The sequence below is a fragment of the Chiloscyllium plagiosum genome, unplaced genomic scaffold, assembly GCF_037043375.1.
Source record: "Chiloscyllium plagiosum isolate Xiang-an unplaced genomic scaffold, Cpla_swu_hap1 HiC_scaffold_35, whole genome shotgun sequence".
In the NCBI taxonomy this organism is placed as follows: Eukaryota; Metazoa; Chordata; class Chondrichthyes; order Orectolobiformes; family Hemiscylliidae; genus Chiloscyllium; species Chiloscyllium plagiosum.
In genome coordinates, this window is record NW_028270173.1 from 31,036,519 (window position 1) to 31,108,607 (window position 72,089).

Sequence of the window (72,089 nt, forward strand, 5' to 3'; positions counted from 1 at the left end):
GAGTGCTTACGCCCCAGGAAGAGCCCTCTGTAAGACAGGATTGCCCTATTTCTACATCAGATAGTTAATCAATTCTCCTCAGAAAGCCACAACTGATCGAGCCTCCTGTGTGCTCTCAGGCAATGTATTCCAGATCCGAACCACTTGTGCTGTTTCTCGTGTCAGCATTGCTTGTTTTGCCACTGGGGATCCCCAGTCTTCATATTAAATAGACATCATTGGAGAAAATGTGGGAAATATTGCACAGAAACCATAGAGTCCCTACAGTGTGGAAGCAGGTCATTAGGCCCATCGAGTCCATACTGACCCTCCAGGGAGCATCCCAACCAGACCCACCCCCTACCCTATAACCCTGCATTTCCCATGGCCAATCCACCCTAACCTGCACACCATTGGACACGGGGAGAATGTGCAAGCTCCACACAGACAGGTGCCCGAGGGTGGAACCAAAACTAGATTCCTGGTGCCGTGAGGCTGCAGTGCTAACCACTGAGCCACCGTACCACCCGTGTTTCCATATCATTGATTCAGGTTAAGGAGCTGCCACAGCCAGGAAATGATGTCAATCTCGGACTTTATACTGTGGAGTGTTGGGGACAACAAATGGGCATCTTTAAATTTGGGAAGGAATTTGAAGAAGTGGGCATGCAGAAACCATTCCTGTTTTCCAGAGGAAACACTTACAATTGTTGGATGGGAATGAGCATGGGACTTTGGGGGCTTGGTTTCCATGTCGTGTTGCAGGTAGGGAATTCCCCATAGAATGGAACGTTTGAAGCAGTCTCCATCCATCCCTTTGACAGCAAGTTTGATCCATTCGTGACATAAAAGGGAAAAAGAGCGTGGCTTGTTGGGGAGGCGATGGGATATTGGGACTAACCACAGCTCAGGAGATGTTCTGAGGTGCAGGTTCCAATCCCATTGCGACAGATGCTGGAATTTGAATCCTAAGAAATCAGGAATTCGCTGTCTTTAAAGTTTAGAGTTTTAGGTATCATTGGTGAAAGGGACTATGGGGATAGTGCGAGTAAATGGTAACTGTTCAATCAGCCATGGCTACATTAAATGGCAGGATAAATGGTCTGCTGTCCCTGTGTCCCTGGGGATGAGAGGTGGTGATCAAAACAGGAGCAGGTTTGTGAGGTGTACTGACAATAACGTAGGAGAATGTGAGGACTGCAGATGCTGGAGAGTCAGAGTTGAAGAGTGCGGTGCTGGAAACGTACAGCCGGTCAGGCAGCATCCGAGGGGCAGGAGAGTCGACGTTTCAGGCATAAGCCCCTCATGAGGAAGGGCTTTTCGCTTGTTTTTGGGCTGGACCTTCAACCGGCCCTAATGTGCAGTGCAGGGGCTACTCCAGCAGAGGGAGGCAGTGATCCATCTGCTGGGGTCTGTGGAGCTGACCGTTTTCCAGCATTAAGGAAGATATTCACCCCAGCTGCCTGCACAGTTACAATGGTCCCCTCACAAGGTAGCAACAGGAGTAGACCATTCAGCCTGGAGATGCTGCCCCACTGCTCATTTAGGTCATGGTTTTTCATCATTTATATCAATGATGTGGATGTGAATACAGGAGATATGGTTAGTAAGTTTGCTGATGATCCCAAAATTGGTGGATCCTGTCTCTCTCTTTCTTTTTCTCTATCCCACCTCCCCACCCATCTCCTTGTTTACAATCCATACAGAAGACTATTCTGTATTTGTCCAGCAGAGGGAGCATCCTCGAGGGTGTGAGTGAACTTCTGCCATTTTGCTCTGGCCAGTCCCATGTTTATTGAGCTTTTGTTCACTCACCCCACATATACCCCTTTCAATCATCACTTCCCCCCTTTCACATTGTTCCATATCGCAGTAACTGCCACGTGATTGTCCCTATCCTACATAATTCCTACACTGACCTGCAATTCTCTCCACACGTACGATTTTCTCTCTGCCATTTACTACCTTCCCATGAATACCCCTTCTGCATTTCCCTTCACTCAAGCAGTTTTTCCGAGCCCCTGTTTCGAAATACCACTGAGGTCCGAGACCTGGGTAAAGTAACGTCAAATACAGTGTGTGCAGGAAATCTGCTGCAAACATCGGGGTCTGGGTGGAGAAACTCAGCAGATCTGGCAGATGCTGGAGATCAGAATCGAGAGCGTGGTGCTGGAAAAGTACAGCCGGTCAGGCAGCATCCGAGGAGCAGGAGAGTCAACGTTTCGAGCATAAGATCTTCATCAGGAATGAGAGGGGGTGCCCAAGGGGTCTGAGAGATAAATGGGAGAGTGGGTGAGGCTTGGGGGGGGGAGGGAGGCAGCTGGGAATGCGATAGGTCGATGAAGGGGGAGGGTGAAGGTGACAGAGTGGAGGGTGGAACAGTAGGTGGAAAGGAAGATGGACAGGTGCGACACTGTTTAAGAAGGGCGGTAAAGACAAGCCAGGGAACTATAGACCCGGTGAGTTTGACCTCGGTGGTGGGCAAGTTGTTGGAGGGAATCCTGAGGGACAGGATGTACATGTATTTGGAAAGGCAAGGACTGATTAGGGATAGTCAACATGGCTTTGTGCGTGGGAAATCATGGCTCACACACTTGATTGAGTTTTTTGAAGAAGTAACAAAGATGATTGATGAGGGCAGAGCGGTAGATGTGATTTATATGGACTTCAGTAAGGCATTCGACAAGATTCCCCATGGGAGACTGATTAGCAAGGTTAGGTCTCACGGAATACAGGGAGAACTAGCCATTTGGATACAGAACTGGTTCAAAGGTAGAAGACAGAGGGTGGTGGTTGAGGGTTGTTTTTTAGACTGGAGGCCTGTGACCAGTGGAGTGCCACAAGGATCGGTGCTGGGTCCTCTACTTTTTGTCATTTACATAAAGGATTTGGATGTGAGCATAAGAGGTACAGTTAGTAAGTTTGCAAATGACAAAATTGGAGGTGTAGTGGACAATGAAGAGGGTTACCTCAGATTACAACAGGATCTGGACCAGATAGGCCACTGGGCTGAGAAGTGGCAGATGGAGTTTAATTCAAATAAACTCCATTTTGGGAAAGCAAATTTTAGCAGGATTTATTCACTTAATGGTAAGGGCCTAGCGAGTGTTGCTGAACAAAGAGACCTTGGAGTGCAGGTTCATAGCTCTTTGAAATTGGAGTCGCACGTAGATAGGATAGTGAAGAAGGCATTTGGTATGCTTTCCTTTATTGGTCAGAGTATTGAGTACAAGGGTTGGGAGGTCATGTTGCGGCTGTACAGGACATTGGTTAGGCCACTGTTGGAATATTGCGTGCAATTCTGGTCTCCTTCCTATCGGAAAGATGTTGTGAAACTTGAAAGGGTTCAGAAAAGATTTACAAGGATGTTGCCAGGGTTGGAGGATCTGAACTATAGGAAGAGGCTGAACAGGCTGGGGCGGTTTTCCCTGGAGCGTCGGAGGCTGAGGGGTGACCTTATAGAGGTTTACAAAATTATGAGGGGCATGGATAGGATAAGAAGACAAAGTCTTTTCCCTGGGGTTGGGGAGTCCAGAACTAGAGGGCATACGTTTAGAAACGTTGAGAGGGGAAAGATATAAAAGAGACCTGAGGGGCAACTTTTTCATGCAGAAGGTGGTATGTGTGTGGAAAGAGCTGCCAGAGGAAGTGGTGGAGGCTGGTACAATTGCAACATTTAAGAGGCATTTGGATGGGTATATGAATAGGAACGGTTTGGAGGGAAATGGGCTGGGCGCTGGCAGGTGGGACTAGATTGGGTTTGGATATCAGGTCGGCATGGACGGGTTGGACCGAAGGGTCTATTTCCATGCTGTACATCTCTATGACTCTATGAGTCTATGACAGTTCAAGATGGAGGTGCCGAGTTGGAAAGTTGGATCTGGAATTGGAGGGAAATATGGAAACTGGTGAAATTGACATTGATTTTGTGTGGCTGGAGGGTCCCAAGGCAGAAGATGAGGCATTCTGCCTCCAGGCGTCGGGTGGCCAGAATTTGGTGGTGGAGGAGGCCCAGGACTTGCAAGTCCTTGCTGGAGTGGGAGGGGGAGTTGAAGTGGTCGACCACAGGGCGGTGGGGTTGTTTGGTGCAGGTGTCCCAGAGATATTCCCTGAAACGTTCCACAAATTGGCGTTCTGTCTCCCCAATGTAGAGGAGACCGCTTCGGGAGCAACGGACACAACAGATGATGTGTGTGTGGAAGTGCAGGCAAATCTCTGCTGAATGTGGAAGGATCCTTTGGGCCCTAGGACAGAAGTGAGGGGGAGGTGTCGGCGCAGATTTTGCACTTTGTGCGGTGGCAAGGGAGGGTGCTGGGTGTGGAGGGTGGGTTGGTGTTGGGCTCGTGGACCTAACAAGGGAGTCGCAGAGGGTGTGGGACGGGCAGTGAATGCTGGGCCCAGCCAGCAATGCCCACATCCCATGAGAGAGTGAAATAAAATTGAGACTAAGAGGTATCCAATTTAAAAAAGTAATGAGGGGAAAGTGCTTCCATCAAAGTGCTGTGAATTCATTAGCCCAGAGTGTGGTGGATGCCAGGACATTGATTCACGTTAAGGAGGAGATAGACAGATGTTTAATGAGGGATGGGTTGAAGGGATATGGAGAGTGGGCAGGAAAGTGCAGTTGAAGCCAAGATGAGTCCAACCTTGGTCATATTAAATCAAGGGGTTCAATTGGTCAGTCCCATTCCCACTTCTTGTGTTCCTACATTGTTATGTCAGTGAGATGCCTTCAGTAATAGCAGGAGAAGGTGACATGGAAGGGAGAGAAAGACAGTGGAGATCTAGGAGCAGCACGGTGGCTCAGTGGTTAGCACAGCTGCCTCACAACGGCAGGGACCCGGGTTCAATCCCACCCTCGGGCGACTGTCTGTGTGGAGTTTGCACATTCTCCCCGTGTCTGAGTGGGTTTCCTCCAGGTGCTCCAGTTTCCTCCCACAGTCCAAAGATGTGCAGGGATGTGCCCATTGTGTCCAGGGATGTGCTGGTTTCGGTGGATTGGCACAGTAAATTGCCCAGAGTGTTCAGGGCTGTGGGTTAGGGTGGATTGGCCTGTGTTAAATAGTCCACAGTATCCAGGGATGTGCAGGATGGTGCATTAGCCACGAGGAGGGCGGGGTTAGGGTTGAGGATGGGTGTGGGTAGGATGCTCTTTGGAGGGTTGGTGTGGACCTGTTGGGCCGAATGGCCTGTTCCCGCACTGTGGGGATTCTATCTCTTCCCTAAATACACAAAGATTAATCTTGGTCTGCCCCATTCCCGGGGACGCTGTGAGTTGCGAGCAGAGATCTGTTTAAGCGACAGACCCAGGGATACAGAGGTGTTCAAAAAGGCACCATGAATTCTCTATCATGTGGCCTCTCAGTGTGATATACATGAGCCTGTGTAACAGAGGGAAAGTACAAACCTGCTCATCTCCATGCTCTGACTCAAAACAGCAAGCAACCAGCCACCAGTCCGGGCCCCACACTCTGGGCACTATTCATAGTGTAGAATCCTCACAGCACGGAAACAGGCCATTCAGCCCAACAAGTCCACACTGACCCTCTGAAGAGTAACTCTACATTTACCCCTGACTCATACACCTAACCACATCCCTGAACACTGTGGGGTAATTTAGCACAGCCAATCCAGCCTAACCTGCACATCTTTGGACAGTGGGAGGAAACCCACACAGACACGGGGAGACTGTGCAAATTCCACACAGCCAATCGCCCGAGGCTGGGATCGAACCCGGGTCCCTGGTGCTGTGAGGCAGCAGTGCTAACCACAGGACCGTTGTGCTGCAGACTCAGGGGTGGGTCTACAGAACTGTCTGCCCCAGGCTGGGACTAGCCCACACACAAAACAAGTAGTGGCTCTATTTTGGTGTCCAATAAGAAACAATTTTCCTTTCCAGCTGTGACTCCTCAATTATTACAGAGAGCAAAATGGGCTGTCGCAGATTAACAATTCACTTCAGTGCAGGGGTTGGAGGTCATGTTGTGGTTGTACAGGACCTTGGTTAGGGCCCTTTTGGAACACTGTGTTCAGTTCTGGTCTCCCTGCTATAGGAAGGGTGTTGTGAAACTTGAAAGGGTTCAGAAAAGATTTACAAGGATGTTGCCAGGATTGGAGGATTTGAGCTACAGGGAGAGGCTGAATAGGCTGGGGCTGTTTTCCCTGGAGTGTCACTGAGTTTATGGAATGAGCTGCCAGAGGAAGTGGTGGAGGCTGGTACAATTACAACATTTAAAAGGCATCTGGATGGGTATATGAATAGGAAGGGTTTGGAGGGATATGGGCCAAGTGCGGCAAAAGGTACTAGATTAAAAATCACACAACACCAGGTTATAGTCCAACAGGTTTAATTGGAAGCACACTAGCTTTCGGAGCGACGCTCCTTCATCAGGTGATCAGGTACTAGATTAGGTTGGGATATCTGGTCAGCATGGACAAGATGGACTGAAGGGCCTGTTTCCGTGCTGTACATCTCTATGACTGTACGACTCTAATAGCGAACATGGTTAAACCATTCAGTTATTCATATTAATCTGACAGTTTTTGCACAATTAGGTTTCTTTGGAACTAGACCGACCAGTCTGACTAGGCTGTGTGAAACCTGCCAAACAAACAATTCAGAGAGAAATGCGAATTATTGCAAGATTCGGGAACATGGTTTAATCATTCAGTCATTGCAATGCATCAGTTCAAATACCTCAATGAATGTAATGCTCCAAAAAGCAAGGATTGGAATGGGGTCTGAGTTAATTTGCAAAGAGCATTCAAACCCTCAAAGAAATGTCTGCCTCCTTTTGTAATGGGAGAACATTCTCAGTTGATTCCCTGGAAACATTATCGTTACAGAAGTGAAGGTGGGACGATATAGATTTGTACGAAGAGTAAATGATTGTGTGCCACGTCACATAGAGACAGAGTAATCTGGTTCTGATGCTGCCTCACATTTGGTGCTGCAGCTCCCACCTTTAGAAACCCAGCAGTGAAAGACCGACTGGGCCTGTCGCTGGGTCCCATCAGCGAGACACAGCACAAACCCGGTGGGGTTTCGGGTTGGACACTAAGCCGGTTCTCGGGCTGGTGTCCAGGTCGGTCACCCCTGGTGGGGCCTGGAAGTGGAACTTCTGCAGCAGGGTGGTGAAGAACAGGAAAAGCTCCACTTTAGCCAGTGCCTCACCAGCACACACCCTCCGACCTGAAAAAGAACAGGGGACGGTCAGTACCTCACCCACACAAACACACCAACACACACACAGACACACACCCACACACACCCACACAGAGACACAGACACAGACACACACACACACACACACACACACACACAGACACACACGCACACAGACACACACACAGACACTCACACAGACACACACATGCACACACACACAGACACAGACACACACACACACACACACACACACACACACATGGTCTGTTCATAGACCGCCATCTTCCAAACCCCCATCGCTGAAACCATCCCAATGGTCACCAACTGCAAGCAATTCCATTCCCACAGTGTGTCTCTCCATCCCTGTACAGACAGAACCCGAACAGCTGGGAGTACATTCGGCCCTTCAAGCTCTTTGCTCATTCACCCCACCTTCCCAAACCTTCCCCATTCCTATCCATTTAACTCAGATCCAATAACTTGGTCCTGAATCTACTCAATGACTGAACATCCACAGACCCTCAGGGCAGGGAATTCCAAAGCCACACCCCACTCTGAGTGAGAGAACATTGTCCTTCTCCCCATCCTAAATGGACACTCCTTTACTGTGAGGCTGTCCATTCAACAGAAATGATGGAGTTTAATTCAGATAAAGGCGAGGTGCTGCGTTTTGGGAAAGCAAATCTTAGCAGGACTTATACACTTAATGGTAAGGTCCTAGGGAATGTTGCTGAACAAAGAGACCTTGGAGTGCAGGTTCATCGCTCCTTGAAAGTGGAGTCGCAGGTAGATAGGATAGTGAAGAAGGCGTTTGGTATGCTTTCCTTTATTGGTCAGAGTATTCAGTACAGGAGTTGGGCGGTCATGTTGTGGCTGTACCGGACTTTGGTGAGGCCTCTGTTGGAATAATGCGTGCAATTCTGGTCTCCTTCCTATCAGAAAGATGTTGTGGAACTTGAAACGGTTCAGAAAGGATTTACAAGGATGTTGCCAGAGTTGGAGGATTTGAGCTATAGGGAGAGGCTGAACTGGCTGGGGCTGTTTTCCCTGGAGCGTCGGAGGCTGAGGGGTGACCTTATAGAGGTTTAAAAATTTTGAGGGGCATGGATAGGGTAAATAAGCAAAGTCTTTTCCCTGGGGTCGGGGAGTTCAGAACTAGAGGGCATAGGTTTAGGGTGAGAGGGAAAAGATATAAAAGGGACCTAAGGGGCAACCTTTTCTCCCAGAGGGTGGTAGGTGTGTGGAATGAGCTGCCAGAGGATGTGGTGGAGGCTGGTACAATTACGCCATTTAAGAAGCATTTGGATGGGTCTATGAATAGGAAGGGTTTGGAACTGGCAGGTGTGACTAGATTGGGTTGGGATATTCAGATGGCATGGACGGGTTGGACCGAAGGGTCAGTTTCCATGCTGTACATCTCTATGACTTATGACACATCCCCTCTCCAGGGCCTGAAGAATTATCCTTATTTCAATGTCTTTAAGGAATAGAGTACCAAGACCCTGTTCCAGGAGTCAGCTCAGTGACTCTCTCTAAGGTAACTTTACCCTTCCTTGGGTGGAGAGACCAAAACTGTGACTGAGTGTGGTCCCACCAAACCCCTATGGGATCGCAGGACCTGTGGCACCTCCTGAGCCGAATTAATTGACATTATTAGTCATAGCCTTCGTATTTAACTTCCCTTTTCTTTATTCACTCATGGAGCATGAACGTCACTGGCTGGGCCCAGCACTTATTGCCCATTCCCGATTTGTCCCGTTGGGAAGGTGGTGGTGAGCTGGCTTCTTGAAACTCTACAGTCCCTCCGAGCCACTCACCATCCTGACCGTAAGACCACGAGAAATAAGAAGTGGAGCAGACCATTCGGCCCCTCGAGACTGTTCTGCCATTCAATGGGATTCTGGCTCATCCCACATTCTTCACATCCACTGTCCTGCCCTTTCCATCTCCACATTCCTTCAGTGTCACTGGCTCAGAATCGTGGCGTTCCCTCCGTAACAGCATTTGTCTACAGCGCACGGACTGCAGCGGGTCAAGACACCAGCTCACCACCACCTTCTCAAGGGGTGACTCGGGAACGGGCAATAAATCCTGGGCCCAGCCAGTGACACCCACATACCGTGGATGAAGTAAGAGCCAAATGGGGGAGCTCAACCCATTGTGAAAGTTTGGAGCTCGCTCCCGGTTCAAATCAGAGCTGGCTCTCCACAGTCAGTTGCCTCACTTCAGAAATGGGAATATTTTAGTAACGGAACACACGGCCCCTTTTACAACCGGTTACCTGCGGAGAAAGGCATGAAGGCGTCTTTCTTCACAAAATTCCCATCAGTATCCAGGAAGTGAGCTGGGTTAAACTGGTGGGGCTTTTCCCATTGGGTTTTATCATACAGCACCGAGGTCAGTAAAGGAATAACGTACGTTCCCTGAAAAACACGGAAAGCCATTCTGAATGTGTTACTGTGCCTGCGTTTAATGGAGAGTGAGTCATGCAGGATGTGGAAAACCCAGTTTTCTCCCTGATCCTGTTAGTTTCACTAGACACCTCAGGTTATAACGGGCTCCACCTTATTGTGAAATGTAACGGCTCATCCCCACGATTAAAGAAACTCAATTCCTAAAATCCAAATTGCTGTTTGGCCTGCAGTGGGACATATTTACCTGCAGTGGAGGCTGGGTAGATTAGTGCACAGGGCCCTGCTGCTTGCTGACAGAAGGAACACGTGCACAGATTGTGCCGTTCAACTCAATAAAATAGGTGACTGCCTCTCTCCAGTTCACCCTTCAGGGCAATCATAGTCAACCTGCCCAGTTTTAAACTTAAACAGAGCTTGGAAGTTAAGCGCCAGTCATCATTAACTGGTGCATTTGCTTTAGCCTCTGCTACTCAGGGTTTACTGGCCAACCAATCAGCACTCTCCTCTCATTCATTAACAATAATGTACCCTTTACATTGGCATCGTCCTGATGAGTGCAAAGTGTTTGTAACAGGATTGAGAATCAGACAGCACAGTTTTAATGCATTTTAAAAAACACAAGTGTGAGGTGAGATTTAAAATCAAACCTCTTCCCACAGTTAGTGACTGGGTTTGGAATGAAGTACGGTCAAGGCAGGGTCACATGAGGCATTCAGGAGAGCACTTGATGATTATTTCAATAGGACCAATGGCTTATGGGGGAAAGGCAGGCGTTTGGTTCTGTCAAAACACTAAAGAGAGCTAGTACAGATGAGATGGGAGAAATGGCCTCATTTTTCACCGTTGAGGTTGTTAGGAACAAGTTTAATAAAATTTAGACGAGACTACCAAACCTGGAAACAAGGCAATTTATTCTACGATCTTGCAAGAAAGGGCATCAAATGCAGAAACAAATGAGCAATGAACTTTCAAACTAGTTCACAGTTATACTTTTGAGCTGCGTGAGGTCACCTCTCCCGACTCTTCCATTACCCAATCTTTCTTATTGTATTCTACCACTACCCAGCTGCACTCTGCCCTTATTGCCCCCTTTTCTCCAAGTTGGCAACCTTTCCCTCTGTAAGTGCTGACATAAGGCGAAACTTGTATCCTGATGTCCTTTTACTTTGCCTGGAACATCTTCCATTGTTCACAGGTACATTCCATTCTTGAACATACCTTTTAACAATCTACCTTTCCATGCTTGGTTTGTGCGTTTCAGCTGTCTCAGCTATTTTGCTGAGACTATTATTAAAAAGAATTATTTGCTTTAATAATTCTGCACTAAAGTTAGTATTTAATTACCCACAATTATTCATTAAAGATAAAGATACATTTCCCTAATGCTTGCCTAACTGTACCCCTTTTCTGCACATACACACTCTTGCTTTTCGATATCTGTAAAAACAGCACACTTCCCCATTTCTTACAAGGTTGTGTGATGGGAACCTTCAATGAGACTTTTTAATAGCAATCCTCAACATTGAAATTCCCCCTTTTAATTTGTTTCCCTTCTAACTCAGTTCCTGTATTTATTCAGAAAGTACCACAATATTATTACCATGGCAACAATGTTCCAAGTAAAACCCTTCTACAGGACCGGGGGTGGGGGTGAGGGGAGCTGCAGATAAAGGGGTGGGGGGTGGGGGAGGGTTTTGGGTGGGCAGAGTGGCAGGGAGCAGTGGAAGGGAGGGGGAGGGGCTGGGAAGGGAGTCGGGGGATGGGAAGGGAGGTTGTTTGAAATTGGAGAGCTCAATGTTGAGGTGAAGGATGATGGGCCCGCAGGGACTGACCTGACATCTCAGTCACCGCCCGTTTCAATTCCCCTTCCCACTCCCTCTCCAATATGATCATCCTCAGCCTCCTCCATTGCCAGACCACAAGTTGGAGGAACAGCACCTCATCTTCCACCTGGGCAGCCTACAGCTAGGAAGACTCAACATTGAGTTCTCCAATTTCATTTAACCTACCTCCCCATCCAGCTCACTTCCCAGCCCCTCCCTCTCCCTTCCAACCTAGGATCGACCCTTCCTTCTGCCTACCAACTGGATACATTCCTCCCATCGACCAACCAGATCGTGCCCTCTCCCTGTGTTCACCTATTCCTACCTCACCACTCTGACCCCCATCCCCACTCAAAACCCTCCCCCACCCCACCCCCTCACTCCCACCCCTAGTCCCAAATCAGGGTTACACCCGAAATGCCCACTTCCCCACCTCCTGGTGCTGCCTGGCTTGCTGTGTCCTTCCAGCCTCCTGTTTGTTTACTTTGGTTTCCAGCATCTGCAGTTTCTTTTGTCTCTAACAATGCTCCAAGTGGCACAAATTGTGAAAAGTAAGCCTTGTATCTCTGATACCTTTGGAAGGAAATACCCTCTGAAATGCGTGTCCTCGGTTGTCGAATGAGGAAGGTTCATGGGGACAATGTTGGCAAACCTCTGGATTTCGTGAATCACAGCCTCAGTATAGGGCATGTGTCTCTGGTCTTCTGTTCTCGGGAATCGACCAGCTCCTATCACCCGGTCAATTTCATCTTGAACTTTCCCTGAAATAGACAAAAAGGTAAAGATCTTTGGATGGAGGGAAACAGTTTACAGCAGGATGAACTGAAGTGGAGAACTTTGTGTTGTTGAGTGACATGGAATGGGCTCTATCAGTTCCGTTGCCAGTACATTCCTCTCTCAATACTTTGCTTCATCAACTCTGACAGGCATAAACATCAAACTGCCCCAAACACACAGCTGATGTGATACCACCCACTGTGTGCTAACCTCCAAGGTCAATTTTTATTGTTCACTACTGAGGACAATTTGACAATGTACAATAATTCCATGCCACTATTCATATTTATTACCCTTGAGAAGGATCCGATTGAAAGTGCTGATTTGTCGAGCCGAAATTTCCACAAAATAAGCGTTGGGCAGGAAACTCGGCAGGGTCAGGATGATTCCAGGAGGGACATTTTAGGGCCACCCCCAGAGTATCCCCCTAAAGAGGTCAAACATTTCAGGTACATGACAGTTCCTGACCTGTGAATGGAGAAGATGTTGTCCAAAGGCCCTGAATTGCTCTTTTCTTTTCCCCAGTGCAACGGGCACTCTGATGCCAATGGCATTAAGTTCCAAAGTATAACAAATCCATCCAAGTCACCCCGTCCCCTCTGCAGAGACCTGTTTATTGGGATAATTGTTCACCTCAACCTACATAAAGCCTTCTTGCCTTCAGTCCAATTTGGAATCAGACAGTGAGGTAATTATTTACCCAAGTGAATCAGACTGACAGAGCATCTGCCAATTCTGTTGGATTCCTGATGTCCCTGAGGGAGGCTTTGTCTCTCTGTCAGAGAGCGAGAGAGGTCTGGGACACAACTCCAATTGTTCGAGCCTTATCAATGTTCTGTCTCCACATTCCATGCTGTTGGTTCCCCTTGACCACAACGATCCACAAGATTGGAAGATTCACTGTGCAGCTACTTGGGTGTTCACCTGGGCTTAAACTAAGGAAAATTGTGATAAATTGGATAATTCTCTGAACATCGATCCAGGTATGGAGCTCAGTGCTGGACTGCAAGGCTCCACCTAGTGGGATTGGTGTGTAGATGCAGGAGTATGACTGTGCCACACTGTCAACAGGTTATAGCTCTGCTCTCCTTCAAACCTGCACTCCCAGGTCTAGCATTTTCTCTGGTGCTTAATAAAGTTTTTGTGCTCCAACTCCAGGGCAGAAATCAAATACAGAATTTAAAATGTGGATTGGTGAGATGTGTCAATATTGATTTTGCGTCTTTATGAACGTCACCCTGGGTATCATCCCAGAACCTGCAATGAAAGTTGTCTCCTCTGTGCCCAGAGGTGTCACCTTGGGCTCAAGCTCAGGAAGACTCCACGTGCTGGCTCACTAATGATCAGCTCTTTCTGATCACAACCATTGGAGAGGTTTCTGATTGAGATGGCCAATATAGTGCTGAGCCCAGAGCTGTTTCAGTATTGCTCTTGATGGTCACTGGGTTCCTGGCTGACAATGTCTTATCTTATTCTCAATCAGATTCTTACAGGGGTCAGTATTTTACCCCGAGGGGAGGGTGGGTTTGAGCACCAGATGTAGATATGAAATGCCATGTGCCAAGACACTCATGACAGGAACAAACCTCCCTCAGGGAACATAAAGGACTGACAAAAACAAAACAAAGGAGAGTAGAGCCCAGGAACAGGCCCTTCGGCCCACCAAGACTGTGCTGACACGTGATGCCTTTCTAACTAAAACCCTTTTGCCTCTACGTGGTCAGTATCCCTCTATTCCCTGTCTGTTCCTCTATTGTCGAGATGCCTCTTAAACGCTACTATTGTCCCCGCCTCCACCACTTCCTCCAGGCACTTACCACCCTCTGGGTAAAAAAGACTTGGTTCTCATATTTTTGTTAAACTTACCCCCTTTTACCTTAAAGGACTCCATCTATCCATGCCTCTCATAATTTGTAAACATCGATCAGGTCACCCCTCATCCTTCGAAATTATAGTGAAAACAAACTGAGTTTTTCCACTGTCTCCTCATGGCTAGTGTCCTCTACACCAGGCAACATCCTTATAAACCACTTCTGAACCCTCTCCAAAGCCTCCCCGTCCTTCTGTTAGTGTGGCGACCAGAATTGTACACAATATTTCAAATGTGGCCTCACTAAAGTACCACACCACTGCCACATGAGTTGCTAATTTTTCATCCTCCATCCCTGCCCAATGAAGGCAAGCACGCCCAGATGTCTTCTTGACCTCCGTATCAACTTGTGTTGTCACTTTCAGGGAACTGTGGCCCTGCACACCAAATGCCTCGGTATGTTGGTGCTACGAAGGTTTCTGCCATTTACTGTGTGCAGTACTTCCCTCCGGCATTAGATCTCCCGAAATGCATCACCTTCCATTTGTCTGGATTAAACTCCATCAGCCATTTCTCCACCCATCTCTCCAGCCAACCTCTATCCTGCTGAATCCTCTGACAATCCTCCTCGCTATCCACAGCTCCCCTGAACTTTGTGTCATCCACAAACCTATCCATCAGGCCATGTCTGAATTCCCCTCCCAACCATTTATATACATTACAAGCAACAAGATACAACTATCCAAGTAATAATATTAGATTAGAATCAGATGCCATTTTAGACACAACCACCAAACTAACAAACACAGAGTGAAGGATTCCTTACTCTGGATTTCTGGGTAGTTTACCATCAGAAGAAGTCCCCAGCAGATGGTAGTGGAGGTGGTTCCTGTGCCAGCACCAAACAGGTCAGTGATTGTAACCACGATATCCTTTTTCTTACTCTCTAAATCTTCACCTCCCAGCTCCTTCAAGACAAAATGAAACAAAGGAGAGTGTGACGCCTCCTTCAGGAAAATATCCAGATCTGTCAATGTCTGGACAGGGGTCTGTGTTCCCGAGGATAGTGATCCTTCCAGCCTCTGGTCATGATCGTCACGATGACAATGACAGACTTGGCAGATGGAATACAATGCAGGGAAATGGGAAGTGGAGGGAGGAGAAATACACTCACTCATGGTCAGGCTTTGGGGAGGCAATGAGCACTCACTCATGGGAGGCAATAGACTTCACCAATTTGAAGGTGGAGGGACAGGTCGAGAAGTCCTTCAAAGTAACTTTATAGCTTTTGTAGGTCAGAGTACATACATCAGGAAGTTAACCCACACCGTCTGTTTTATACACAAATATATACAAAAATCTGGTGAGGCCTCAGCTGGAATATTGCATCCAGTCGTGGTGTCACACTTTCGGGAAAATGTCAATGCTGGGGGGGGGGGACGCGTGGGTGCAGGACAGATTTACTGAAGGGGAGAAGATCAAGGGGAGATTCAATAGAGCCGTTGGAAATCATGAATGGGTTTGACTGGATAAGTAAGGAGAGACTGATTGCAGGAGCAGGGTGGGTCAGGGACAAGTGCAGTCAGACAGGCAACAAGGAACACTCTAGTGCAATGTGATGCTGAGTGACTGGATTTCCTGACACAGACACAAAGCCATGTTCACACAAGAGTCGGGGATATACTTGAAGAGAAATAAGTGACAGGGCAGTGGAGAAAGAATAGGGGAGTGGGATAGCTCTACCAGGAAGCAGCCATCGATATGATGGGCCGAGCGACCTTCCTCTCTGCTGTATCACCCTACAATTCTCTGAAGGAAAGTTGCCTCTCCTGTCTGAGTTCACCATTAGGTTTCAATTCACAGCAGAGATGAAGGGGCTGGACTTAATGAATGTGGGGTTTAAATTCATTAAAGAGATTGATTTTCCAGTCAAAATGAGAAGAGTGTAGCTCCAAAGCACTGAACAACAGATCCAGGTGTAATTTCAAGGGCAGTGTTCGGGGAAAATAATGTGTAAAATAAGGAAAGACCTCTCCTCAGTTATATTACTCATGAAACTTTCCCTGATGACTTTTGCAAGATTGAAGCTCACACACCATCAATGCTATATTCTGGACACATTGAGCATCCACATGATGTCATGAGCACGACGATAAGATAAATAATCAGATACAGTGAGCGCTTGAAGCTACACATTTGTAGTTCCATCCAGAGACTAGGGGCAGCACTGAGCGACATATTAACAGATGTTTAACACAGAATCTTCCTCCATCACAACCCACAAAGTCCTGGTGTGGAGTCTGAAATCTGGGGAGATTCCCCTTACTGCTGAAGAGGTGTGTCTCTGTACCTGCTGATGCCTCAGAATTAAGGCCTCGCTGAGTGTCTGGATGCTGTTCTCACTCAACGTCTCTTTGGCAGCTTTGAAGAAACCTTCAAAGATTTCATGCATCTTCACTTGATTTTGAATAATCTTCCTGCGGCTCGGAATCAGAAATCCCAGAGATGGGTAAGCGTTGTACAGCTGGATTGGAACAAGAACATAAGGATCAGGCCTTTGTCGGATCCAGTGATCGCTCCTCCATGGTCAGTGCAGCAACTACTTACCTTCAGTGATGCTCCATGGGAGATAGGAGATTGTCATGGCAACACCACACTTCCTCTCCTCTCCTCAGTGCCCCCACCCCAACCCACAAACCCTCCAAATTTTATGTTTTTATTTGAGTGCTTTGGTTATCGTCCAGGGTGGCCTATCCGCAATCACCTACTATACATGGATTCCAAAAATCAGATGCAGGTCAGGCCAGCAGATTTCCTCCAAATTAGTAGACCAGCTGGGCTTTTCTTGCCAATTATATTCATCATTATACTTTTAAATCCAAATTTGTATTGTTAAATCGAATTGAAACAGTAGGATCATGTTCAGTGCCAGGCCAGGTTAATTTTGTCAGTGCTGAAGGAGGGCCATTGGACCTGAAACTTTCTCTCCACAGAGGCTCCCAGACCTCCTGGGTCTTTCCAGCAACTTCCCAACCATTTTCTGATTGCCAGCACCCCCATTGTTCTTTGCTTTATTTTAAAATAGTTTTCCACGTTTATTTTCTCACCAAAAGTTTTCCAATTTAGCCCACGTAAGCCTGTCGCACATATCAGCATTTATGACTGAGACACAATGTTAGCAAGAGTCTTCAACCTGTAACAAGTCAGGTGCAGAAATAGTCACACACACCAAATTGCAAATGACCTCAACACTCAGCCTGAGCACAATACCACAAAACGACAATTACATGTATTGGGGCTGTTCCAATCAGTCTCGTGTTCTCATTAACCATGTTTGTTAGATGGAGAAATACTTCATTGTTATAATCAAAACGGTCTCCAAATATGATGGAACAGATGATATTGCTCACAGCCAAATACATAATCTGTGCAGTTTCAAAAGGCTGACCTGTGAATAAACACAGAACTCCATTACAAAAAGGCCTCTAAACAGTAATAATACTTCAGTCATTGTCCTCTTTTACAAAGCACAAGTTACTCGTATAAAACAAAGAACCGCGGAGGCTGCAAATCTGAAGCGACAACAGAAATTGCTGGAGAAACTCAGCACATCTGGCAGCATTCCTGGAGAGAAAGCAGAGTTAGTGTTTTAACAAACAACAGTATATTACTGGAACAGACCCTTCGGCCCATCGAGCCCGTACCGATGCATGAAACCTTTCTGAACTAAAACCCTTCTGTCTCCACACGCTCCATATCCCTCTATTCCCTGCCTCTTCAGGAATCTGACCAGTTCCCTATTCAATGTTCCTGGGTCATTGCTGGGTCATACAGCTGTACAGGGTCACTGCTGGGTCACACAGCTGTACAGGGTCACTGCTGGGTCACACAGCTGTCCAGGGTCATTCCGGGGTCACACAGCTGTACAGGGTCATTGCTGGGTCATGCAGCTGGACAGTGTCATTGCTGGGTCACACAGCTGTACAGGATCATTGCTGGGTCATGCAACTGTACAGGGTCATTGCTGGGTCATGCAGCTGTACAGTGTCATTGCTGGGTCACACAGCTGTACAAGGTCATTGCTGGGTTACACAGCTGGACAGGGTCATTGCTGTCTCACACAGCTGTACAGGGTCATTGCTGGGTCACACAGCTGTACAGGGTCACTGCTGGGTCACGCAGCTGTACAGGGTCATTGCTGGGTCACGCAGCTGTACAGGGTCATTGCTGGGTCACACAGCTGTACAGGGTCACTGCTGGGTCACAGCTGTACAGGGTCATTGCTGGGTCACGCAGCTGTACAGGGTCATTGCTGGGTCACGCAGCTGTACAGGGTCATTGCTGGGTCACACAGCTTTACAGGGTCATTGCTGGGTCACACAGCTGTACAGGGTCATTGCTGGGTCACACAGCTGTACAGGGTCACTGCTGTCTCACACTGCTGTACAGGGTCATTCCTGGGTCACACAGCTGTCCAGGGTCACTGCTGGGTCACACAGCTGTACAGGGTCATTGCTGGGTCACACAGCTGTACAGGGTCATTCCTGGGTTGCTTAACTGTTTAGGTTTGATGTCTCCATTTGTAACCTCCCATGTGGTATCTGCTTTGTCTCGCTTCATCAGTTTTTTCAACCATTGTTGTTTTGATTTCTTCCCAGAATAAACAAAGCAACAGTTTATAAAATAGTAATTACTGTTCCAAAGATTCGAGGAAATCATCTCCAACACTGAAATATCTCCAATATTGAGCAGCTGTTACAGCCACAATTTTTTCCCGTCCTCCACCTCAGGTTACACAGAATCCTTCAGCTTAAAATGACTTGGCAGCGGTGGGACTCAAACCTACATCTCTGAAGAGACTGGAGGGTGGGAGGAAGAAATGTATCATTGTTTAACATCACTGAATCAAACTCCTGGAATTCCCTCCAGTAGGACATTGTGGGTCAACCTCCAGCCTGTGAACCGGAATTATTCAGGTAGACAGCTCACCATCTCCTTCTCAAGAGGCAACTAGACATGGGCAAAATGTTGCTGGCAGTCAGCGGTGCCAATGCCATGCGTAAAGTTTTGAACATATAGCATGGTCTCAATTCTCACACTGGCTGTGATTGCTATAAAGGTCCCACCTTTTCAGTCTCACCCCTCACTTGAGACATGTTTCAGGTTAAACTCAGTACCAGTCATGTCTACTCAGTGAGAGAGAGGACGACGGTGATTTCACCTGTCAATTATGTCAGACCAAGTCGAGGAGGAACAAACAGATCTTAGGGGTGAAATGGACCATTGGTTTGAACAACCAAATGCCTAAATTTACCCGAGAGTTGGGAAGAGCATGAGAAAGGCTGTTAATGCACCATCGCACCTAACTTTTAGCAACCACCATCCGCACTGAAGGAATGGAAGTAATTCAGTAAGCTTTGTGCAGGAGCAGACAACCAGACACAGACCATGTTGTGTCCGTGCTTACACACCAGAGTCTGGACTCAAATTACCTTCAAACTCCCTTACCACTGCACCAGTGTCACACCGTGTTGTGTCCTGTGGGAATCGGTGTGCACGGACCAGCCCACATTTTATAATAAGAAATCCCACAAGGAGGCTTTGTATTGTCTCCAAGTTGTATTGGGACCTGGAACCTGAGGGCCCCCAATGGGCCACCCCAACAGTGACTGACCTGGGAGTCTCACCACCGCCATAGCTCAGCAAGTCTAGGTACCTCGACACCCACATCTCTGCCGTATACACGAGAGTCTTTGTCACCAACACGTGGAGACGATGGTCAAAGGACCAAAGTGGCAGAGTCTCTGCTGATCAGGCAGGACCGAGTTAAACTGAGGGGAAGCATAGTCCTGAATCTTCACATCAGCAGCAGCATTGGTATGTGGATGCTGCCCTGGAACATTCTCTTGAAGTTGGTGTTGGAATCTTTTATTCAAGTGAAAATCTTTTCTGTAGATGTCAATTTCGAGGGAACCATGAATCCCAGCATGTCATGACCCACCAAGCACTCACCCTTGTGACTCTCAAACACATTGACAAGAAAGCTGGCCTCTTCACTGATCCTGTCTTCAATGGATTTCTTGCCCATGCCAAAGCCTCGGAGAGCTGAGATCACAAACTTTCGGTTCTCCCGCCACAACTTCCCGTCACTGAATATCACACCTGAAAGTGACACACGAAAAGCTGATCAAATATTGTACACGGGTTCTGCTGTGAGTGCTGCCAAACCCCAGGTTTCTAACACCCTTTCCTTTCCTGAGAATTACACCATTCTACAACCAAGAGGAAGGTCATTGTATCCATGAGTGCTCTTTGGGGGAGTGAGCTCATTGGTCTGACTTCACAAAATTCCTCTTGATGTTGTCATTCTCAATTCCCCTTTAGATGTTGCTGTTGACCCTGCTTCTAGAACCATCCCAGGTACTGCATCCCAAATGATAATGAGAGCCGTAAAACCAAATCTCATCTTCCCTCTGATTGGTTTTTGTAACCAAGCAGCCTCTTTTGGAGTCGTCTGTCCAATTCTGGTCTCCCTGTTGCAGGGAGGATATAGGCTGCAACGTTTTTCACTGGAGTGTGGGAGGTTGAGGGGTGACCTTGCAGAGGTTTATAAAATCATGAGGGACATGGATAAGGTGAATGGCAGGTGTCTTTTCCTCCCGGGATGGAGGATTTCAAGGCAAGGGGCATATTCTTTAGATGTGAGTAGAAAGGTTTTAAAAAAGACATGGGGGCAGTTGTTTTATACAGAGTGCGGTTTGTGTGTGGAATGAACTTCCAGTGGAAGTGGTAGAAGTGGATATAGTTATAATGTTTAAAAGACATTTGGATAAGTACATGAATAAGAAATGTTTGGAGGAATGTAGACCAAGCGCAGCCAAGTGGGATAAGTTTAGTTTGGGATTATGTTCAGCATGGACTGGTTAGACCAAAGGGTCTGTTTCAGTGTTATATGACTCTATGATCTATGTTTATCAGTTCATATTTTAGGTTGTCCCACTGTAAAATGTGCCCTTTTTATTTGTTGAATTAATATTGACCAGCTCGAATATATCACATGAAGATTAATGTTCTGGAGCTTGAGCAACATTTATGGAGTGAGACAAATTGTTGATACAGGGGATTGTCCCAGGTATTCAATGACTCCCATTATATTGAGGGAGGTGAGGAAGAAATGCAGTACCTTGAGACAGCAAGGTATTGGCAAGTGGCCAATTGGCAGGAAATAAAAAGTAGGAAGGTAACAGGGTCTGACTGCCAACCCAGCAGCTTAACCAAGGGAGGGGTGTGAGGTCTGTTAGCAGCTCGGGATCTGATCGCTGCCATTTAATATGACAGCAGGAAGCTCGAGCGAATTGGGGTTTTGAATGAGATGTCGAAGTTGCACTATGTATTTCTGTGGATGTGAAATGTAATGATTTTAATTGCTAGTAGCCCTCCTCTCATGCAGCACAAGTTTTGGTTGACAATACTTTGGCATTTTCTAGCACATTGCAAGAATTCAGATTGACAAAATGTGTGTTTCTTCAGCAAAACCAAAGGAAGTTATGTTGAAATTTAATAAAACATTTGTTTGGCTTCAAGTATTCAATTCTGAGCACCACATTGTTGGGAAATGCTTGAGCGAAGGTCACCATCAAAGCTGGTGTTGTTCACCTTGCAGAAGGGAAGGCTGTGTCAGCTTTTGGATGGAAATATCCAAGATCATAAGGGATCTTGTCAGAGTCAATGAAAAGATACTGTTTCCCATTGGCTAGAGGACTGAGAATCAGATGGCACAGAGCTCATAGCATTGGCAAAAGAAACAAAGAGGGTTTTTGGTGATGATCAGAAGTGCCTGATCAATGGAAATTCAATGGAAGTTTTCAAAAAAGATTTGAATAAGTGCCTGACGAGGGAAAGACTTTTCAGGGGTGCAGGGAAAGGGTAGGGGAGCAGAACCATTTCAGTTGTAATCACTGATAAACAGTGGCCTAACCCAGGAGTATTGGGAATGAGAAGCTTGGGTATTGATAATTGAGGGAAGTAGTGGCTAAAGGCTACAGTTTAATTCCAGAACATTTTGTGTCACTTTAACCAGCATGATCGGGTGAGCTGAGTTGAAGACAGAAATGACCAAAGAGTAACCCAGAGATGAAAGAGGGAAATTACCACTTCGGAATGAAATTGCGTCATATATCGGTAAGTGTGGCCTCCCAGTGAATTGATCAGCGTGATTCACAAGAGCTTCTTTCACTGCATCGTAACCAGTCAACACCACTGCCTTCAGTGGGCCGAGCTCCACTGAAAATACACTGCCATATTTCTCTGCAAGCTAACAAAGAGAGATTTATTTCATTAAGGTTTCATTTCTAGTCAGCTGTAGCACAAGTCAGGGGCGAAAAATGAAGGAAAGAATATTATTCCCCAATTCCTAAGAATTTGATGCCCATCTGTGTTTTCCCTTCAGAAGGTGGTGGTGAGCTGCCTTCCTGACCCACTGCAGTGCAGGTGGGTAAACCTTCAATGGTGTTGGGAAAGGAATTATAGAATGTTGAACATAGGAACAGAAGGAGGCCATTCAGCCCCTCAAGCTCCCTCCACAACTCAATGACATCATGAATGATCTTTGGCCGAACTCAATGTTCCTGCCTTTGGCCCATATCCCCTCGTGGCTTTGCTTCATAAAAATGTATCTACCTCAAGTTTAAAACTAATAACGGATCCCACACCCACTGCCATTTGTGGAAGAGTGTTCTACCACCCTTTCTCATATCTCCCTCCCGAACGGTCTGGCCCAGACTGTGTCCTTTCGTTCGAGACTCTCCAAACAGTGGAAATAGTTTATCTTTATCCACCCTTTTCATGTTAACAATCTCGAAGATTTTGATCAGATCACCCCTTATCCTTCTAAATTTCGGAGAAAATGGGCCTTATTTGGATCATCTCTCTTCATAACCTAACCCCTGAAGGACATGTATTATTCCTGTAAACCTTCGCTGTGCTCCCTCCAAGGCCATTCCATCCTTCCTGAGGTGTGGAGCCCAGACCTGCTCACAGTGCTCCACGTGGGCTCTGATCAGGGTCCTGTCTAACTGCAGCATAATTTATTCATCCTTTTGTACTCCAGGTATGAAGGCCAACATTCAACCAACTTTCTTGATTATTTTCTGAACCTACTTACGTTATTTCGAAGATCTGTGCACCCAAACTCTCAAGTCTCTTTGCACATCCACTGTTGAGCCAGTGACACTGAAGGAACAGCAATACTTTCCCCTTGTAGATTCAGGTCTAACTTATTTCCATGTGGTCATGTTCCCATGTGGCTGGCTATCTGCATCGGCGACTCACCAGTATCATTGACCACACTCCATGCATTCACAGGCAGGCCCAGTGATGATCATTTAGACCTTACTGCCGTTCCTCTTACTCAGAATGTAAGTAACCTTTTTCACTCTCTTGCTAGCTGCCTCTTCCAATTCCTGGCTTTTCCTCTCTAATGTTATCTCCTCATTCCCATTCCCCCTGAACAAATAATCTGAACCCTCCTCAATAACATTAATATACTATCCCATCAGGACGCTGGTCTAGCCTCTATCCAGGCGTAAACCATCCGGCCTGGACAAGTCTCACCTGCTCCAGAATTGTTACTAACCTCCGGGGAGCCTAATTTCCCCCAAACCCCCCCCACCCCCACCCACTAAGTGCCATATCCCCTGGCACGTATCCATCTGCTTATCCTCCATCTTGTTTCCTGACCCGTGTGTGGCACTGTGGGTAATCTGGAGATTGTTTCCTTTGAGGTTCTGCTATGGACAAGCAGGAGGTGGCTGGAAGAACACAGTAAACCAGGCAGTGGAGAGGTCAACATTTCAGGAGAAACACTTCTTCAGGACTGGGGTGGGTGTTGGGAGTGGTGGGGTGCAGACAAAGTGGGAGGTTGGGGCAGGGTGGTGAAGTGGGGAATAGGTGAAGACAGTTAGAGGGTATGACCTGGTTAGTCAATGGGAGGAATGGATCCAGTTGGTGGGAGGGAACAGTGCAAGGGATGGGGGAGGGCTGGGAAGGGAGTCGGGGGATGGGGAGGGAGGTTATTTGAAATTGGAGAACTCAATGTTGAGTCCAGCAGGCAGGAGGCCGCCCAGGCGGAAGATGAGGTGCTGTTCCTCCAATTTGTTATTGGGTTCATTGTGGCAATTCAGGAGGTCAAGGATGGTCATGTCAGAAAGGGAGTGGGAAGTGGGATTAAAGCATCTGCGGGCCCAGCAGAGATCCTCGGTGAACCATTCCCTAAGTTTACATACAGTTTCCCCGATGTAGAGAAGACCACATCGGGAGCACCTGATGCAGTAAACTAGGTTGGAGGAGAGGCAGGTGAATCTCTGTCTCACCCGGAAGGACTGTTTGGGGCCCTGGATGGAGGTGAGGGAGGTGGTGGACTGGCAAGTTTTGAATCATTTCTGGTTGCAGGGGAAGATACCTGGGGGTTCAGGGGTTTGGTGGGGAGAGTGGTGCAAACAAAGGACTGTCGAAGGGAACTGTCCTTGCAGAAGGCAGAGGGGGGTGGGCAGGGGGAGATATTCTGGGTGGTGGGGTCTAGTCGGAGTTGGCGGAAGTGTTTATGAATGATGCATTGGATACAGAGACTGGTGGGATGGTAGGTGAGGACAAGGGAGACTCAGACTTTATTGCGTTGGTGGGGGTTTAGAGCAGTGGAGTGGGGAATGGAGGTGGTGCAGCAGAGGGCTCTCTGGATGATGGAGGGAGGAATAGCTCGTTATTCAAAATAGCTGGACATCTGGGATGCTTGGGAGAGGAATGTCTCCTCGTCCGAGCAAATGCGGCAGAGGCAGAGGAATTGGGAGAATGGGATGAAGTTCTGGCAGGATACTGGATGGGAGGAGGTGTAGTCCAGGTAGTTATGGGAGTCTGTGGGTTTGTAGTAAACATCCGTCTGGAGACTGTCGCTGGAGATGGAAATGTTGAGGTCAAAAAAGGGGAGGGAGGTGTCCGGAATGGACCAAATGAATTTGAGGGAAGGGTGGAAGTTGTGGGTGAAATCGCTGAATAGCTCCAGTTCAGTCTGGATTCAGGATGCTGCCCCAATGCAGTCATCGATGTAATGGCGGAAGAGTTATGGCACAGTGCCTGTATAAGTACTGAAGAGGGACTGTTCGATATAGCCAACAAAGAGACAGGTGTAGCTGTGGCCTATCCGGGTGCCCATGGACGCCTCCTTGATTTGGAGGAAATGGGAGGGGTTAAAGGAAAAGTTATTGAGGGTGAGGACCCTTTCAGCGAGGTGGAGGAGGGTATTTGGTGGAGGGGGGACTGGATGGGTCTGTTGGACAGGAAGAGGAGGAGGGCCTGGAGGCCATCCTTGTGGGGTATGGATGTAAATAAGGACGGCACGGCCAGAGAGTAGATCAAGCGCTGGGGGCCAGAGAACTGGAAGTTGCTGAAGAGATGGAGGGTGTGGTTAGTGTCGTGGGTGTAGGTGGGAAATGCCTGATCCAAGGTAGGATGGGATGAGTTCAGTGGGACAGGGGCATGCCGAGACGATGGGTCAGCTGGGGTAGTTGGGCTTGTGGATCTTGGGGAGCAGGTAGACCGGGCAGTGTGGGGCTGGGGGACTATGGGTTTGGAGGCAGTGGAGGGGACATCACTGGAGACAATGAGGGCACAGACAGTGTGAGTGAATTTAGCCTGATGGGTCACGAAGGTGGGGGGGAGGGGGTCGCGGGCAAGGGGGGGTAGGACGTGGTGTCGGAGAGCTGGCATTCAGCCTCTGGAACATTGAGGTCCGTTGTCCAGACAACTATCTTTGTCAGTGCGTTTGGTGAGGAGCGAGTGGTGTGCTGCACGTTCGGAGGGGGTGAGGTTGGAGTGGGTGGGGGGAGGGTTGGAGAAATTGAGGTGGTGGATGTCATGTCAGCCGTCTGGAATAAAGAGGACAAGGGCGAGTGGTGACCAAGTGGAGGAGGAACCTTGGAGGTGGAAGAGGGGGGTCGCCCGAGGGAGGTTGGGAATTTTGGGTGGAATCCCAAGGTGGCTGATGCGGGGGAGGGGAAAAGGGTGATGGCATGTCATGGGTGAGGTTTGGATGTGGTGGTGTGGTAGGGGGTAGTGAATGTGGGGGAGAAAGGAGATTGGGAGGGGAGTGGGCTGGGGAGTGTTGTGGGGGTGTGGGGGGGAGGGGTGCTGGGGTGGGAGGGGTGAGGTTAAGAGGAAGAGGTGGAGGGGTAGGGTGCATTGTGGAGGTGGATTGGTGAGGAGGGAGACTGGGTGCACTGGCTGACAGGCTGAGGGTTGGCAGTAGGACCCAGGGGTGACCCTGGGAAATGTAGTCTGAGTCTTGCTTGCAGAGAGGGCGGAGCCAGAAGTGGAGGTGGGAGCTGGAGGGAAGTCGAGGCTGGTCTGAGTGCTGTTGAAGGAGATGTCCGGAGCAGAGGAGGAGGTTACGGGTGTGTACTTGGGGAGGGGTCGGTGGTCCCGGGAGGGTGTTGTGGTGGCACAGGTACCAACCTGGAACACAGCTCCCTCAACTCAAACTGCAGGGCCCCACCCATCTTTCTCCTGATGGGACTGGTGCATAGCCACGAGCTGTTCACCTTCTGAATGTTCTGCATTCATTCAGTGACGTTCTTGAACCAGGATTTTTTTTATATTTCAAAAATACACTTTATTCATAAAAGTATTTTGATGATCTGTACAATTGGTCATGCCATACATACATAAACATTCCATTTCTTTGCATACAGAGATCGAGTAATCATTCATATATACAAGTCTGTACATTGACCCTCCACATATTCAGCTGAGGCCGACGTTACACAGTGGTCTTTCCCCACCGAGCCTTGGCGGCATCCGCCCCAAGCTTCAGCACGTCCTTCAACACGTAGTCCTGGACCTTGGAATGTGCCAGTCTGCAGCACTCAGTCAGGGTCAACTCCTTCAGCTGGAAGATCAGCAGGTTTCGGACCACCCAGAGAGCGTCCTTCACCGAGTTGATGATCCTCCAGGCACAGTTGATGTTCGTCTCGGTGTGCGTCCCAGGGAACAGGCCGTAGAGCACGGAGTCCCGCGTCACGGAGCTGCTCGGGATGAACCTCGACAAACACCACTGCATTCCTCTCCAGACTTCCTCTGCATAGGCACATTCCAGAAGGAGGTGTGTGACAGTCTCGTCCCCCCCCCGCTGCCGCTTCGAGGGCAGCGTGCGGTGCGGCTGAGAGTCCGGGCATGCATAAAGGATCTCACAGGCAGAGCCCTTCTCACCACCAGCCAAGCCATGTCTTGGTGCTTGTTGGAAAGTTCTGGCGATGAGGCATTCTGCCAAATGGCTTTGACAGTCTGCCCAGGGAACCGCTCGATAGGATCCGCCCTCTCCTTTTCCCGAAGGGTCTCAAGGACACCACGTGCTGACCACTTCCTGATGGACTTGTGGTCAAAGGTGTTTTTCTTCATAAACTTCTCCACGAAGGACAGGTGATACGGAACGGTCCAACTACTCGGAGCGTTCCGCGGCAGCGAGGCCAGGCCCATCCTTCGCAACACCGGGGACAGGTAGAACCTCAGTACGTAGTGACACTTGGTGTTTGCGTACCGGGGATCCACGCACAGCTTGATGCAGCCACACACAAAGGTGGCCATCAGGGTGAGGGTGGCATTGGGTGTGTTCCTGCCCCCATTGCCCAGATCTTTATACATCGAGTCCCCTCGGACCCGGTCCATCTTTGATCACCATATAAACTGGAAGATGGCCCGGGTGACTGCAGTGGCACAGGTTCTGGGAATAGGCCAGACCTGTGCCACGTAAAACAGCAATGACAGTGCCTCACACCTGATGACCAGGTTTTTTCCCGTGATGGAGAGCGACCATAGCTTCCATCTGCCCAGTTTCTGCCTCACTTTGCTGATACGCTCCTCCCAAGACTTGGCGCACGCCCCAGCCCCCCCGAACCAAATACCCAGCACCTTCAGGTGGTCGGTCCTGATGGTGAAGGGGATCGAGGATTGGTCGTTCCAGTTCCCAAAGAGCATGGCCTCGCTCTTGCCTCGGTTTACCTTGGCCCCCGAGGCCCGTTCGAACTGGTCACAAATGCTCATGAGTCTGTGCACGGACAGCGGATCCGAGCAGAAAACGGCGACGTCATCCATGTACAGGGAGGCCTTAACCTGCAGGCTCCCGCTGCCAGGAATAGTCACCCCTCTCAGGCTCGCATCCTTCCTGATGGACTCGGCAAATGGCTCTATGCAGCACACAAACAAGGCAGGAGAGAGAGGGCAGCCCTGCCTGACTCCAGATCTGACTGGGAAGCTATCTGATTCCCACCCATTGATTGAGACTGCACTGACAATGTTGGTGTAGAGCAGTCTGATCCAATTGCAGATTCCCTCCCCACAGCCCATTTTGGAGAGAACGTCTCTCATATACCTGTGTGATATCCTGTCAAAGGCTTTCTCCTGGTCCAGGCTGATCAGGCAGGTGTCCAACCCTCTGTCCTGCACGTGGGCGATCGTATCCCTGAGGAGTGCGAGACTCTCAGCGATCTTCCTGCCCGGTACGGCACAGGTTTGGTCAGGGTGAATCACCGACTCCAGACCAGACCTGACCCGGTTGGCGATTACCTTTGACAGAATTTTGTAATCCGCATTCAATAGTGAGATTGGTCTCCAATTTTCGAGTTCCTCCCTCTCCCCCTTGCGCTTGTAGATGAGGGTGATGATGCCTTTCCTCATGGATTCACTCATGGTACCTGCCCGAAGCATACTGACATACACCTCCAGCAGGTCCTGGCCAATCAAGTCCCACAGAGCGGAATAGAGCTCGACCGGTAAGCCGTCGCTTCCGGGAGTTTTATTCTTTCCGAAGGACTCGAGGGCCTTGGTCAGCTCGTCCAGAGATAGCGGCTGGTCCAGCCTCTCCCGTGTTCTGTTGTCTCAGACCTCTGTGATAGAGGACAGGAATAACTGAGACAACACTACTATTATAGGACAAGCCAAACAGAGAACAGCCAGGGAATTCCTGGAGGCATGGCACTCATCCACAGATTCAATCAATAAGCACATTGACCTGGACCCAATATATCGACCACTGCAACGGACAGCTGGAACTGACAACCGGAAGCGGCAGATTCAAACCACTATAAATGCCGGAGGATAGATCACAGAAGCGCTTCACAGGAGGTTCCCAAGCACTGAGGATGTCACCTAGACAGGGGACTAATGTCTGCAACACAAATTCCCAGCTCGGCGAACAGAACCATAACAACGAGCCCCCGAGCTACAAATCTTCTCCCAAGCTTTGAATATATATATATATACACACACACTTTCTCATACATACACGCAAACACACACACCACACACACACAGACCCTCTCTCATACACTCACACATACACCCCCCACACTCTCACTCTCTCACATACACTCACACCCCTACATGCACAGACACACACTCAGTCTCCCCTGCGCCCACACACATGTAAGTTTGTGGTAAAAACAATGACTGCAGATGCTGGAAACCAGATTCTGGATTCGTGGTGCTAGAAGAGCACAGCAGTTCAGGCAGCATCCGAGGAGCAGTGGGAGGGAGACATTTCAACTCCCCCTCCCACTCTGCCGAGGACATGGAGGTCCTGGGCCTCCTTCACCGCCGCTGCCTCACCACCAGACGCCTGGCGGAAGAACGCCTCATCTTCCGCATCGGAACACTTCAACCCCAGGGCATCAATGTGGACTTCAATAGTTTCCTCATTTCCCCTTCCCCCACCTCACCCCAGTTCCAAACTTCCAGCTCAGCACTGTCCCCACGACTTGTCCTACCTGCCTATCTTCTTTTCCACCTATCCACTCCACCCTCCTCCCTGACCTATCACCTTCATCCCCTCCCCCACTCACCTATTGCACTATATGCTCCTTTCTCCCCACCCCCACCCTCCTCTAGCTTACCTCTCCACCCTTCAGGCTCTCTGCCTTTATTCCTGATGAAGGGCTTTTCCCTGAAACGTCGATTGTACTGCTCCTCGGATGCTGCCTGAACTGCTGTGCTCTTCCAGCCCCACTAATCCAGAATATATGTTTGCGGGCGAAGTTTGTACTTGAAGTGTTACATTTTATTTTGTTCAAAAACTGCATAAATACATGTAAGATTCTTGATTTAGAGATGCCGGTGTTGGACTGGGGTGTACAAAGTTAAAAATCACACAACACCAGGTTATGGTCCAACAGGTTTAATTGGAAGCACACTAGCTTTCGGAAAGACGCTCCTTCATCAGGTGATTGTGGAGGGCTCGATTGTAACACAGAATTTATAGCAAAAATTTGCAGTGTGATGTGAGCAGAGGCTGATAGCTAAGTTCGGTACCCATAGGGAGGGCCTCAACCGGGACCTTGGGTTCATGTCACATTACAGGTGATCACCATTGCACTACACACACACATACAGATATTCCTACACACACACACACTCACATACACACGGACACAGGTACACACAGACGCGCACACAGACACCTACACACACCCTTACAGACACACACACTCCCACACATGCACCCCCTCACAGACTTAAGACACTCTGCACTCACTACACACACACACAGACACACACACACTTTCTCACACTCACAACCCCCACCTCAGACAGACACACACACACACACAGACAAAGACCCACATGCACACATATATTTTGTGTGGTGAATTTTTACTTGCAGAGTTACATTGCACTTTGCTTAAAAACTGCATACATTCACATAGAACTCTGAGCTCAAAAACTGCATGAATTTATGTAAAACTCTGTTATCTCACTTTTTAGATTAGAATCAATCTAATCATCAGGTCATAGACAGAGAACACAGGGGGCTAACACCTTCAACATATTGTCGAGCTATCGCCATTGTTAATCGCTAACCCGAGAACGCAACTTTAAAAAAAAGGGTTTTGTGATTTACACATGAAAGAAGTGAAACTATCACTGTATTCTAACAGATGAAAGGCTTAACAGACAATCAATTTTTCAATGTATAATTTCAGTTACATAACACTGCAAATTTTTGCTATAAATTCTGTGTTACGATCGAGCCCTCCACAATCACCTGATGAAGGAGCGTCGCTCCGGAAGCTCGTGTGCTTCCAATTAAACCTGTTGGACTATAACCTGGTGTTGTGTGATTTTTAACTATGTAAGATTCTGTGCACTGGGACACCGACAGATTTTAACCTCACACCTTTAAAGCATTAAGATATCTCGAGAATGTAACTTTAAAAGAAGTTCTGGGATTTACATATGAAAGAACTGAGACGAACATGATCATTCTAAAAGATGAAAGACTGGATCTTTATTTGTTTAATATGACACTCCATGACACTGCAATCCTGTTGCTATAAATCCTGTGTTTTATGAATCTGCTCCACAACCACCTGATGCAGAAGCAGCCCTATTGGCTGGTGTTGTGTGAGTTTTAACTTTGTCCACCCCAATCCAACACCGGCTCCTCCAAATCATGCCTTATCTCCCAAGTCCCAAATTCCTTAGAGCTGTTGCTGTCCCAACCCTCCCCCTACAACCCTGCTCCACCCCACTCCCAACCTTGGGCCCCCCTCTGGTGGTATGGACTCTTGCACTTTAAATTGCGTTGGGAAGCGGTGATTTTATTTGCAAAACATCAGTCCTCATTTTGTTCACGATGAACGGACTGAATTTTAAGATGTTTTTTCTTTCCCTTGTGACACGTATTTGATGGGCACTAGGCTCTGGGATATTCCTCAAAGGAACCCCACCCTCCCTCTCACAGATCAGTCCCTTCCCTTTGCACTGACCTCACTTCGGGTTTTGATCAGGACATGAATTCAGGTGTTTTCCTGAACTTTCACAATGTCAATATCTGGTTATAATGGCCTGAAATAAAACATCCAGGGATTTTCGAGTCTCCCAAATCTTCTTCCATCATTTTATATCGATCCCCTCTCTGCTTTAAATATCTGGTTGTAAGGATCTGATAAGCTCTCAAATAGGCTTCAGGATTCAGACCAAATCCGGCACAGTCAGAGGCCATTCGGTCCATCGTCCGGCGTCGCTCTCGCTTTACTGTCACATGTTAATTAAACTGAACATTTCCCAGATTGGTCACTCTCTGAGGTGCCATAACTTTGCAATTGCTTTGGTTTTTTTTCTGTCTCCCGTTGTGTTTAGAATTAAAGTCCGACCAGAGATCAGAGACTCTCAGAACACAGCCCCCAGGGCTAACAGATTCCTCGGTCAGGGATTAGGGATCTGCTTCGGTTTGTGTCTCTCTCGGTCTCTGTGAGCTTCACCTTGGGAGCTGTTCCCTCACACCGCCCCATCCCTCAGACAGTCCCCCAGTGAAGGATTCTCACTTACCCCCATGAGAGACCAGTCCAGCTTCTTGAGGTCCAGTTGGTGCAGGTTTCCGATCAGAGGAAGCGGGGTCGGTCCGGGAGGGAAATTCCTGGGAACTCTCCGCCGGATTAGGGACACGACCAGGAAGAGAAAGAGGGCCAGCAGCGATAGGGCCGAGGTGTAGTCTGTGGGGAAGAGCTTGAGGAGAGCCATTGTGTCAGAGTGCTCAGACACCAGTGATGTTAGAGTGTGTTATGTCCTTCAGTCCAGTCCCCCACTGGCAAAGAACAGCCTCCTTTTCCTGATTTGTCTCACTGAGTGCTTTTAAGCCCCACCTTGTCTGTGAGATTCCATTAAACATTTGGGTACACAGTAACCTGAGCTTCTTGCACAGAAATGGTGCTGCCCTCTCTTGTAGTCCCACAGCAGGCCAGGCAACATCAGGAGGTGGAGACGCCAAAGTTTCGGGTGTAACCCTTTTTCAGGACGAGGGGTGGGTGCTCGGGTGGGATGCAGATAAAGGGGGTGGGCGAGGGCAGGGTGGTGAAGTGGGGATAGGTGAAGACAGGTAGAGGGTACGACCCAGTTGGCGGGAGGGAGCAGTGGAAGGGATGGGGGAGAGGTTGGGAAGGGAGTCGGGGTGGATGGGGAGGGAGGTTATTTAAAATTGAAGAACCCAATGTTGAGTCCTCCAGGCTGGAGGCTGTCCACAGGAAGATGAGGTGTTGTTCCTCCAATTTGCAGTTGGGTTCATTGTGGCAGTGGAGGAGATCAAAGGTTGGTCGGGTTGGAAAGGGAGTGGGAAAGGGAATTAAAATGGGAGGTCTGGTCAGTCCCTGCGGTCCCACCTGAGATGCTCAGTGAACCATTCCCTACGTTTAGGTTTGGTCTCCCCAATGTAGAGTGGTGCAAACCAAGGGCTGTCGAAGGGAATGGTCCTTGTGAAAGGCAGAGGGCGGTGTGGAGGGGGTGGGGTCTAGTTGGAGTTGGTGGAAGTGTTTAAGGAGGATGTGTTGGATGTGGAGACTGGTGGGGTGATAGGTGAGGACAAGGGTGACTCTGTCCTAACTGCATTGGAGGGTGGGGTGTTTAGAGCCGTGGAACCTGGAATGGAGATGGTGCGGCAAAGGGCTTCTGGGTGACAAGAGGGAGGAAAAACTCGTTGTTCAAAATAACCTCCTGTACCATTCCCTGACTCCCTTCTCAGCACCCCCTCCTCCCTTCCACTCCTCCCTGCCACCCACTGGATTCACTCCTTCCATTGACCAACCAGGTCGTACCCTCTACCTGTCTTCACCTATCCCCCACTTCACCACCCTGCCCCCGCCACCCCCTTTACCTGCAGGTCCCCTCCCAACCCCACCCCCAGTCCTGAAGAAGGGTTACACCTGAAATGTGGACTTCTCCCCCTCCTGATGCTGCCTGACTTGCTGTGTTCTTCCAGCCTCCTGCCTGACTATTTTGGATTCCAGTATCTGCAGTGTTTTTGTCTCTGACTTGTAGTTCCATATTGAAGAACAGCAGGAATCCACTTCGGGAGAGAGAGGTGTGTCAATTCCAGAGCTGCTCATTTGAACCAAAGTCTCTTGTCCCACAATCCTGTCATTCTCTTCAGAGTTGCTCATGCCCCTGCTCTGTTGCACTTAAAGTGCAAGGTTTGCATAGAAGTGTTAAGCAAATACATTTGGATCTGTAAGCATTACAACACCAGTGTTTGACTCGTGTGCGATGTTTTGTAACTTCTGGCTGAAGAAAAATGAAAAACAGTTTGTGAAGTTTTGACAATTTGGACCCACAATCAGTCCCAGCTTGTTTGATGAGGCTGCTCCTGCCCTGCCAATTTATACAGGGCCATGCAATACTTAACACAGTAAATCCAAAATGCTGACATGAAATTGGCTTCCCATCACGTAGCAGTGATATCCCTGTTTTTGTGGAGGTCATGGCTGGGTCCACGTTCATTGGTGTTACCTCCTTGTGAAACTGAATATGCAGTTAAAGTTTGGTGTGTGGAATGAACTGCAAGAGGAAGTGGTAAATGCAACTAGAGTCACAGCATTTAAAAGACATTTGGACAGGTACATGCACAGGGGAAGGGTTAGAGGGTCAAATCCAAGCAAATGGGACTAGTTCAGTTTGGGAAACTTTGTCAGGATGGACAGGTTGGACCAAAGGGTCTGTTTCATAGAACATAGAACATAGAACAGTACAGCACAGTACAGGCCCTTCGGCCCTCGATGTTGTACCAGCCTTTTATCCTATTCTAAGATCAAGCTAACCAACATACACTTTATTGTAATATCTTCCATGTGCCTATCCAAGAGTCACTTAAATGTCCTTAATGTATCTGACCCTACTACCACTGCCGGCAGTGCATTCCACACCTCCACCACACTCTGTGTAAAGAACCTACCTCTGACATCTCCCCTAAACCTCTCTCCAATTACCTAAAAATTATGTGCCCTTGTGATAGACATTTCTGCCAAGGGAAAAAAAATCTGGCTATTCACTCGTTCAAGGCACCTCTAATCCTCCTTCACTCAAATGAGAACCACCTCGACTCCTTCAACCTTTCTTCAAAAAATAGCCCTCCGGTCCAGGCAGCATCCTGGTAAATCTCCTCTGCACCCTTTCTGAAGCTTCCACATCGTTCCTATAATGAAACAACCAGAATTGAACACAATATTCCAACTGTGGTCTAACCAGGGCTTTATAGAGTTGCAGGGAGAAAGTGAGGACTGCAGATGCTGGAGATCAGAGCCGAAAAACGTGTTGGTGGAAAAGCGCAGTAGGTCAGGCAGCATCCAAGGAGCAGGAGAATCGATGTTTCGGGCATAAGCCCTTCTTCAGGAATAACCTCGCAACTCTTAAACTCAATCCCTCTGCTAATGAAAGTCAACGCACCATATGACTTCTTAACAACCCTATCAACTTGGGTGGCAACTTTGAGGGATCTATATACATGGACCACAAGATCCCTTTGTTCCTCCACATTGCCAAGAATCCTGCCTTTAATCCTGTATTCTGCATTCAAATTCAACCTCCCAAAGTGAATGACTCCACACTTGTCCAGGTTGAACTCCATCTGCCATTAATTGGCCCAGTTTTGTATCCTGTCACTGTCCCATTACAGCCTACAACATCCATACTATCCACAACTCCAACAAACTTGGTGTCATTGGCAAACTTACTAACCCACCCTTCCACTTTGTCATCCAAGTCATTTATAAAAATCACAAAGAGCAGATGTCCCAGAACCAATCCCTGTGGAACACCACTGATCACTGAGCTCCAGGCTGAATACTTTCCATCTACTACCACCCTCTTTTTGCTATGGACCAGCCAATTCTGTATCCAGACAGCCAGATTTCCCTATGCCTCATACCGGCTTGCTTTCTGAATGAGCATATCTTGGGGAACCTTATCAAACGCCTTGCTAAAATCCATGTACACCACATCCACTGCTCTACCTTCATCAATGTGTTTTGTCACATCCTCAAAGAATTCAATAAGGTTTGTGAAGCATGATCTGCCCCTCACAAAGCCATGCTGACTATCTCTAATCAAACTATGGTTTTCCAAGTAATCATATATCCTGCCTCTCAGAATCCACTCCAATATTTTACCCACTATCGACGCAGGACTGTCTGGTCTATAATTCCCACGGTTATCCATATTCTCTTTCTTAAACAAGGGAATAACATTTGCCAGCCTCCAAACATCTGGCTGTAAGCCAGTGGACAGTGAGGATGCAAAGACCATCACCAAAGGCACAGCAACCTCTTCCCTTGTTCCTGTCGTAACTTTGAATAGGTCCCACCTGGCCCATGGGACTTAATCTATCCTTATGTTTTTCAAATGTTTCTGCACATCCTCCTTCCTAACATCAACTTGTTCTGGCACATCAGTCTGTTTTGCACTCTCCTCTGAAATGTCAAGGTCCCTCTCAGTAGTGAATACTGAAGCAAAGTATTCATGAAGGACCTCCCCTACCTCCTCTGACTCCAGGCGCAAGTTTTCTCCACCATCCTGATCGGCCCTTCCCTCACTCTGGCCATCCTCTTGTTCCTCACATAGGTGTAGAACACCTTAGGGTTTTCCTTAATCCTACCCGCTAAAGCTTTTTCGTGTTCCCTTCTAGCTCCCCATTCTTCAGTTCCTTCCTGGCTATTTGTAATCCTCCAGAGTCCTGTCTGATCCTTGCCCCTCAACCTTAAGTAAGGGCCCTTCTTCCTCTTGAGTAGATGGTCCACATCCCTTGTCACTAAAGGTTCTTTCAACCAACTGTCCCTTCCTTGCCTCAGTGGGACAAACCTATCCAGCACTATCAGCAAGTGCTTCCTAAACAACCTCCACATTTCTGTTGTGTATTTCCCTGAGAACATCTGTTCCCAACTCAGGCACCCCAGTTCCTGCTTAATAACATTGTAATTCCCTCCTCCCAATTAATTACTTTCCCACACTGTCAGCTCCTATTCCTCTCCATGAGTATAGTAAAGGTAAGGGAGTTGTGATCACTATCACTGAAATGCTGTCTCACTTAGAGGCCTGACACTTGGCATGGTTCATTGCCAAGCACCAAATCCCTCTTGGCACACCTGACAAAACCTGCTCCATCCAAACTATTTGAACTAAGCAGGTTCTAATCAATATTGGAGCCATTAAAGTCACCCATGACAACAACCCTGTTACTTCTGCACCTTTCCCAACTCTGCCTACCAATCTGCTCCTCCGTGTCTCTGTTGCTGTTTGGAGGCCTGTAGAAAATTCCCAGGAAAGTGACTGCTCATTTTCTGTTTCTGACTTCCACCCATCCTGACTCTGTCGATAAATTCTCTTCGACAGCCTCCCTTTCTGCACCTGTGATACCCTCCCTGAGCAATGCCACTCCCTGTCTCTTTTACCTCCCCCCCTTATTTCTTTTGGAACATCTAAACTCTGGAACATCCAACAACCATTCCTGCTCCTGTGATATGTCAGTCTCTGTAATGGCCACAATGTTGTAGCTCCAAGTACTGATCCATGCTCTGGATTCGCCACCCTTATTCCTGATACTTCATGCATTAAAATACACGCACTTGAACCCGTCACACTGACCACACGTTTCCCTATCAAGTTCCTATCCCTCCTCACAGATTCTCTGCACACTGTATCTGGCTGTTCACTACTGACTCCATCATCTGATCTGTCGCTCAGTTTCCCACCCCCACGCCCCCTCACCTGCCAATCTAGTTTAAACTCTCCCGAAGAGCTCTAGCAACCTCCCATCCAGGATATTGGTGCCCCTCCAGTTCAGGTGCAACCTGTCCTTCTTGTACAGGTCCCACCTTCCCCAGAAGGTATCCCAATGATCCATGTATGTGAAGGCCTCCCTCCTACACCAGCCCTGTATCCACGTCTTCATCTGCACTCGCGCTCTGTTCCTAGCCTCACTAGTACGTGACACCGGGAGCTATCCTGAGATTACTACTCTGCTCAAACTGCCTTGTAGCTACCAACCTAACTCCCTATACTCTCTCTCCAGGTCCTCCTCACTTTATCTACCTATGTCATTGGTACCGATACGTATCATGGCTTCTGGCTGCTCTCCCTCCCCTGCAGACCCAATCCGACACATCCCTGACCCTGGCACCCAGGAGGTAACATACCATTTGGGAGTCTCACTCGCGACCATAGAATCTCGGGTCTGTTCCTTTCACGATTGAATCTCCTATCACTATCTCATCGAATCATAGAATCATAGAGATGTACAGCATGGAAACAGACCCTTCAGTCCAACCTGTCCATGCCAACCAGATATCCCAACCCAATCTAGTCCCACCTGCCAGCACCCAGCCTATTTCCCTCCAAACCCTTCCTATTCATATGCCCATCCAAATGCCTCTTAAATGTTGCAATTGTACCAGCCTCCACCACTTCCTCTGGCACTTCATTCCATACACGTACCACCTTCTGCGTGGAAAAGCTGCCCCTCAGGTCTCTGTTATATCTTTCCCCTCTCAAACGAAACCTATGCCCTCTAGTTCTGGACTCCCTGACGCCAGGGAAAAGACTTTGTCTATTTATTCTATCCATGCCCCTCATAATTTTGTAAACCTCTATAAGGTCACCCCTCAGCCTCCGACACTCCAGGGAAGTTCAGCCTGTTCAGCCTCTCCCTGTAGCTCAAATCCTCCAACCTTGGCAACATCCTTGTAAATCTTTTCTGAACCCTTTCAAGTTTCACAACATCTTTCCGATAGGAAGGAGACCAGAATTGCACTATCACTCTCCTATTCTCCCCCTTCCTTTCTGAGCCATAGAGAGAGAGCCCAGTGCCAGAGGCCTGGCCACTGTGACTTTCCACTGGTGTGTCATTCCCCACTAACAGTGTCCAAAGCGGTATACTTATTGTTGAGGGGAACGGTCACAGGGGCTCCCTGCACTGTCTGCCTATTCCCTTCCCTCTCCTGATGGTCACCCAGCTACCTTTATCCTGTAACTTAGATGTGACTATCCCCCTATAACTCCTCTCTATCATCCCCTCAGCCTCCCGAATGATCCGAAGGTCATCCAGCTCCAGCTCCAGTTCCCGAATGTGGTCTGTGAGGAGCTGGAGATGGATTCACCTCACACAGGTGAAGTCAGCAGGGACACCAGTGGTGACCCTTACCTTCCACATCCTGCAAGAGGAGCATGCAACTGTCCTAGCCTCTGTCCCGACTGCTCTGAATTGCCAAGAGAGATTGAATAAATGAGAAAACAACAAAAAAATGGCTTAACTTATCAACCCTCCCACACACAGTCTTTTTTTTGGTTAGAGGAGGAGGATGGGTGGGAGATGCTGCACGGACAGTGTCTCGGGTTTAGCTACAGCTCGAATATATCGGTTCACGTGCCCAGCAATCCCTGTATCCATGTCCACCCCTGTTTGGCCTTGGCTCTGCCTGTTCACGAGGTGGGTATTTAAGAGGAGAACTGACCTTCCCAGCAACCCCCTGGTCCTTGCTCTCACTGCTCCCGCTGCTGCTGCAAATGGAGGGCTGTATGACTGAGCTGAGATGGTTTCTTGGCTTCGGTCGGGATCCCAGGATAAGTGCAATGCCACCAAGTCACCCGTCCTTAGTAATCGGCTGCTCACCAATGCCCCCAGTTTGGGTCATGCCAGGGCCACTCAGTTCCTGAGCTCATTCTCCCCTTTTCGGTACCAAACACCTGGTACAACACCACACAGCTGAGCTGGATGACAGCCCAGAGTTTGCAATCGAAAGAAACAGCACGGAAAATCTGCCCAGTGTCACAGCCAATATTTATCTCACAATCCAAACTGCAAACCAAGAACACAAATAATCTGATCTTTACCACGTCGCTGTGTGTGGGAGCTTATGGAGCACAAATTCATAGAATCCCTACAGTGTGGAAATTTGGCCCAACAAGTCCACACTGACCCTCTGAAGAGTAACCTACCCAGACTCTACATTTACCCAAAAATAATGCATCTAACCTACATGCCCCTGAACACCATGGGACAATTTAGCATGGCCAATCCACCCTAACCTGCACATCTTTGGATTGTGGGAGGAAACCGGAGCACGCAGAGGAAACCCGCGCAGACACAGGGAGAATGTGCAAACTCCACACAGACAGTCACCCGAGGCTGGGATCGAACCTGTGTCTCTGGTGCTGTGAAGCAGCAGTGCTAACCATTGAGCTACCATGCTGCCATATGCTTTCAGTGATGTTAGTTGTGAGGTTTTCTTTGTTGCAACAGTGGATTCACTGAAAAGATTGCCTTGTTTGGTTGTAAGTTGCTCAGAGTGGTCTGGTGACGTGGAATGTGCTGATTGTAACGAGGTCAGCCGGCTCGACCTCATAGAATCTGGGTTCCTTGATTGGAGCTGTCTAACCAGGGAGCCCTGGCTGACAGATAAAAAGGGTAAGTTTCTGACTCTGTGTGAGACTGGACATTGCTTTTTCATTCATTGGATAAGGGCATCACTGGCTCTGGCAGCATTTATTGCCCATCCTTAATTGTTCAGAGTTGGTGTCATGGTGGCCCAGTGGTTAACACTGCTGCCTCACAGTGCCAGAGACTGGGTTCGATCTCACCCTTGGGTGACTGCCTGTGCGGAGTTTGCACATTCTCCCCGTGTCTGTGTGGGTTTCCTCCAGGTGCTCCGGTTTCCTCCCACAATCCAACGAGCTGCTGTACCAACCTAAATTGCCCGTAGTGTTCAGGTTATGTGCTTTAGTCAGGGGTAAATGTGGAGCAATAGGGTAAGGGGAAATAAGTCTGGGTGGGTTTCTCTTCTGAGGGTCGGTGTGGACTTGTTGGGCCGAAGGGCTTGATCCCGCACTGTAGGGAGTCTAACCACTGGGGGTTGGGGGTTGGGTGTGGGGGAGCGATGGGCTGGAGTCACATGTCGGTCAGACCAGGTAAGGATGGCATGAGTGAACAAGATGGGATTTTCCCCCCATTATTGACAATGGATTCCTGATCATCGTCAATCTTAAAATTCTAGCTTTTTTAAAATTGAATTGATATTCTAACATCTGCCATCTCAGGATTTGAACCCAGGTCCTCTGGATTAACAGTCCAGTGATAATATCACTAGGCCACCCCCCCCACCCACGTTTTACAGTCAAAGACTGCTCATGTGTAAATAAAGGGTGACTTGGTGATGGGATACCAACTTCCAGGGAGTTATATCAGTGACACCGAGACTAAAGCACACTCTGAAAAAACTCGCTCACATCAGTCATCTGGGATAAGCATTCCCAACATCAGGCCTTTGTTTGGCAAGTTGGATTTGTTCGATTCTGCCAACGAGGACTGGCCCAGGAGGCAGAAAGAATACATTTTTTTTTTCAAACAAATGACATTGTGGCAGATGGATACAGCAAGTAATTCTCCTGACAACCTCTGTAGGTGTAGCTCTCGAGACATAGAGCTGTACAGCACGGAAACAGACCCTTCGTTCCAACTCGATTAGTCCCTAGACTGTCCTGGATAACTGTTGGATTCCTTTAAAAACAGGAACGAGTCCACGATCTATTTAAGTATCTGGCTTTGACTCGGCAAGATGGCAGCGATTCTGTAGAACTGTTGTGGACAGCTCTGCCTAACAGCCAAGGCACACCGGTGTGTTTTGCCATCCCTGGCCAACTTATGTGGTGGAAATATTAGTTTAAAACCTTACAGAACACATATTTGTTAAGATCTGGGAGTGGGAAGGATGGCAAACTGCAGCAGGGAGGACACGCCCCTGCAGCACCTACAACACCAGAGACTGCAGAAGCAGCAGCAGCAGCCTCTCCTGACTCCCCCCCCCCGCCCTGGGAACCTGACAGACTCACAGGAATTGGCTGCGGTGATGGGGAGACTTACCTTGAAAGTTGCGGCTGTGATTGAGGAAATCCGTGGGGAGATTCGTGCCCAGGTCCAACCTATAGCATCCATGCTGCAGAAGCACGAGCAGGAAATCCAGGGCCTTGGGGAGAGGCTGGAGGAGGTGGAGGGTCGAACTAAGGCCTCGGAGACAGCGATGGACTCCTCATCCAGTCGGATTCAGGTACTGGAGCGAGAGGTGCGGGCCTTGCGAAACCATATCGATGGCTCGAAAATCAAGGTCGGAAGATAAATCTCCGAATTGTCTGAAAGTGAGGAAGGTGAGCAGCCAGTCAGCTTCTTTGAAAACTGGCTGCCAAAGTTTTTCGGCCTTCACATTGAGTCCAGCAGGCTTCAGAGAGAAAGGGCAGGGCAGGGCCGGTGCAGTATCCCCACCCGGTCTTAGTGCACTTTCACTCATCTAAAGACAAGCAAAAAGTCATAGAAGCTTCCAGGTCCTGGGAAAAGATCCGCAGGCACTGGTGTGCAAGGGGTCAAAAATCATGTTTTTCCAGGATTTTTCAGCAGCTGTAACCTGAAAGAGGAAGTCCTTCGATGAAGTAAAAAAGAGGCTGAGGAACCTGGGCATCCAGTACTCTATGAGATACCCCACAGTACTTCGTTTCAGCCACGAGGACTCAGTTTATACATTTGACTCGGCGGATAAGGCTGAAACCTTTGTGGACACTTTAAAATAGACGGATTGGCCTGAAGAATATGGTTAATGTTTATTCTCTTTTCTATTTTTTTTATTCCTTTCTTTCTCCCTAATAATTTCCTTTTTGGAAATGGGGGAAAAGACTTTGGAATAAGTTGTTCCTTTTTTTAATAACTGGATTTTCTGATGGGAGATTTTGTGGATGTTCTTTGTTGTCTCTCTCTCTCTCTCCCATGCGTATGCTCCCTATAATGTTTCCCAGGTCAACGCTGCGGAAGCTTATGGGATGGTTTGGTTCCTTTGTCTGGCATCGTGGGCGGCCCCCCCCATCAAACTTACTAAATTGCAGTTGCCTCAAGGAGGGGGAGGAGTAGATTTCCCAGACATCAGGAGGTTTCAATTGAGTTCCCTGCTGTCCTTTGTCTGTGATTGGGTAGGTAACAATCCGAACTCAATATGGCTGGATATTGAGGCCTCCCAAGCAAAGTGCCCTCTTATTAACCTGTTGTCCATGGATAAGATGAAGCCAGTTATGAACCACTGCTGGAACCCCATAGTCATGAGTACAGTCAAGGCATGGAGGGCGATGCGTCAGAGCGAGGGTTGTTTATCCAAGACTTCGCCACTTACACCTATAGTTGGCATGCCAGGGTTCCCACCAGGGATGATGGACTCAGGGTTCAAACTATGGGCAGCAAGAGAAGTTTCTAGTTTGGGAGACTTGTTTGAGGGGGAGGTTATGATGTCTTTTGAGCAACTGAGCCACAAATACGGGTTGCCCAGCAGAGACCTTTTCCATTTTTTTCAGGGTGGAGCACACAACAGACCATTTTTACCATCTTTAGAACGGGCATGGGAAGAAACTATTTAATATTCTCGCATCCTGTGCACAGAAGAATATTCTGATGAATTGGGTGTCTGAGAACCTGCCGGGCTTGATGGGATGGGAGAAATTAATTATGGAGCACATTCCCTTGGGCTTTTTCACAAACATGGTGGACCACACAACAGACCATTTTTATAAGACATGTCAGCCCTATTTGAGTTATTTGGATATAGATTTATCAGTTATCTTAACTAGGGCATTTGTTTAACCAGGATGATTTGATTTGTCAAGCCCTGGGCCCTGGAGGGGGTCTCCCGAGTTAATACGGGTCTGTATACAATGCTCCCGTTCCTTTGTTTGGGAGCCTTGTGCCGACCATAGCTGTTCTGTGTTTTGTGGGGTCTTTGTTTTTTTTTTGCTTTTTCTTTTTTTTTTGGTGTTGCTTTGCACAGTGTTAGGGTTTGCTTTGTATTATAGAGTAGGTTAGTAGTTAGTAGATAGTAGTTGTATTGTCATTTGTGTTTTTTTCTTTTTATTGTACTGATATTTGTGATTGATTTTTTTTCAATAATTTTATATGTTTGTAAAGTTAAAAAAAATTGCGAATAAATATATTTACAAAACAAAATCTGGCTTTATTTCTTTTTGTGTGGCGATTACCCGGTTGCAAGTTAGGACCGTAGTGGCAACAGCCTTTTCTGTGTTTTTGTGCACTTTGTTCACTCGATCCTCACTGAAACGACACCCTGTTCACCCTCCCTAACCACAAGGTCTGGACAACAGGCTGTTTGTCCTATACGGCCATGACTGCTTCGATCTGATCTCAACCTGCTTTTTGCACTCGTGTTTACAAATGTAACCCTCGTGATGCTGCGGCGTAATCACACAATGTTCGATGTACTTCGCAAAGACTTCCCGATCTTTCATCAGGACTTCACCGGAACTGAAGTTGTAACCTCAATCTGTAAACTGGTCCGGTCACTTATGAAGAGCTGCTGGCTTAGTAACCAGTGATTGCAGTAAAAGGCTGGGGCCCAAGCTTGTTGGGGGGAGATTGGTTGAGAGAGAATCACCTGGACAGGCCGAACATTTTTCAATGAGGAAATGGCTGCCTGAGTGAAGTCCTGATGAAATGCCTGGAAGTCTTTGTGGAGTACATCGAACATTGTGTGATTACACCGCAGCATAACGAGGGTTACATTTGTAAACACTAGTGCAAAAGCACCTTCTGTAACATAGTTACATACGCCATTCAGTCTCTCTGATCTCATTGACAGTTAAACCAAATTCACAAGCTTCTGCCAGTCATCTTCATCTAGTCGAAAATCCTGGTTCCCCTCGTTCTGGAATTGCTGAGTAGAAGTGACAGCATCTCAGCATCAGAGGAGAATTGGGACTGTAATATTCCTTCCCAAGTAGACAGGATAGTGAAGAAGGCATCTGGTATGCTGACCTTTATTGGTCAGTGCATTGAGTATCGGAGTTTGGGAGGTCACACTGTGCCTGTACAGGGCATTGGTTAGGCCCCATTTGGAATACTGCATTCAATTCTTGTCTTCCTCCTACTGGAAGGCTGTTATGAAACTTGAAATGTTTCAGAAAAGATTTGCAAGGATGTTGGCACGGTTGGAGGATTTGAGCTATAGGGAGAGGCTGAACAGGCTGGGGCTGCTTTCCCTGGAACATCGGAGGCTGAGGGGTGACCTTATAGAGGTTTATAAAATCATGAGGGGCATGGATAGGATAAATAGACACAGTCTTTTCCCTACGGGAATCCAGAACTAGAGGGCATAGGTTTGGGGGAAAGATATCAAAGAGATCTGAGGGGCAACTTTTTCACACAGAGTGTGATACGTGCATGGAATGAGCTGCTAGAGGAAGTGGTGGAGTCTGTTACAAATGCAACATTTAAAAGGCATCTGGATGGGTACATGTATAGGAAGGGATTGGAGAGGAGGAAGATTTTAAAAAGAGGCAACTCTTTTACACAGAAAGTGATTTGTGTGTAGAATGAACTTCCAGAGCAAGTGGTGGACATGGGTACAGTTACAAAGTTTAAAAGGCATTTGGATAAGTAGATGAATAGGAAATGGTTTGGAGATATGGACAAGCGCAGGCAGGTGGGATGAGTTTAGTTTGGGAATATGGTCGGCAAGGACTGGTTGGACCGAAGGATCTGTTTCCATGTTGTATGACTCTACAACTTGTACAAGTCCTCAGTAGAATGTCTGTTTTATTATGAATACTCAAGACTGTACTACCAAGCAACGATTCATCACATGGATGTCAATAATCTTTAAGGTGTGCTTTGGAACAGCAGACCTGCGGAGATATAATTCCCTGCTTTGCTATATGTGTGTGAGGTGAGGAGATATCCTTACATCTCATCGAAACCCGTATCCCGGGAATGAGAGTCTTACCATAAAATAACGTCAGGTTAACCTGTCCAGACAAGCTCAGCCAGAGTCAGCTGTGAAAATTGACAGCACTTTCTCTGAGTGGAATCTTGCTGTGCCTGAACACCACTCCCCGCCGGGAATGTACACCGACCTGTTTAATTAAATAGCCCAGCACACAGCAAGGTGGGGGTTAAAGAGACACAGGCGATGAAGCAAAATGAGGCGGTTCTTTGAGAACTATTAAGTGGAGGGTTGGAGTGAAGGACGGCCCACATTATAACATCAGGAACACCAGTGGCTCCACTTAGTGTGTGGGCACTTGGGCACAATGGCTCTCCTCAAGCTCTTCCCCACAGACTACACCTCGGCCCTATCGCTGCTGGCCCTCTTTCTCTTCCTGGTCGTGTCTGTAATTCGGCGGAGAGTTCCCAGGAATTTCCCTCCTGGACCGACCCCGCTTCCTCTGATCGGAAACCTGCACCAACTGGACCTCAAGAAGCTGGACTGGTCTCTCATGGGGGTAAGTGAGAATCCTTCACTGGGGGACTGTCTGAGGGATGGGGCGGTGTGAAGGTACAGCTCCCAAGGTGAAGCTCACAGAGACCGAGAGAGACGTAAAAGGAGAGAGCCTGAAACAGATCTGGAATCCGTGATCAGGGAATCTGTTATCTCTGGGCCTGCGATCTCTGAACTTTGCTCAGACTTTGCTCCGGGACTCAGTGGGAGGAAAAACAATTGCAAAGGTATATCGCCTCACAACAATTTACACAGCATGAATAAGCTGGTAATTATTTGATTTAGTTAACTAAAAATAAACCTAGTCACAATAATTGAGATAAAGCCTGGAACCTGGATTAGAGGTCGGGTCACTACCACTACGCCACAGGAACCCAAAAGCTGACTGGAGCTTTTCTTCAAAGGGAATTGGAGCACGATGGGCTGAATGGCCTCTTTCTGCGCTCTTATTTTCCCCATGATTCAAAACGAGGTCAAAGGTCAGGATACAGTGGGCCAGAACTGTCAGTAAAGTGTCACAGCTGTCAGGATCAACCTGTTTAGAGATGGTAGCACACATTCTTGGAACACCTGAGGCTTGAACCCATAACCCCCTGACCCAGAGATAGGGACACTACCCACTGTACCACAACAGCCCTAAAGCCTATTTGACTTGTTTTGGAACCAACCTGTTCAGAGATGTTACTGCACACCCCTGCAGCAGGTGAGGCTTGAACCCAGGCCTTCTGGTACAGGGGGAGGGACACTACAGGAGCCCTAAAGCGGATTTGATGGTTTATTATATCAGTGATATCAGGTTCAAATCCAACCTGCTCCAGAGGTGTGTCCTTATCTGTTAAAGAAATTGATTATTTTCTCTGAATAAGTTGTTAAAAATATCAATAATTGCATTCAAAATTAAGCTAATTACGTACAGGGAATAAATCTAACTGTATGTGACCAGAGCTAATAACATTAAAGCGTGCTGATTTTTTCAACCAGTTAAAACCTGAGACACCTTCGTAGTGAGAGTCTAGTAGAAGATTTGAATAAACCTTCCTGAAAAATAACTTCAGGGCAATGGGAAGGGAAGTGAGTCGCTGGTGGATCTTTATTTGTTGAAGTCTGATTTCTGTGATATACTACCTCATCGAGCTGTGGTGGGACATCTCAGTCTTTGTGGGGTTCACATCCTGTTCCGTGGAGGGAACCCCCCAGGAAATGTTGCCAGCTGCAGCAGCTCTGGAGCTGGAGCAGCAGCCGGCATTACTGTGGTACACGGGTGGGGCTGGGAGCTCCCGGGGGACAGGGGCATTGACATTGTGTGGGTCAGCCTGCAGGCCTCATGCTGCATCAGGAGAGCTGGAGTCTCCAGACAGTCGAGGAGGTCCTGGCGAGCAGTGAGGAAGGCCCCCTGAGGGACTAGTGAGAGCGATGGGGCCTCTGGGAAGGCCAAGCGAAGGCTGAAACCAGCACAAGGTGAGGGCTCAGGAGAGGCTCAATGAGGAGGACTGGGATAACAAGAAACACAAGGAAAGGAGGATTCAGATTCACTTTTCAGGGGGATTAGAATAAGGAGATAACACTACAGAGGAAAACACAAGGTAAACAGAGAATTGGAAGAGACAGCCAGCACGAGAGCAAAAGCGTACCTCACACCAGGTTCCAGTCCAACAGGTTTATCTGAGGTCACAAACTTTCAAAGCATTGATCCTTCATCAGGTGAAGGGGCAGCGCTGTGAAAGCTTGTGATTTCAAAACAACCTGTTAGACTATAACCTGGTGTCATGTGACTTCTGACTTTGTTCACCCCAGTCCAACACCGGCACCTCCACATCATCGAGTAAAAGCAAATGATAAGATATCACTTCCATTTAGCGTGAGGGGGATTGCAGTAAACTACTGTCACTGTGTCTGTCTGTGAATGCAAGATCAGTGAGATGCTGGTGTAGAAAGCCATGTGAGAATATGGTCTCATGGTAATGTGGGGCAACTGAATCTAAAATCATGACTGGGTATCAAATATTTGTGGATTGCAGGGAAAGACAAGGAGGGAATGGAGGAGGAATGGAGAAGGTTATGTGGGTTTTTGTCATCGAGTCATACAGCACGGATGTAGACCCTTCAGTCTAACCAGTCCATGCTGACCATAATCCCAAAGTAATCTAGTCCCACCTGCCTGTTCCCGGCCCATCTCCCTCCAAACGTTTCCTATTCATTCACTTATCCAACTCCAAAGTGGAACAGCATCTGTTGGTTAGTCCCATTGAGCGTGGGGATAACTTATATTTTTAAAGACTTGCTGTCCAATCGATCTGATAACATTTCCTCCTCAAAGTCACTTATAATTATTTTCACAATGTTGCCAGTGTTTGATTTACATAAATTTTGTTCCCATTTGCTATCGGCGAGGGATCACAGCCAAAATATCAGATTCGCTGGTCGGGCATTTTTTTAAAAACAGACTAATTTCAATCCGTTTACATGGATTGTAGCGGCAAATGGAATGGATTTGTGGTTTTCAGGGGGTCAAGCAGGTGGAATGCAAATTGTGGGTCACTTTGCTGGAATCGACAACAGAACAGATGTGACCCTGGACCGGATTGGGGAGCTCGGATTTAAAGCTGAAGGAATTGTCCATTTTTCTCTCATCTGTTTTCTCCCTCTTACAGCTGACCAGGAATGAAACCTTAATGAAACAATTCTCTCTTTTTTTAGCTCGCAGAGAAATATGGAAATGTATTTTCAGTGGAGCTTGGGCCGCTGAAGGCAGTGGTGTTGACTGGTTATGACGCAGTGAAAGACGCTCTTGTGAATCACGCTGATCAATTCAGTGGGAGGCCACCCATCCCGATATTTGACGATTATTCATTCCGAACTGGTAACTTGACACTTCGTCTTTTTCTTCGGTGTCCTCCTCATTTCTCTCAACTTGATGCATCACAGGGATAGATTGTCGATTGTTGGAAAAACCCATCTGGTTCACTAATGTCCTTTTGCAAAGGAATCTGACCTACTTAACTGGTCTGGCGTACATGTGACTCCAGACCCACAACAACGTGGTTGACTCTTAACTCCATCTGGGCAATTCGGGATGGGTAATAAATGCTGGCCTGGCCGGTGACACCCGCATCCCGTGGATGAATAAAGAAAAAAAAATAAAAATAGGAGGAAATATTTTGGAACAGAGTTCTGGCACAGTTCCTCTCTCGATTTGTTATTCTCCAAATTTCTCACCCTTGTTATGAAGATGTGGGTGTACTGTACCTTTAAGAGAGCTGAAAGCCAGCAGAACAATCTGACACAGCACCAAGTGTTCTGAACAAGGTATAATGTAACATTTGCTTGAACAACTCAGAGAGTCAAAGAGTCATAGAGATGTACAACATGGAAACAGACCCTTCGGTCCAACCCGTCCATGCCGACCAGATATCCCAGTCCCACCTACCTGCACCAGGCCCATATCACTCCATACCCATCCAAGTTAGTCCTGCGTACATTTTTCTCCTCTCATCTTAAACCTATGCCCGCTAGCTCTGGACTCCCCCAACCCAGGGAAAAGACCTTGTGTATTTACCCTATCCATGCCCCTCATGATTTTATAAAACTCTATAAGGTCACCCCTCAGCCTCTAATAGTCCAAGGAAAACAGCCCCAGCCTATTCAGTCTCTCCCTGTAGCTCAAATCGTCCAACCCTGGCAACATCCTTGTCAATCTTTTCTGAACCTTTTCAAGTTTCACAACATCTTTCCTACAGCAGGAACACCAATTGACCATGGTATCTTCCCTGCCAAGTAGGTATTGAACGCAGTATTCCAAAAGTGGCCTAACCAATGTCCTGTACAGCTGTAACATGACCTCCCGACTCCTAACCTCAGTTCTCCCAGTTTCTCTGTACTTGCACTTCCCTCAGAATTGCATCCTTTAATTCATTTTGCATCTCCTTTATCATTATCGCTGTTCAGGATACGTCCCAATTTTGGTTTAATCTTCAAATATTTAAATTGTGCCCTGTCCATTTAAGTCTTAGTCATTAATATGTATCAAGAGACGCATTGGTCCCAGGACCAACCCTTGGACAACTCCCACTATCAACTTTCCTGCAATCAACTTTCCTGCAATCGCAGCAGTGTCTAATTTCCCACATGGTCAAACTCCACATTGTCATTGTCTCTTTTATTCCATGGGGCGTTACTCTGGCAACAAGCCTGCAGCATGACATTTTGTCCAATGTGTTTTGGAAGTCCCTGAATCCACATCAATTGCATTAAAGCAATCAGCCCTCCTATTAATTTTCCATGTTGCATCTGTCTCTCACTGCCATTATTAACCTGACAATTGTCAAATTTGCCCCGTTTATTGTGTGAGGGGAGTACTGTGGCTTCAGAAATGTGTGACATGATTGGAAAGGTGTGTCACATTCTCAAAGAGACTGTCTAAGATGATTGGATAGGTGTGCCACATTCTTGAAGAGGGTGTCTAAGATGATTGGATAGGTGTGCCACATTCTTGAAGAGGGTGTCTGAGATAAGATGGTTAACCCATTTGCCCGTTTGCTCAGATGGTGTTGAAATAAGATGTTCCCCGGTATCTTTATGAAATATATATCTGTGACAAATATCAGATATCAGAAAGCTCGGCTCAGTTCCTGAATAGCAATGATCCGTTTGCTGTTTCTGAGATATCCCTGGGAACTTCATCCCTCCCGTATTGGTCTGAATCAGTAACAAGCCACTGCACTTTTTTTTGTGCCTGTGTCCAGATGCAGCTCGTGTTTGACTGCATGACGGCTCTGGAGCTGCGGATGGACTCACTGTGGAGCATCCGCGATGCTGAGGAGGTTGTGGATAGCACGTTTGGTGAACTGGTCACACTGCAGGTTAGAATTGCTGAGGGAGACAGTGAATGGGTGACCAAAAGGCAGAAAAAGAATAGGAAGGCAGTGCAGGTGTCCCCTGCAGTCATCTTCCTCCGAAACAGGTATACTGTTTTGGATCCTGTTGGGGAGATGGCTCACCAGGGGAGGGCAGCAGTTGCCAGGATCATGGCACCATCGTGGGCTCTGCTGTTCAGAAGGGCGGGAAAAAGACTAGTTGGGCCATGGTCATAGGGGATTCTATTGCCAGGGGAGTAGATAGGTGGTTCTGTGGCTGAAAACGACACTCCCAGGTGGTATGTTGCCTCCCAGGTGCTTGGGTCAGGTATGTCACCGATCGGCTGCAGAGCATTCTGAAAGGGGAGGGTGGACAGCCAGTTGTCGTGGTGCACATTGGCACCAATGATACAAGTAGAAAGCGAGATGAGGTCCTGAAGGCAGAATTCAGGAAGCTAGGAGAGAAGTTAAAGTGGAGGACCTCAAAGGTAGTGATCTCAGGATTGCTACCAGTGCCACGTGTTAGCCAGGGTAGAAATGAAAGAATAGGTAGGATGAACATGTGGCTTGAGGGATGGTGTAGGGGGGAGGGGTTCAGATCTGTGGGGCATTGGGACCTGTTCTGGGGAAGGTGGGACTATTACAAATTGGACCGTCTACACCTGAACCAGACTGGAACGAATGTCCTTGGGGGAGTTTTTGCTACTGCTGTTGGGGAGGGTTTAAACTAATGTGGCAAGGGGCTGGGAAGCTGAAGAGAAGACTAATAGACAGTAAGGTAGAAAATAGAGACTGAAAGGAACAGGATCATGAAGTTAACATTACCAAGGGGAAGAGTAGGCAGAGGGCAGATGAATACAAAGGAACTGGTGTTCTAAGGTGCATATGCTTTAATGCAAGGAGTATAGTTGGTAAGGCAGATGGACTCAGGGCTTGGATTGGTGTCTGGGAGTATGACGTTATTGCGATCGCAGAGACTTGGTTGAAGGAAGGGCGTGATTGGCAACTAAATGTTCCAGGATAAAGATGCTTCAGACAGGACAGGGAGGGAAGTAAAAGGGGGAGGAAGGAGGAGTTGCATTGCTGGTCAGGGATGATATCACAGCTGTGCTAAAGGAGGACACTATGGAGGGCTTGAGCAGTGAGGCATTATGGGATGAACTGAGAAATAAGAAGAGGGCAGTTACATTGTTGGGGCTGTCCTACAGACCTCCCAGCAGTAAATGTGAGGTAGAAGAACAAATAGGTAAACAGATTATGGAAAGATGTCGAGGCAATCGCATAGTGGGGTTGGGAGATTTTAATTTTCCAAATCTTAACTGGGATACACTCAGTGTCAGAGGTCTGGATGGGGCAGAACTTGTAAGGAGCATCCAGGAAAGTTTTCTAGAGCAGTATGTCAATAAACCAACAAGGGAAGGGGCCATATGGGACCTGGTGTTGGGGAATAAGCCAGGCCAGGTGGTAGAAGTTGCAGTGGGGGACTTCTTTGGGAATAGTGACCACAATTGTGTAATAGAATACTCGTAGACAAAGATGAGAGTGGTCCTAAGGGAAGAGTACTAAACTGGGCCAAGGCCAATTATATCAAAATTTGGCAGGAGCTGTAAAATGTGGATTGGGGACAGCTATTTGAAGAGAATCCACATTTGATTTGTGGGAGGCTTTCAAAGTTAGGTTGAAGATAGTGAAGGATAGGCATGTCCCTTTGAAAACAAGTGATAGGAAAGGCAAGATTTGTGAACTGTGGATGACAGAGAAATTGTGCGACTAGCCAAGAGGAAAAGGGAAGCTGTTCCAGACGGCTCAGATCAGAACACATTTTGGAGGAATATCGGAGGGTAGGCCCAATCCTAAATGAGGAATCAAGCGGGCTGAAAGGAGTCATGAAATAACTTTAGTGAGCAGAATTCAGGAGAATCCCAAGGCCTTTTGTTCATATATAAGAGGCAAGAGAGTAACTAGAGAAAGGGTTGGTCCACTAATGGATAAGGAAGGAAGGTTGTGTGTCGAACCTGAGAAAATGGGTGAGATTCTCAGTGATTACTTTGCATCAGTGCTCACTGAGGTGAGGGTCATGATTAATGTCGAGATTAGAGGTAAGGAGTTTGTTTACTCTGGATCACCTTGACATAAGGATGGAGGATGTGTTGGGTAGGCTAAAGGATATTAAGGTGGACAAATCCTCAGGACCAGATGGGATCTATCCCATGTTGCTAAGGGAGGCGAGAGAGGAAATAGCTGGGGCCCTGACAGATATCTTTGGAGCATTCTTAAACACAGGTGAAGTGCTGGAGGACTGGAGAATTGCTAATGTTGACCCCCTGTTCAAGAAGGTTAGTAGGGATATTCCAGGTAAGTACAGACCAATGAGCCTGATGTCAGTGCTGGGAAAGTTGTGAGAGAAGGTACTGAGGATTGGATCTATTTATATTTAGAAGAGAATGGGCTTATCAGTGAGAGGCAATATGGTTTTGTGTGGGGGAGATCTGTTACCAACTTAACTGAGTTTGAGGAAGTGACCAAGTTGACAGATGAAGGAAGGGCTGTAGATGTCAGACACATAGACTTTAGTAAGGTGTTTGATAAGGTTCCCCATGGTAAACTAATGGAGAAAGTGAAGTCACATGGTGTGCAGGGTGTTCTAGCTTGGTGGATAAAGAACTGGTTGAACAACAGGAGATAGAGAGTAGTAGTCGATGGAGTTTCTCAAAATGGAGAAAGGGATCAGTGGTGTTCCACGGGGATCAATGCTGGGGCCACTGTTGTTTGTGATATACATAAATGATCTGGAAGAGGACATTGGTGGTCTGATCAGTAAGTTTGCAGATGACAGGAAGATTGGTGGAGTAGCAGAAAGCATAAGGGACTGCTAAAGCATACAGAAGAATATAGATAGACTGGAGTATTGGGCAGAGAAGTGGCAGATGGAGTTCAATCCAGGCAAATGTGAGGTGATACACTTTGGAAGATCTAATTCTAGAGCAAACTATACTGTAAATGGAGAGAGATCTGGGAGCTCAGGTCCATTGTACCCTGAAGGTGGCTACACAAGTGGATAGAATGGTCAAGAAGACATATGATATGCTTGCCTTCATCGGACGGGGTATTGAGTATAAGAGCTGGCAAGTCATGTTAAAATTGTACAAAACTTGGGTTCAGCTGCATTTGGAATACGGTGTACAGTTCTGGTCGCCACATTACCAAAAGGATGTGGACGCTTTGGAGAGAGTGCAGAGAAGGGTTACGAGGATGTTGCCTGGGATGGAAGGTGTTAGCTGTGAAGAAAGGTTGAGTAGATTAGGATTGCTTTCATTAGAATAAAGGAGATTGAGGGGGGACCTGATTGTGGTCTACAAAATCAAGAAGGGTATAGACAGGGTGGATAGAGATAAGCTTTTTCCCAGTGTGAGGGATTCAATAATGAGAGAACTGACAGACACTGAAATTGGGTGGGTTATTGTTAAAATTAAATCAGGGGGAGGATGAGATTTGGTTCTGAGTCTCTCATTACCATGGAGAATGCAGAGCCTGGGAGAGTGGTGGAAGCAGGGTCAATAGGAACATCCAAACGGAATAGGCCAGACACTGAGAATGACAAGTGAGAGGTTAGACTAATGGGCTCACTCCCCCAAAGAGCACTCATGGATACAATGACCTTCCTCTTGGTTGTAGAATGGTGTAATTCTCAGGAAAGGAAAGGGTGTTAGAAACCTGGGGTTTGGCAGCACTCACAGCAGAACCCGTGTACAATATTTGATCAGCTTTTCGTGTGTCACTTTCAGGTGTGATATTCAGTGACGGGAAGTTGTGGCGGGAGAACCGAAAGTTTGTGATCTCAGCTCTCCGAGGCTTTGGCATGGGCAAGAAATCCATTGAAGACAGGATCAGTGAAGAGGCCAGCTTTCTTGTCAATGTGTTTGAGAGTCACAAGGGTGAGTGCTTGGTAGGTCATGACATGCTGGGATTCATGGTTCCCTCGAAATTGACATCTACACAAAAGATTTTCACTTGATTAAAAGTGAGGTTCCTTCAGTTGCATTAATACTGTTGGGGCAGTCAAATGTTAGCAGGCCCCAGAGACACTGGCCTTTGATGGACATTAATTACACTAAAGGTTATAGCAGTTCAAAACTCCATCATCAGCTTCATCACACCAAGGATGAGTAGTCCCTGTGTGATGTACTCCATTCACAAAGCCTTTCACCACTATTGGACACTTTAAGTTAGGTTAGATTCGAAATATCCTTTGTCTGTTTTAGAGTCACAGAGTCATAGAGATGTACAGCACAGAAACAGACCCTTCGGTCCAACTCGTCTGTGCTGACCAGATATCCCAACCTATTCTTGTGCCGTTTGCCAGCATTTGGTCCATATCCCTCTAATCCCTTCCTATTCATATACCCATCCAGATGCCTTTTAAATGCTGTAATTGTACCAGCCTCCACCACTTCCTCTGACAGCTCAATCCATACATGCACCACTCTCTGTGAAAAGGGCACCCCTTAGGCAAGTTTTAAATCTTAACCCTCTCAGCTTGAACTTTTGCCTCCAGAAAAGACTCCCTTATCCTGGGATAAAGACCTTGTCTATGCACCCTATCTATGCCCCTCATGATTTTATAAGCCCCTATAAGGTCACCCCTTAGCCTCCAATGCTCCAGGGAAAACAGCCCCAGCCTATTCAGCCTAACCTATACCTCAAACCCTCCAACCCTGGCAACATCCTTGTAGATCTTTTCTGAACCCTTTCAAGTCTCACAACATCCTTCCTAAAGGATGGAGACCAGAATTGAATGCAGTATTCCAAAGTGGCCTAACCAATGTCCTATACAGCCACAACATGACCTCCCAACTCCTGGACGCGATACTCTGACCAATAAAGGAAAGCATACCAAATGCCTTCTTCACTATCCTATCTACCTGTGACTCCACTTTCAAGGAACAATGAACCTACACTCCAAGGTCTCTTTGTTCAGCAACACTCTCCAGGACCTCACCAATAAGTGTACAAGTACTGCCCTAATTTGAATTTCCAAAATGAAGCACCTCACCTTTAACTAATTTAAAATCCATCTGCCACTCCTCGGCCCATCTGATCAAGGTCCTGTTGTACTCTGAGGTAGCCTTCTTCACTCTCCGCTACACCTTCAATTTTGCTGTCATCTGTGCACTTACTAACCATACCTCCTATGTTTAACAAAGCAGGAAAGGAGGGGAACTGGTCAAGGTAAGTAAATTCCTGGCCAGAAGTTCTTTTTCAAAATAATTTGGTCACACAACATTTGTTTTTAATGATTCATAAAGAGTATTGATTTATGAACATTACCACAGTGGGAATTGTCCAGGAAGTTTAAAGATTTGATGAGCAATTGTTGTGCTCCCCAGTACCATTTGATGGACCCTCAGTGCAGTCACCTTGGTGAAAGAGAATCTAAGATTTTGGAACAATCAAAAGTAGCAGCTTTGGAGCCGATTTGAACTGAAATCACCCTAATCCTGACCCTCGATTCACATAAAATGCTGGCTCCCAGCACAAAGTGTGTACAATATGTCGTGAGGGATTCCATCACAGATAGAATCTTGTATCAGCAAACTGCATCTTATCTAACTTGAGCTTTTTAAAAGACAACAATACTGGAAGTGTTTGTGGTATTTCCAGCTTTAGTTTTTCTCTGAAATACTATGTTTGTTCACAGGTCAGCCTTTTGAAACAGCACAGATTTTGAATTCGGCCGTGAGCAATATTATCTGTTCCATTCTATTTGGAGATCGCTTTGATTATGACGACAAAATATTTAACTCCCTCATAAACATGAACAATGAGATGACGATATTGACTGGAACAGCTTCAATACAAGTAATTATCTTTCCATATTACTGTACTTGGGATGGTTATTTGCAATTTGGTGTGCATAATAATCCCCTCATCACTCCAATGCCAAACAATGACCATCTCCAGTAAGACTCCCACAGCTACCTGGATTACATCTCTTCCCACCCTACCTCTGTTGCTCCCGATGCGGTCTCCTTTATATTGGGGAGACTGGATGCCTTCTCACAGAGCGCTTTAGGGAATATCTCCAAGACTCCCGCAACAATCAATCACACCGCCCTGTGGCCCAATATTTCAACGCCCCCTCCCACTTTGCCGAGGACATGCAGTTCCTGGGTCTTCTCCACCACCACTCCCTCACCACCCGCCTGGAGGAAGAACGCCTCATCTTCCGTCTCAGAACACTTCAACCCCAGGGCATCAATGTGCACTTCACCAGTTTCCTCATTTCCCTTCCCCCCAACCTTACCCCAGTTCCAACCTTCCAGCTCAGCACCGTCCCCATGACCTGTCCTACCTTCCTTCCCACCTATCCACTCCACCCTCCTCTCTGACCTTCATCCCCACCTCCATCTACCTATTGCACTCTTGGCTACCTTCTCCCCAGCTCCAACCCCCCCCCCCCCAATTTATCTCTCCATCCTGGAGGCTCCCTGCCTTAATTCCCGATGAAGGGCTTTTGCCTGAAACGTCGATTTACCTGCTCCTTGGATGCTGCCTAACCTGCTGTGCTTTTCCAGCACCACTCTAATCTAGACTCTGATCTCCAGCATCTGCAGTCCTCACTTTTGCCATCTCCAATAAGAGACAATCTAACCACTGTCCCTTGGCATTCAGTGTTGCCATCACTGAATCCCCACTGTCAAACATCCTTGGGTTCACCATTGATCAGAAACTTAACTGGGCTTGATACATAAGCACAATGGCTACAAGAGCAGGTCAGAGACTGGGAACAGTGCGATGAGGAACTCACCTCCTGACTCCCCAAAGCCTATCCACCATCTACAAGGCACAAGTCAGGAGTGTGATGGAATACTCCCCACTTGCCTGGATGGGGGCAGCTCCAATGACACTCAAGAAGCTTGACACCACCCACGACTCAGCATCCCCCGCTGGATTGGCAGCACATCCACAAAACTCCACTCCATCTACCTCCGACGCTCAGTAGCTGGAGTGTGTACCATCTACAGGATGCACTGCAGAAATTCACCAAAGATCGTCAGACAGAACCTTCCAAACCCCCAACCACTTCCATTTAGAAGCACAAGGACAGCAGATACATGGGAACACCACCTCCTGCAAGTTCCCCTCCAAGCCACTCACAATCCTGACTTGTTCCTTCACTGTCGCTGGGCCAAAACCCTGGAATTCCCTCCCTAATGGTATTGTGGGTCTACCTACAGCAGGTGGACTGCAGCGGTTCAAGAAGGCAGCTCTCAAGGGGGCAACTAGGGACAGGCAATAAATGCTAGGCCCCTGAGTGAATAGAAAAATCTGAGCTATTACAGGTGCAGAGTGTTTTTAACGTTATGTTTCAGTCAATTATATTAACATGTGAAGGTCCCTGACATGGAATAAATTCACATGTAAATGCTGAAAAAGTAAGATTTATGTAAATCAATTTACATAATTGTTACTTGACTATGACGTCAATGAGAGAGAAGACACCAGTCTAGAATGACTATGTGAACAGAGAGGTCTTAGATACTACACTAGAGAGCTGTTTTAGAGATCCAGTGTGCAGATATAAAGAAAGGAGTGTTACAGTACATAAGGAGTTGAAAACCCTCAATAGAGATGGGGGTGGATGCAGCCACAGGGAGAGTGTTATATACAGGCCTCTCACAGCCACAACTGCTTCTGACTGGCAGCTGAAAGTGCAGGACACTATGTTGGTTTAAAGCACATGGTGGCAGTGAGGGATAAAGTCCCCAGAGACAGGATCTGGTGCTAGGAGAGGGCGCTGGGGACACAACAACATAAAAAGGGAAGACGGAAGGATGTTGTGAAGCTTGAAAGGATTCAGAAAAGATTTGCAAAGACATTGCCAGGGTTGGAGGATTTGAGCTATAGGGAGAGGCTGAATAGGCTGGGGTGGTTTTCCCTGAAGCATCGGAGGCTGAGGGGTGACCTTATAGAGGTTTATAAAATCATGAGGGGCATGGATAGGGCAAATAGACAAGGTCTTGTCCCTGGGGTGGGGGAGTCCAGAACTAGAGGGCATAGGTTTAGGGTGAGAGGGGAAAGATATAAAAGGGACCTCAGGGGCAACGTTTTCAGACAGAGGGTGATGTGTGTGTGGAATTACCAGTGCAAGAAGGACGGATTGCACCAAAATTGGAAGGGGACTAATATACTGACAGGGAGATTTGCTCGAGCTGCTCAGGAGAATTTAACCGAGTAAGGTGCTGGGGTGGGACCCAGGGAGATAGTGAGGAAAGAGATCAATCTGAGACTGGGACAGTTGAGAACAGAAGTGAGTCAAACAGTCAGGGCAGGCAGGGACAAGGAAGGACTAATACATTAAACTGCATTTATTTCAATGCAAGGATCCTAACAGGGAAGGCAGATGAACTCAGGGCATGGTTAGGAACATGGGACTGGGATATCATGGCAATTACAGAAACATGGCTCAGAGTTGGGCAGGACTGGCAGCTCAGTGTTCCAGGATACAAATGCTACAGGTAGGATAGAAAGGGAGGCAAGAGAGGAGGGGGAGTGATGTCTTTGACAAGGGATAGCATTGCAGCTGTACTGAGGGAGGATATTCACGGAAATACATGCAGGGAAGTTATTTTCACGGAACTGAGAAATAAGAAAGGGATGATCACCTTATTGGGATTGTATAATAGACCCCCTGATAGTCAGAGGGAAGTTGAGAAACAAACTTGTAAGGTGATGTCAGCTATCTGTAAGAATAATAGGGTGGTTATAGTAGGGGATTTTAACTTTCCAAACATAGACTGGGACTGCCATAGTGTTAAGGGTTTAGATGGAGAGGAATTTGTGAAGTGTGTCCAACAAAATAAAGCAGGACAGGTGACTGAGTGTAGTGGGGGAGCACTTTGGGTCCAGAATATTTTAATTCTATTAGATTTAAAACAGTGATGGAAAAGGATAGACCAAATCTAAACATTGAAGTTCGAAATTGGAGAAATGTCAATTTTGACGGTATTAGGCAAAAAAGCTGATTGGGGGCAACTTTTCGCAGGTAAAGTGATGGCTGGAAAATGGGAAGCCTTCAGAAATGAGATAACAAGAATCCAGAGAAAGTATATTCCTGTCAGGGTGAAAGGGAAGGCTGGTAGGAATAGGGAGTGCTGGATGACTAAAGAAATTGCGGATTTGGTAAAGAAACAGAAAGAAGCATATGTCAGGTATAGACAGGATAGATCGAGTGAATCCTTCGAGGAGTCTAAAGGCAGTAGGAGTTTACTTAAGAGGGAAATCAGGAGGGCAAAAAGGGGAGATGAGATAGCTTCGGCAAATAGAATTAAGGAGAATCCAAAACGTTTTTACAAATACATTAAGTACAAAAGGGTAACGAGAGAGAGAATAGGGCCCGTAAATGATCAGCAAGGCAGCCTTTGTGTGGAGCCACAGAAAATGGGGGAGATACTAAACGAGTATTTTCCATCAGTATTTACTGTGGCAAAGGACATGGAAGATACATAATGTAGGGAACTAGATGGTGACATCTTGCAAAATGTCCAGATTACAGAGGAGGGAGTGCTGGATGTCTTGAAACGGTTAAAGGTGGATAAATCCCCGGGACCTGATCAGGTGTACCCTGGAACTCTGTGGGAAGCTAGGGAGGTGATTGATGAGCCTCTCGCTGAGATATTTGTAGCATCGATAGACGCAGGTGAGGTGCCAGTAAACTGGAGGTTGGCTAGTGCTGCCACTGTTTAAGAAGGGTGGTAAGGATGAGCCAGGGAACTATAGACCACTGAGCCTGGCATCAGTGGTGGGCAAGTTGTTGGAGGGAATCCTGAGGGACAGGATGTACATGTATTTGGAAAGGCAAAGACTGTCAACATGGCTTTATGCGTGGGTAATCATGTCTCACAAACTTGAAGAAGTAACAAAGAGGATTGATGAGGGCAGAGCAGTAGATGTGATCCATATGGACTTCAGTAAGGCATTCAACAAGGTTTACCATGGGAGACTGATTAGCAAGGTTAGATCTCATGGAATACAGGAACTGGCTCAAAGGTAGAAGACAGAGGGTGGTGGTGGAGAGTTGTTTTTCAGAATGGAGGCCTGTGACCAGTGGAGTGCCACAAGGATCGGTCATGGGTCCTCTACTTTTTGTCATTTACATCAATGATTTGGATGCGAGCATAAGAGGACAGTTCGTAAGTTTGCAAATGACACCAATATTGGAGGTGTAGTGGTCAACGAAGAAGGTTACCTCAGATTACAACAGGACCTTGATCAGATGGGCCAATGAGCTAAGAAGTGGCAGATGGAGTTTAATTCAGATAAATGTAATGTGCTGCATTTTGGGAAAGCAAATCTTAGCAGGACTTATACACTTAATGGTAAGGTCCCAGGGAGTGTTGCTGAGCAAAGAGACCTTGGAGTGCAGGTTCATAGCTCCTTGAAAGTGGGGTTTCAGGTAGATAGGATAGTGAAGAAGGCGTTTGGTATGCTTTCCTGTATTGATCAGAGTATTGACTACTCTGGGAGGTCATGTTGCGGCTGTACAGGACATTGGTTAGGCCACTGTTCGAGTATTACGTACAATTTTGGTCTCCTTCCTATTGGAAGGATGTTGTGAAACTTGAAAGCATTCAGAGAAGATTTACAAGGATGTTGCCAGGGTTGGAGGATTTGAGCGATGGGGAGAGGCTGAAAAGGCTGGGGCTGTTTTCCCTGGAGCGTCGGAGGCTGAGGGGTGACCTTATAGAGGTTTAGAGAATTATGATGGACATGGATAGGATAAATAGGCAAAGTCTTTTCCCTGGGGTGGGTGAGTCAAGAATTAGAGAGCATAGGTTTAGGGTGAGAGGGGAAAGATATAAAAGAGACCCAAGGGGCAACCTTTTCATGCAGAGGGTGGTACATATATATGGAAAGAGCTGCCAGAGGATGTGATGGAGGCTGGTACAATTGCAACATTTAAGAGGCATTTGGATGGGTATATGAATAGAAGGGTGTGGAGGGATATGAGCCGGGTGCTGACAGGTGAGATTAGATTGGGTTGGGATATCTGATCGGCATGGACGGGTTGGACCGAAGGGTCTGTTTCTGTGCTGTACAGCTCTATGACTCTGTGAGTCTAAGTGGGACTAGATTAGACAATAGACAATAGACAATAGGTGCAGGAGTAGGCCATTCTGCCCTTCGAGCCTGCACCACCATTCAATATGATCATGGCTGATCATCCTCAATCAGTATCCTGTTCCTGCCTTATCTCCATAACCCTTGATTCCACTATCCTTGAGAGCTCTATCCAACTCTTTCTTAAATGAATCCAGAGACTGGGCCTCCACTGTCCTCTGGGGCAGAGCATTCCACACAGCCACCACTCTCTGGGTGAAGAAGTTTCTCCTCATCTCTGTCCTAAATGGTCTACCCTATATTAATAAGCTGTGTCCTCTGGTTCGGCACTCACCCATCAGCGGAAACATGTTTCCTGCCTCCAGAGTGTCCAATCCTTTAATAATCTTATATGTCTCAATCAGATCCGCTCTCAGCCTTCTAAACTCAAGGGTATACAAGCCCAGTCACTCCAGTCTTTCAGCGTAAGGTAGTCCCGCCATTCCAGGAATTGACCTTGTGAACCTACGCTGCACTCCCTCAATAGCCAGAATGTCTTTCCTCAAATTTGGAGACCAGAACTGCACACAATACTCCAGGTGTGGTCTCACCAGGGCCCTGTACAGCTGCAGAAGAATCTCTTTGCCTCTATACTCAATCCCTCTTGTTATGATGGCCAGCATGCTATTAGCCTTCTTCACTACCTGCTGTACCTGCATGCTTACCTTCATTGACTGGTGTACCAGAACACCCTGATCTCTTTGTACTGCCCCTTTACCTAAATTGATTCCATTTAGGTAGTAATCTGCCTTCCTGTTCTTGCCACCAAAGTGGATAACCATACATTTATCCACATTAAACTGCATCTGCCATGCATCTGACCACTCACCTAACCTGTCCAGGTCACCCTGTAATCTCCTAGCATCCTCCTCACATTTCACCCTGCCACCCAGCTTAGTATCATCAGCAAATTTGCTAATGTTATTACTAATACCATCTTCTATATCATTAATATATATTGTAAAAAGCTGTGGTCCCTGCACTGATCCCTGCGGTACCCCACTGGTCACTGCCTGCCATTCCAAAATGGAGCCGTTTATCATTACTCTTTGTTTCCTATCCAAATACTAATCCAAGTTAGTACTTTGTCCCCAATACCATGCGCCCTAATTTTGCTCACTAACCTCCTATGTGGGACTTTATCAAAAGCTTTCTGGAAGTCCAGGTACACTACATGTACTGGATCTCCCTCGTCCATCTTCAGAGTTACATCCTCAAAAACTTCCAGAAGATTAGTCAAGCACGATTTCCCCTTTATAAATCCATGCTGACTCTGACCTATTCTGTTACTACTATCCAGATGTGTCATAATTTCATCCTTTATAATAGACTCCAGCACCTTTCCCACCACTGAGGGCAGACTAACTGGTCTATAATTTCCTGCTTTCTCTCTCCCACCTTTCTTAAAAAGTGGTACAACATTAGCCACCCTCCAATTCGCAGGAACTGATCTATCGAACTCTGGAAAATAATCACCAATGCATCTGCGATTTCTCGAGCCACCTCCTTCAGTACCCTGGGATGTAGACCTTCAGGTCCCGGGGACTTACCAACCTTCAGACCTAACAGTCTCTCCAACACCAATTCCTGGCAAATATAAATTCCCTTCAGTTCAGGTCCTTCAGCCAATGTTACCTCAGGGAGATTGCTTGTGTCTTCCCCAGTGAACACAGATCTGAAGTACCAATTCAATTCTTCTGCCATTTCTTTGTTCCCCGTAATATATTCCCCTGTTTCTGTCTTCAAAGGCCCAATTTTAGTCTTAACCATTTTTTTTGCCTTTCACATACCAAAAAACTTTTACTATCCTCCTTTATATTATTGGCCAGTTTACCTTCGTACCTCATTTTTTCTCTGCGTATTTCCTTCTTAGTAATCCTCTGTTGTTCTTTAAAAGCTTCCCAGTCCTCCATTTTCCTACTCATCTTTGCTGTGTTATACTTTTTCTCTTTTAACTTTATATGTTTCTTAACTTCCCTCGTCAGCCACGGCCACCCATGCCTCCTCCTGGGATCTTTCTTCCTTTTTAGAATGAACTGATCCTGCATTTTTTGCATTATACACAGAAATGTCCGCCATTGTTCCTCCACTGTCATCCCTGCTAAGGGATTGCACCATTGAACTTTGGCCAGCTCCTTCCTCATAGCTCCATAGTTCCCTTTATTCAACTGAAATATTGTCACTTCCGATTGTACCCTCTCCCTCTCAACTTGCAGATTGAAGCTTATTGTATTATGGTCACTACTTCCCAATGGCTCCTTCACTTCGAGGTCCCTGATCAATTCTGGTTCGTTGCACAATACCAGATCCAGAATTGCCTTCTCCCTGGTAGGCTCCAGCACCAGCTGTTCCAAGAATCCATCTCTGAGGCACTCCACAAAGTCTCTTTCTTGAGGTCCAATACCATCCTGATTCTCCCAGTCTACCTGCATGTTGAAATCCCCCATAACAACTGTAGTAACATCTTTGCCACAGGCCAATTTCAGCTCCTGATTCAACTTACATCCGACATCCAGACTACTGTTTGGGGACCTGTAGATAACTCCCAAGAGGGTCTTTTTACCCTTAGAATTTCTCAGCTCTATCCATACTGACTCTACATCCCCTGATTCTAGGGCCCCCGTGCAAGGGACTGAATATCATCCCTTACCAACATGGCCACCCCACCCCCTCTGCCCGTCAGTCTGTCCTTACGATAGCACGTGTAGCCTTGAATATTCATTTCCCAGGCCCTGTCCACTTGAAGCCATGTCTCAGTTATCCCCACAATATTGTATCTGCCAATTTCCAAAAGAGCCTCAAGTTCATCCATTTTATTTCTAATGCTTCGTGCATTCATGTATAGTATTTTTAATTTGTTACTGCCCTCACCCTTCCCATCAACTCCTATTTCACTCAACCTTACAGCATGGTCCCTTTTTGAGTTTTCTGCCTCATTGGTACAGTTGTCTTTCTTGACTTCTCTTGTTCTAACTTTCCCTTCAATTTCCTTCTTAAACTTCCAGTTTGTCCCCTCCCCCCTGCTACTTAGTTTAAATGTAGCGGTGTTGCAGTAGCAAACCTGCCTGCCAGAATGCTGGTCCCTAACCTACTAAGGTGCAAACCGTCTCTCTTGTATAATTTATAGTTTCTCCAGAAATTCCTGCTTTTGTTTCCGATTTCCAGCAGCTCTTTGTTTTATGTCACCATAAGTTACTTGGCCAACTCATCGACTACAGACGGACAGTCACTTATCAACTCAAGGCCTGAACTTATTGGTTATGTTCTTGTTCCAATCCAGCTGTACAATTCTTATCCATCTCTGGGATTTCTGATTCCGGCTCGCAGGAAGATGATTGAAACTCGAGATAAGATGATGGAAATCTTCGACAGTTTCTTCAAAGCGGCTGAAGAAACCTTGAGTGAGAACAGTATTCAGAACCTAAACGAGGCCTTAATTCTGAGGCATCAGCAGGTACAGTGACACACCTTTTCAGCAGTAAGGGGAATCTCCCCAGATTTCAGACTCCATACTGGGACTTTGTGGGTTTTGATGGAGGAAGATTCCGTGTTAAACATCTGTTAATATGTCACTCAGTGCTGCCCCTAGTTTCTGGATGGAACTACGAATGTGTAGCTTCAAGCGCTCACTGTATCTGATCATTTCTCTGATCGTAGTGCTCATGACATCATGTGGATGTTTGTGTCCAGGATGTAGCATTGGTTTCAGACATGGGATGTGAGTGACAGGGGCTGGGCCAGCATTTATTACCCAGAGGGCAGTGGGGTCACCCACATTGCTGTGGGTCTGGAGTCACATGTAGGCCAGACCAGGTAAGACTGTCAGATTTCCTTTCCTAAGGGTTATCAGTGAACCAGATGGATTTTTTACAACAATCGACAGTTTGATACATGGTCACCATTTGACCAGCTATAAACTGCAGATTTTTATTCAAGTTTCACCATGTGTCATGGAGGGATTTGAACACATGTAGGGGCATGGGTACATTAGCCTGGTATAGCGATGATGATTCCAGTGACATTACGATTACACAAGCAGAGGGGCAGCCGGGAAGGAGAACTGTGAGTATAAATACTCACTGTTTCACCACCAACGGTCATTTGAGTGGGAGCAGCGGCCGAGTTGAGGTGAACCCGGGAGACTACAGCTAAGGTAAGAGTTTTTTTCAAAATTACTTACCTGTAGCGGGCATCGGTGTTTTGTTTTCTCTCTCCTTCACAGAAAGAGCGGGAGCAGCAGAGGAAGTGACGGCAAGCAGAGGGGCAGCCGAGACCCGGAAGCAGTTGGTGTAAGCTTAGCTGGGTTAGTTTTTTCCCCCTTTAAAAGCACAATACCAGATCCAGAATTGCCTTCTCCCTGGTAGGCTCCAGCACCAGCTGTTCCAAGAATCCATCTCTGAGGCACTCCACAAAGTCTCTTTCTTGAGGTCCAATACCATCCTGATTCTCCCAGTCTACCTGCATGTTGAAATCCCCCATAACAACTGTAGTAACATCTTTGCCACAGGCCAATTTCAGCTCCTGATTCAACTTACATCCGACATCCAGACTACTGTTTGGGGACCTGTAGATAACTCCCAAGAGGGTCTTTTTACCCTTAGAATTTCTCAGCTCTATCCATACTGACTCTACATCCCCTGATTCTAGGGCCCCCGTGCAAGGGACTGAATATCATCCCTTACCAACATGGCCACCCCACCCCCTCTGCCCGTCAGTCTGTCCTTACGATAGCACGTGTAGCCTTGAATATTCATTTCCCAGGCCCTGTCCACTTGAAGCCATGTCTCAGTTATCCCCACAATATTGTATCTGCCAATTTCCAAAAGAGCCTCAAGTTCATCCATTTTATTTCTAATGCTTCGTGCATTCATGTATAGTATTTTTAATTTGTTACTGCCCTCACCCTTCCCATCAACTCCTATTTCACTCAACCTTACAGCATGGTCCCTTTTTGAGTTTTCTGCCTCATTGGTACAGTTGTCTTTCTTGACTTCTCTTGTTCTAACTTTCCCTTCAATTTCCTTCTTAAACTTCCAGTTTGTCCCCTCCCCCCTGCTACTTAGTTTAAATGTAGCGGTGTTGCAGTAGCAAACCTGCCTGCCAGAATGCTGGTCCCTAACCTACTAAGGTGCAAACCGTCTCTCTTGTATAATTTATAGTTTCTCCAGAAATTCCTGCTTTTGTTTCCGATTTCCAGCAGCTCTTTGTTTTATGTCACCATAAGTTACTTGGCCAACTCATCGACTACAGACGGACAGTCACTTATCAACTCAAGGCCTGAACTTATTGGTTATGTTCTTGTTCCAATCCAGCTGTACAATTCTTATCCATCTCTGGGATTTCTGATTCCGGCTCGCAGGAAGATGATTGAAACTCGAGATAAGATGATGGAAATCTTCGACAGTTTCTTCAAAGCGGCTGAAGAAACCTTGAGTGAGAACAGTATTCAGAACCTAAACGAGGCCTTAATTCTGAGGCATCAGCAGGTACAGTGACACACCTTTTCAGCAGTAAGGGGAATCTCCCCAGATTTCAGACTCCATACTGGGACTTTGTGGGTTTTGATGGAGGAAGATTCCGTGTTAAACATCTGTTAATATGTCACTCAGTGCTGCCCCTAGTTTCTGGATGGAACTACGAATGTGTAGCTTCAAGCGCTCACTGTATCTGATCATTTCTCTGATCGTAGTGCTCATGACATCATGTGGATGTTTGTGTCCAGGATGTAGCATTGGTTTCAGACATGGGATGTGAGTGACAGGGGCTGGGCCAGCATTTATTACCCAGAGGGCAGTGGGGTCACCCACATTGCTGTGGGTCTGGAGTCACATGTAGGCCAGACCAGGTAAGACTGTCAGATTTCCTTTCCTAAGGGTTATCAGTGAACCAGATGGATTTTTTACAACAATCGACAGTTTGATACATGGTCACCATTTGACCAGCTATAAACTGCAGATTTTTATTCAAGTTTCACCATGTGTCATGGAGGGATTTGAACACATGTAGGGGCATGGGTACATTAGCCTGGTATAGCGATGATGATTCCAGTGACATTACGATTACACAAGCAGAGGGGCAGCCGGGAAGGAGAACTGTGAGTATAAATACTCACTGTTTCACCACCAACGGTCATTTGAGTGGGAGCAGCGGCCGAGTTGAGGTGAACCCGGGAGACTACAGCTAAGGTAAGAGTTTTTTTCAAAATTACTTACCTGTAGCGGGCATCGGTGTTTTGTTTTCTCTCTCCTTCACAGAAAGAGCGGGAGCAGCAGAGGAAGTGACGGCAAGCAGAGGGGCAGCCGAGACCCGGAAGCAGTTGGTGTAAGCTTAGCTGGGTTAGTTTTTTCCCCCTTTAAAAGCACAATACCAGATCCAGAATTGCCTTCTCCCTGGTAGGCTCCAGCACCAGCTGTTCCAAGAATCCATCTCTGAGGCACTCCACAAAGTCTCTTTCTTGAGGTCCAATACCATCCTGATTCTCCCAGTCTACCTGCATGTTGAAATCCCCCATAACAACTGTAGTAACATCTTTGCCACAGGCCAATTTCAGCTCCTGATTCAACTTACATCCGACATCCAGACTACTGTTTGGGGACCTGTAGATAACTCCCAAGAGGGTCTTTTTACCCTTAGAATTTCTCAGCTCTATCCATACTGACTCTACATCCCCTGATTCTAGGGCCCCCGTGCAAGGGACTGAATATCATCCCTTACCAACATGGCCACCCCACCCCCTCTGCCCGTCAGTCTGTCCTTACGATAGCACGTGTAGCCTTGAATATTCATTTCCCAGGCCCTGTCCACTTGAAGCCATGTCTCAGTTATCCCCACAATATTGTATCTGCCAATTTCCAAAAGAGCCTCAAGTTCATCCATTTTATTTCTAATGCTTCGTGCATTCATGTATAGTATTTTTAATTTGTTACTGCCCTCACCCTTCCCATCAACTCCTATTTCACTCAACCTTACAGCATGGTCCCTTTTTGAGTTTTCTGCCTCATTGGTACAGTTGTCTTTCTTGACTTCTCTTGTTCTAACTTTCCCTTCAATTTCCTTCTTAAACTTCCAGTTTGTCCCCTCCCCCCTGCTACTTAGTTTAAATGTAGCGGTGTTGCAGTAGCAAACCTGCCTGCCAGAATGCTGGTCCCTAACCTACTAAGGTGCAAACCGTCTCTCTTGTATAATTTATAGTTTCTCCAGAAATTCCTGCTTTTGTTTCCGATTTCCAGCAGCTCTTTGTTTTATGTCACCATAAGTTACTTGGCCAACTCATCGACTACAGACGGACAGTCACTTATCAACTCAAGGCCTGAACTTATTGGTTATGTTCTTGTTCCAATCCAGCTGTACAATTCTTATCCATCTCTGGGATTTCTGATTCCGGCTCGCAGGAAGATGATTGAAACTCGAGATAAGATGATGGAAATCTTCGACAGTTTCTTCAAAGCGGCTGAAGAAACCTTGAGTGAGAACAGTATTCAGAACCTAAACGAGGCCTTAATTCTGAGGCATCAGCAGGTACAGTGACACACCTTTTCAGCAGTAAGGGGAATCTCCCCAGATTTCAGACTCCATACTGGGACTTTGTGGGTTTTGATGGAGGAAGATTCCGTGTTAAACATCTGTTAATATGTCACTCAGTGCTGCCCCTAGTTTCTGGATGGAACTACGAATGTGTAGCTTCAAGCGCTCACTGTATCTGATCATTTCTCTGATCGTAGTGCTCATGACATCATGTGGATGTTTGTGTCCAGGATGTAGCATTGGTTTCAGACATGGGATGTGAGTGACAGGGGCTGGGCCAGCATTTATTACCCAGAGGGCAGTGGGGTCACCCACATTGCTGTGGGTCTGGAGTCACATGTAGGCCAGACCAGGTAAGACTGTCAGATTTCCTTTCCTAAGGGTTATCAGTGAACCAGATGGATTTTTTACAACAATCGACAGTTTGATACATGGTCACCATTTGACCAGCTATAAACTGCAGATTTTTATTCAAGTTTCACCATGTGTCATGGAGGGATTTGAACACATGTAGGGGCATGGGTACATTAGCCTGGTATAGCGATGATGATTCCAGTGACATTACGATTACACAAGCAGAGGGGCAGCCGGGAAGGAGAACTGTGAGTATAAATACTCACTGTTTCACCACCAACGGTCATTTGAGTGGGAGCAGCGGCCGAGTTGAGGTGAACCCGGGAGACTACAGCTAAGGTAAGAGTTTTTTTCAAAATTACTTACCTGTAGCGGGCATCGGTGTTTTGTTTTCTCTCTCCTTCACAGAAAGAGCGGGAGCAGCAGAGGAAGTGACGGCAAGCAGAGGGGCAGCCGAGACCCGGAAGCAGTTGGTGTAAGCTTAGCTGGGTTAGTTTTTTCCCCCTTTAAAAGCACAATACCAGATCCAGAATTGCCTTCTCCCTGGTAGGCTCCAGCACCAGCTGTTCCAAGAATCCATCTCTGAGGCACTCCACAAAGTCTCTTTCTTGAGGTCCAATACCATCCTGATTCTCCCAGTCTACCTGCATGTTGAAATCCCCCATAACAACTGTAGTAACATCTTTGCCACAGGCCAATTTCAGCTCCTGATTCAACTTACATCCGACATCCAGACTACTGTTTGGGGACCTGTAGATAACTCCCAAGAGGGTCTTTTTACCCTTAGAATTTCTCAGCTCTATCCATACTGACTCTACATCCCCTGATTCTAGGGCCCCCGTGCAAGGGACTGAATATCATCCCTTACCAACATGGCCACCCCACCCCCTCTGCCCGTCAGTCTGTCCTTACGATAGCACGTGTAGCCTTGAATATTCATTTCCCAGGCCCTGTCCACTTGAAGCCATGTCTCAGTTATCCCCACAATATTGTATCTGCCAATTTCCAAAAGAGCCTCAAGTTCATCCATTTTATTTCTAATGCTTCGTGCATTCATGTATAGTATTTTTAATTTGTTACTGCCCTCACCCTTCCCATCAACTCCTATTTCACTCAACCTTACAGCATGGTCCCTTTTTGAGTTTTCTGCCTCATTGGTACAGTTGTCTTTCTTGACTTCTCTTGTTCTAACTTTCCCTTCAATTTCCTTCTTAAACTTCCAGTTTGTCCCCTCCCCCCTGCTACTTAGTTTAAATGTAGCGGTGTTGCAGTAGCAAACCTGCCTGCCAGAATGCTGGTCCCTAACCTACTAAGGTGCAAACCGTCTCTCTTGTATAATTTATAGTTTCTCCAGAAATTCCTGCTTTTGTTTCCGATTTCCAGCAGCTCTTTGTTTTATGTCACCATAAGTTACTTGGCCAACTCATCGACTACAGACGGACAGTCACTTATCAACTCAAGGCCTGAACTTATTGGTTATGTTCTTGTTCCAATCCAGCTGTACAATTCTTATCCATCTCTGGGATTTCTGATTCCGGCTCGCAGGAAGATGATTGAAACTCGAGATAAGATGATGGAAATCTTCGACAGTTTCTTCAAAGCGGCTGAAGAAACCTTGAGTGAGAACAGTATTCAGAACCTAAACGAGGCCTTAATTCTGAGGCATCAGCAGGTACAGTGACACACCTTTTCAGCAGTAAGGGGAATCTCCCCAGATTTCAGACTCCATACTGGGACTTTGTGGGTTTTGATGGAGGAAGATTCCGTGTTAAACATCTGTTAATATGTCACTCAGTGCTGCCCCTAGTTTCTGGATGGAACTACGAATGTGTAGCTTCAAGCGCTCACTGTATCTGATCATTTCTCTGATCGTAGTGCTCATGACATCATGTGGATGTTTGTGTCCAGGATGTAGCATTGGTTTCAGACATGGGATGTGAGTGACAGGGGCTGGGCCAGCATTTATTACCCAGAGGGCAGTGGGGTCACCCACATTGCTGTGGGTCTGGAGTCACATGTAGGCCAGACCAGGTAAGACTGTCAGATTTCCTTTCCTAAGGGTTATCAGTGAACCAGATGGATTTTTTACAACAATCGACAGTTTGATACATGG

At 47.1% G+C, this 72,089-nt stretch overlaps 2 protein-coding genes across 2 annotated transcripts in view; one reads left to right on the forward strand and one right to left on the reverse strand.

Annotated features, from left to right (window-relative positions):
- Window positions 1–6,379: 6,379 nt before the first annotated feature.
- LOC148140600 (cytochrome P450 2K1-like) lies at window positions 6,380–32,532 on the reverse strand. Its single transcript, XM_087978892.1, has 9 exons — window positions 32,341–32,532; window positions 22,123–22,285; window positions 19,984–20,133; window positions 17,259–17,419; window positions 16,322–16,495; window positions 14,798–14,939; window positions 11,958–12,145; window positions 9,429–9,570; window positions 6,380–7,171 (listed from the first exon to the last, which is right to left on the reverse strand). The coding sequence occupies exons 1-9, from the start codon at window positions 32,530–32,532 to the stop codon at window positions 6,993–6,995; spliced, it is 1,491 nt and encodes a 496-aa protein (XP_087835018.1). The 3' UTR covers window positions 6,380–6,992.
- Window positions 32,533–45,833: 13,301 nt separating this feature from the next.
- Window positions 45,834–72,089, forward strand: part of LOC122547002 (cytochrome P450 2K6-like) — a 47,138-nt gene continuing 20,882 nt past the window's right edge. Inside the window, exons 1-5 of the mRNA XM_087979466.1 lie at window positions 45,834–46,089; window positions 48,783–48,945; window positions 54,724–54,873; window positions 56,637–56,797; window positions 65,379–65,552. Coding sequence (XP_087835592.1) covers window positions 45,898–46,089; window positions 48,783–48,945; window positions 54,724–54,873; window positions 56,637–56,797; window positions 65,379–65,552 — 840 coding nt within the window. The 5' untranslated portion in view covers window positions 45,834–45,897. The remainder of the gene's footprint in view (window positions 46,090–48,782; window positions 48,946–54,723; window positions 54,874–56,636; window positions 56,798–65,378; window positions 65,553–72,089) is intronic.

Bases quoted from the DNA above. Each gene is read 5' to 3' on its own strand.
- LOC148140600 (XM_087978892.1), bottom strand. From the start codon at position 32,532: ATGGCTCTCCTCAAGCTCTTCCCCACAGACTACACCTCGGCCCTATCG. The intron at 22,286-32,340 runs GTAAGTGAGAAT...TCTCTTTGTTAG, and splicing joins TGGACTGGTCTCTCATGGGG to CTTGCAGAGAAATATGGCAG. The intron at 12,146-14,797 runs GTAAGGAATCCT...TGTCTATTTCAG, and splicing joins AAACTACCCAGAAATCCAGA to GGAAAGTTCAAGATGAAATT.